General features: G+C 45.2%; 2 protein-coding genes across 2 annotated transcripts; one reads left to right on the top strand and one right to left on the bottom strand.

Annotated features, from left to right (window-relative positions):
* Positions 1 to 24376: 24376 nt before the first annotated feature.
* On the top strand, positions 24377 to 28455 carry LOC123106686 (uncharacterized). The gene is made up of 9 exons (XM_044528779.1): positions 24377 to 24486; positions 24586 to 24842; positions 25309 to 25427; positions 25551 to 25760; positions 26340 to 26609; positions 26725 to 26854; positions 26953 to 27086; positions 27998 to 28078; positions 28185 to 28455. Exons 2-9 carry the CDS (start codon positions 24656 to 24658, stop codon positions 28269 to 28271), a joined length of 1218 nt encoding a protein of 405 aa, XP_044384714.1. The 5' UTR covers positions 24377 to 24486; positions 24586 to 24655; the 3' UTR covers positions 28272 to 28455.
* Positions 28456 to 33795: 5340 nt separating this feature from the next.
* LOC123102567 (solute carrier family 40 member 2, chloroplastic) lies at positions 33796 to 38747 on the bottom strand. Its single transcript, XM_044523967.1, has 14 exons — positions 38400 to 38747; positions 37642 to 37852; positions 37497 to 37560; positions 37043 to 37167; positions 36882 to 36971; positions 36578 to 36757; positions 36298 to 36372; positions 36004 to 36105; positions 35806 to 35914; positions 35408 to 35554; positions 35226 to 35332; positions 35011 to 35124; positions 34611 to 34915; positions 33796 to 34267 (listed from the first exon to the last, which is right to left on the bottom strand). The coding sequence occupies exons 1-14, from the start codon at positions 38522 to 38524 to the stop codon at positions 34264 to 34266; spliced, it is 1758 nt and encodes a 585-aa protein (XP_044379902.1). The 5' UTR covers positions 38525 to 38747; the 3' UTR covers positions 33796 to 34263.
* Between the last annotated feature and the right edge of the window lie 33342 nt (positions 38748 to 72089).

The raw sequence follows: 72089 nt of genomic DNA, 5'->3' as shown, positions 1-72089 counted from the left end.
CAAAACGATAGTGGTAATCGGTAAGAGACATCATAGATCGCACCATATCTAATAAAGCACGGTTACGACGTTCGGACACACCATTACACTATGGTGTTCCAGGTGGCGTGAGTAGTGAAACTATTTCACATTGTTTTAACTGAAGGCCAAACTCGTAACTCAAATATTTTACTTCTGCGATCATATCGTAGAAATTTTTATTTTTGTTACGATGATTCTCCACTTCACTCTGAAATTCTTTGAACTTTTCAAATATTTCAGACTTGTGTTTCATCAAGTAGATATACTCATATCTGCTCAAATCATCTGTGAAGATCAGAAAATAATGATACCTGTCGTGAGCCTCAATATTCATCGAACCACATACATCAGTATGTATGATTTCCAACAAATCTGTTGCTCGCTCCATTGTTGCAGAGAACGAAGTCTTAGTCATCTTGCCCATGAGGCATGGTTCGCAAGCATCAACTGATTCATAATCAAGTGATTCCAAAAGCCCATTAGCATGGATTTTCTTCATGCGCTTTACACCAATATGACCTAAATGGCAGTGCCACAAATAAGTTGCACTATCCTTATTAACTTTGCATCTTTTGGCTTCAATATTATGAAAATGTGTATTACCACGATCGAGATCCAACAAACCATATTCATTGGGTGTATGACCATAGAAGGTTTTATTCATGTAAACAGAACAACAATTATTCTCTAACTTACCTGAATAACCGTATTGCAATAAACATGATCCAATCATATTTATGCTTAACGCAAACACCAAATAACATTTATTTAGGTTCAACACTAATCCCGAAAGTATAGGGAGTGTGCGATGATGATCATATCAATCTTGGAACCACTTCCAACACACATCGTCACTTCACCCTTAACTAGTCTCTGTTTACTTTGTAACTCTCGTTTGTTACTACTCTTAGCAACTGAACCAGTATCAAATACCGAGGGGTTGCTACGAACACTAGTAAAATACACATCAATAATCTGTATATCAAATATACCTTTGTTCACTTTGCCATCCTTCTTATCCGTCAAATACTTGGGGCAGTTACGCTTCTAGTGACCAGTCCCTTTGCAGTAGAAGCACTTAGTCTCAGGCTTAGGACCAGACTTGGGCTTCTTCACTTGAGCAGCAACTTGCTTGCCGTTCTTCTTGAAGTTCCCCTTCTTTCCTTTGCCCTTTTCTTGAAACTAGTGGTCTTGTCTACCATCAACACTTGATATTTTTCTTGATTTCTACCTTCGTCGATTTCAGCATTACGAAGAGCTTGGGAATCATATCTGTTATCCCTTGCATATTATAGTTCATCACGAAGTTCTACTAACTTGGTGATGGTGACTAGAGAATTCTGTCAATCACTATCTTACCTGGAAGATTAACTCCCACTTGATTCAAGCGATTGTAGTACCCAGACAATCTGAGCACATGCTCACTGTTTGAGCTATTCTCCTCCATCTTTTAGCTATAGAACTTGTTGGAGACTTCATATCTCTCAACTCGGGTATTTGCTTGAAATATTAACTTCAACTCCTGGAACATCCATATGATCCATGACGTTCAAAACGTCTTTGAAGTCCCGATTCTAAGCTGTTAAGCATGGTGCACTAAACTATCAAGTAGTCATCATATTGAGCTAGCCAAACGTTCATGACGTCTGCATCTGCTCCTGCAATAGGTCTGTCACCTAGCGGTGCATTAAGCACATAATTCTTTTGTGCAGCAATGAGGATAAACCTCAGATCACGGATCCAATCCGCATCATTGCTACTAACATCTTTCAACTTAGTTTTCTCTAGGAACATATCAAAAATAAAACAGGGGAGCTAAACGCGAGCTATTGATCTACAACATAGATATGCTAATACTACCAGGACTAAGTTCATGATAAATTTAAGTTCAATTAATCATATTACTTAAGAACTCCCACTTAGAAAGACATCCCTCTAATCTTCTAAGTGATCACGTGATCCAAATCAACTAAACCATAACCGATCATCACATGAAATGGAGTAGCTTTCAATGGTGAACATCACTATGTTGATCATATCTACTATATGATTCACGCTCGACCTTTCGGTCTCCAGTGTTCCGAGGCCATATCTGCATATGCTAGGCTCATCAAGTTTAACCTGAGTATTTCTGCGTGTGTAAAACTGTCTTACACCCGTTGTAGATGGACGTAGAGCTTATCACACCCGATCATCACGTGGTGTTTCAGCACGAAGAACTTTGGCAATGGTGCATACTCAAGGAGAACACTTTTATCTTGAAATTTAGTGAGAGATCATCTTATAATGCTACCGTCGATCAAAGCAAAATAAGATGTATAACAGATAAACATCACATGCAATCAAAATATGTGACATGATATGGCCATCATCATCTTGTGCCTTTGATCTCCATCTCCAAAACATCATCATGATTTCCATCGTCACCGGCATGACACCATGATCTCCATCATCTTGATCTATATCAATGTGTCTTCACATGGTCGTCTCGCCAACTATTGCTCTTGCAACTATTGCTATAGCATAGCGATAATTGTAAAGCAATTATTTGGCGCTTGCATCTTATGCAATAAAGAGACAACCATAAGGCTTCTGCCAGTTGCCGATAACTTCAACAAAACACGATCATCTTATACAACATCTTATATCTCATCACGTCTTGACCATATCACATCACAACATGCCCTGCAAAAACAAGTTAGACGTCCTCTACTTTGTTGTTGCAAGTTTTACATGGCTGCTACGGGCTTAGCAAGAACCGTTCTTACCTACGCATCAAAACCACAACGATAGTTTGTCAAGTTGGTGCTGTTTTAATCTTCTCAAGGACCGGGCGTAGCCACACTCGGTTCAACTAAAGTTGGAGAAACTGACACCCGCTAGTCACCTGTGTGCATAGCACGGCGGTAAAACCAGTCTCGCGTAAGCGTACGCGTAATGTCGGTCCGGGCCGCTTCATCCAACAATACCGCCGAACCAAAGTATGACATGTTGGTAAGCAGTATGACTTATATCGCCCACAACTCAGTTGTGTTCTACTCGTGCACAACATCAACGCATAAAACCTAGGCTCTGATACCACTGTTGGGGAACGTAGTAATTGATGGGGTCATGTACCTAGGGTAGGGTCACAGACCTGATCTAAGTACCCTGCCCAAGGACACCCTTGGAAGAGGTCACCTTCCAGTCGACCAACGAGGGACTCACTCGACTGACTTGAAGGACTCGACCACCAGAAGGTCAAGAGGCACTCTGCACTGCAACGGCCTGTAATTAAGTAGACTTTATGATAGTAAAGACACTTTATGTGGGGCGTTACCAGTAACGCCCCGGACTTAACTCACCTTAAACCCTCTCCTACGTGGACTGGCTGGGGTCCTGGCGCACTCTATATAAGCCACCCTCCTCCACAGGTAGAGGGGTTCGGCACTCTGTAACTTGTATACATATAATCCACTCGACCGCCTCTGGGATCCGAGACGTAGGGCTTTTACTTCTTCCGAGAAGGGCCTGAACTCGTACATCCCCTGTGTTTACAACCTCTCCATAGCTAGGACCTTGCCTCTCCATACCTACCCCCCACTCTACTGTCAGGCTTAGAACCACGACAGTTGGCGCCCACCGTGGGGCAGGTGTTTTAGCAATTTTGTGGAGAAGTTGCGATTCTTCCGAGTACTTTCATCATGGTGGCTGCTGGAGTTTTGGTCAAGGATCGAGAGATCCGTCTTGGCGCTCTCACCTTCATTGCCGACGACTCCGCCTGGCTCCAGGAGGCTCCACTCGACGTTGATGCGCTCGCCGTCCGCGGTGCGACACATTTTCGCGCATGTGTCCGCGGTGTTCTGCTGCGGCAACCGTCGACCCCGTATCGGTCGACTCCCCCATCGGCCACCCTCCCGGTCTTCCGCCAGCGCAAGCGCTCGGGCCGGTCGAGGCTTCAGCGGTGGGTGAGGCATGCGGTGGCTCGCCAGTCGTCCACCACCCAAGTTGCGGCAATCGAGCCCGACGAATCCCTCTACGGCCTGTTCGATCTGTCGACTGGCTCCATAGAGACTGCATCCGAGTGTGATAGCAGTGATCCAGCGGCGGAAGTCCTGATGGTCGACGGGCCCCGCAGTCCCCCTGGCTTCGCCCATGATGGTGGAGCAGGAGACGGAGGCGACCCCGCACGAGACCACGAAGAGTACCAGCCCGAGCCACTCGACTCTCTGCAAAGAGAAGAACTTCGCCGCAGGAACGTGGATGCCCTGCGTACTCCCATCGCAGGAGAAACCCCCGAGGCTCGCGCCTTGGAGGAGGCACGTTTGGCCAATTTGGCCGAATGCACTCGACTGGAGAATCTTCAGCGAGCACTCGACGAGCGTGCGCGGCAACGAGTTCCCGACACCAGTCAACGTCAACTCTTCCCGCCGACTCAGGTATATCAAACCCCAATCCAGAATTTAGCAGCTGCGACCCATATAGCAGAGTCCATCCAGCCCTCTCAGTCGGAAGCTGGCAGAGGCTTGATGCAGATCAGGGATCTGCTCCGGGCAGCAGGAGACCAGAATTCGGCCGTGTCGCAGTCGCGCAACAGAATTCACAGTCGATCCGTCGCTGCGAATACGGTTCAGTCGGCTCACAGTCCCAGATCACCTCCGCGGCGTGAAGGGCGCGAGAATCGGCGAGACCAATATGGTGACCGACTCGACCAAGATGATAGGCGTCGAGTGCCCAATTCCCCTCCGAGGGGTGGGTCTTACGCTCCTCGGCAGCAAGATGACAGGCGTCAGTTCAGTACAGGGCGAAGGGTTCCAGTCGACCCCAGAGAACCAGGCTTCAACGCGCGATCCATTATCGTGCAAGGTTTGGTCGACCGGAACAGAGCCCATCGAGGCGGACTCGACAGAGATGCGCCCACAAGCAGTCGAGTGCATGTTTCTGGTCCTGAATGTTTCAGCAGAGCTATCAAAGCCGCAGTTATCCCTCCCAATTTCAGGTTAGCAACAGGAGTCAGCAAGTTCACTGGTGAGTCTAAGCCTGAAACTTGGCTTGAGGACTACCGAGTGGCAGTTCAGATTGGTGGTGGAAACGACGAGGTGGCCATGAAGCATTTGCCTCTCATGCTGGAAGGTTCTGCCAGGGCATGGTTAACTCAATTACCTCCTAGCAGCATTTACACTTGGGAAGATCTGTCCCGAGTGTTCATCAGAACGTTTGAAGGAACTTGCAAGCGACCAGCTGGACTGACAGAGTTGCAAGTCTGCGTGCAGAAGACCAATGAGACTCTCAGAGAGTATATTCAGAGATGGATCACTTTGCACCATACTGTGGAGAATGTGTCTGATCATCAGGCAGTCTGCGCCTTTAAAGATGGCGTCAAGAACAGAGAATTGAGTTTGAAGTTTGGTCGAACCGGTGACATGACCTTGAGTCGGATGATGGAGATTGCTACCAAGTACGCCAACGGTGAAGAAGAAGACCGACTCCGAAGCGGCAAGCACAAGCCGAGTCAGTCGGAAAAAGGAAACACCAGTCGGAAACAGAAGCGGAAGGCTGAACCAGCAGCTCCTGGAGAGGCTCTGGCCGTGACTCAAGGAAAGTTTAAAGGGAAACCAAAAGGATCCTGGAACCCTAAGAAGGTAAAGGATAAAGAAGGGAACGACGTAATGGATATGCCATGTCACATCCACACGAAGAAAGACGAAGAGGGGAATATCATCTACCCGAAGCATACCACTCGCCAATGTCGACTCCTGATCCAGCAGTTTCAAGGAAAACAGTCTAAGGACAAGGAGAAGGAGTCGGACAAGGCCGAAGACAAGGAGGACAGTGAGGAAGGATATCCGCATATCAACTCCACTCTGATGATCTTTGCAGATGTGGAAAGCAAGAGTCGATTGAAAGTCATTAACCGAGAGGTGAACATGGTTGCCCCAGCAAAAGCAAATTATCTGAAATGGTCCCAAATACCCATCACATTCGACCAATCTGATCACCCGACTCATATTGCCACCCCTGGGAGGCAAGCTTTGGTGGTCGATCCAGTTGTTGAAGGCACTCGACTGACAAAAGTGCTTATGGACGGTGGTAGTGGGTTGAATTTGCTGTATGCAGACACACTGAAAGGAATGGGCATTCCGATGTCCCGACTGAGCACCAGTAACATGAGCTTTCATGGAGTTATACCAGGGAAGAAAGCCGAGTCACTCGGCCAAATAGCTCTGGACGTGGTGTTTGGTGATTCAAAACATTTTCGCAAAGAAAAGTTGACATTTGAGGTCGTGGATTTTCAGAGTGCATATCATGCCATTTTGGGGAGACCAGCTTACGCATGGTTCATGGCTCGACCATGTTATGTGTACCTCAAATTGAAGATGCCCGGCCCCAAAGGAGTGATGACTGTCACCGGTGATAGGAAAAAGGCAGAAGAGTGCTTTCAGAAGGGCTCAAGGATTGCCGATTCCCAGGTGACAGCGGTCGAGTTCGAAGAATACAAGCAAAATGCAGATCCGAGTGATTTGCTGCGATCCAAGAAACCTGCCACAGAGTCTGCATTTCAGTCGTCCGGTGAGACGAAGCCTGTTCACATTCACCCGACCGACCCCGATGCAGCTCCGACCCACATCTCCACAACACTCGACCCGAAATAGGAAGAAGCGCTCATCCAGTTCCTCCGTGAGAACTGGGACATTTTTGCATGGAAGCCCGCTGACATGCCAGGTGTTCCCAGGGGACTGGCTGAGCATCGCCTAAGAGTCGACTCATCTGCAAAACCAGTCAAAGAGTATCTTCGGCGGTCCGCCGTCCAGAAGAGAAAAGCCATTGGTGAGGAAGTGGCTCGACTGTTGGCGGCAGGATTTATCCGAGAGATATACCACTCCGAGTGGCTCGCTAATGTCGTCATGGTTCCTAAGAAGGACAAATCACTCCGAATGTGCATTGATTTCAAGCACATCAACCGGGCCTGCCCGAAAGATCATTTTCCTCTCCCTCGCATAGATCAAATTGTTGACTCGACCGCGGGATGCGAGAGACTGTCTTTTCTAGATGCCTACTCCAGGTACCACCAGATCCGTCTGTACGGACCCGACGAGGTAAAAACAGCTTTCATCACTCCATTCGGGTGCTTCTGCTATATCACCATGCCATTCGGCCTCAAGAATGCCGGAGCCACATTTATGCGAATGATTCAGAAGTGTCTACTCACTCAAATCAGTCGGAATGTGGAAGCATATATGGATGATATCGTTGTCAAGTCACGAAAAGGTTCCGACCTGCTCGCTGATCTCGCCGAAACATTTGCCAACCTCAGAAGGTATGATATCAAGCTCAATCCATCAAAGTGCACATTTGGAGTTCCTGGTGGCAAGTTACTCGGTTTTCTCGTTTCCGAACGAGGAATCGACGCTAATCCAGAGAAGATCGGCACTATTCTCCGAATGAAACGCCCTGTGCGAGTGCACGATGTCCAGAAGCTTACTGGATGCTTGGCCGCATTAAGTCGATTCATCTCACGACTCGGTGAAAAGGCATTGCCTCTTTACCGACTGATGAAGAAGGCAGACAAGTTCGAGTGGACTCCAGAAGCTGATGCAGCGTTTGCCGAGCTAAAAGCTCTGCTCTCCACCCAGCCGGTGCTTGCTGCTCCAATCAGCAAAGAGCCTCTGTTGCTCTATATCGCAGCCACAGGACAAGTCGTCAGTACTGTGCTTACGGTCGAGCGGGAAGAAGAAGGAAAAGCTCTCAAAGTTCAGCGCCCAGTGTATTATTTGTCTGAAGTCTTGACTCCATCCAAGCAGAGATATCCTCATTATCAGAAGCTTGTGTATGGAATATACATGACCACAAAGAAGGTTGCTCATTATTTCTCTGATCATTCCATCACAGTCGTCAGCGACGCTCCACTATCAGAGATTTTGCACAACAGAGATGCAACTGGTCGAGTGGCTAAATGGGCGATTGAACTTCTTCCCCTTGATATCAAGTTTGAGGCAAAGAAAGCCATTAAGTCCCAGGCAATAGCAGATTTCCTCGCCGAGTGGATTGAACAGCAGCAGCCGACTGAAGTTCACTCGGAGCATTGGACCATGTTCTTTGATGGCTCTAAGATGTTGAATGGTTCCGGTGCTGGGGTTGTCCTGGTTTCCCCCAGAGGAGATAAGCTCAGATATGTGCTCCAGATTCACTTTGATTCCTCCAACAATGAGGCAGAATATGAGGCCCTCTTATATGGGTTGCGCATGGCCATTTCACTCGGCGTCCGTCGCCTGATGGTCTATGGCGACTCGGATTTAGTGGTCAACCAAGTGATGAAGGAGTGGGACGTGAGAAGCCCAGCCATGACTGGATACTGCAGTGCAGTGAGGAAGCTGGAAAAGAAGTTCGAGGGGTTGGAGCTCCATCATATACCCCGACTGAAAAATCAAGCAGCTGATGATCTAGCAAAGATAGGTTCCAAGAGAGAAGCCATTCCGAGTGGTGTGTTCTTGGAGCATATACACACTCCGTCAGTCAAAGAAGATCCTTTCACCGAAGAAGCTCCACAGCCCAAGAGTGCCACAGATCCGACTGAGGTTGAAGTCCCAGCGGTGGTCGACTTGATCATGGAGGTCTTGGTGGTCATTCCCGACTGGACAGTTCCATATATCGCGTATATCCTGAGAAAAGAGCTTCCGGAGGATGAGGAAGAGGCTCGACAGATCGTCCGTCGATCTAAGGCCTTTACCGTAATCAAAGGACAATTATACAGAGAAAGCGCGACTGGAGTTGGTCAGAAGTGCATAACACCAGAAGAAGGTCGACTCATCCTCAATGATATCCACTCGGGGACCTGTGGTCATCATGCGTCCTCTCGGACCATCGTGGCCAAAGCATACCGAGCCGGATTTTACTGGCCAAAGGCGAATGAGATGGCAAAGGAGATAGTGGATAAGTGCGAGGGATGTCAGTTCTACTCGAATATGTCGCACAAGCCTGCATCGGCTCTGAAGACCATTCCACTCGTCTGGCCTTTCGCGGTATGGGGGTTGGACATGGTCGGTCCTTTGAGAACAGGGCGAAGTGGCTTCACGCATGTACTGGTGGCAGTCGACAAGTTCACCAAGTGGATTGAGGCTAAACCAATCAAGAACCTTGACGCCGGTACTGCTGTTAGCTTCATCAGGGAACTAATATTCAGATATGGAGTCCCGCACAGCATCATTACAGATAATGGGTCGAACTTTGACTCGGAGGAATTCAGAGATTTCTGTAACTCTCAAGGCACACGGGTCGACTACGCTTCAGTCGCCCATCCGCAGTCGAATGGACAGGCGGAGCGAGCCAATGGCCTGATTCTCAAGGGATTGAAACCCCGACTGATGCGTGATCTTAAGCATGCAGCTGGAGCTTGGGTCGACGAACTTCCCTCAGTGCTTTGGGGACTGCGGACCACACCTAATCGGTCGACCGGAAGAACTCCATTCTTCTTGGTCTACGGAGCTGAAGCAGTCTTGCCGAGTGATCTTCTCCACAATGCTCCTCGAGTTGAAATCTACAACGAAGCAGAAGCTGAACAAGCGCGGCAGGACGCAGTCGACCTTTTAGAGGAAGAAAGGGAGATGGCTCTGATCCGGTCGACCATCTACCAACAAGATTTGCGTCGTTTCCACGCCAGAAATGTGAGAGGTCGAGCCTTCCAGGAAGGAGATTTAGTTCTCCGAGTGGATCAGCACAAACCACACAAGCTTGCTCCTTCTTGGGAAGGTCCCTTCATCGTCACCAAGGTTCTCCACAACGGGGCGTACCGTCTTTACAACGTCGAGCATAATATCGACGAGCCCCGAGCTTGGAACGTGGAACTACTCCGCCCATTTTACACTTAAGGTTTATCACTCGGATGAGTTGCAATAAAGTACTTCTGTAGTTCATGGACCTCAAAATAATAGTGTCATAATTCCTCCATAATTTTTGTCACTTTTTATTTTTGTCCAATAAAATTCCCCCTCAGTGGGTGACTTAGCCGCGAATCCGTTTCGCCTAAGTTTGTAAAAATCCTACCGAGTGGTGAGCCAGACTCCCACTCGGAGGCTTAGCTGCGAATCCGTTTCACCTAAGTTATCGAAATCCTACTGAGTGGTAAGCCAGACTTCCACTCGGAGGCTTAGCTGCAGCCCTGTGCTCGCCTAAGTTTGTAAAAAATCCTACCGAGTGAAGAGCAAACCTCTCACTCGGGGGCTTAGCTACAGTCCAAGAACTCGCCTAAGTTATCAAAATCCTACCGAGTGAAGAGCAAACCTCTCACTCAGGGGCTTAGCTGCAGCCCTGTGCTCGCCTAAGTTTGCAAAAAACCCTACCGAGTGAAGAGCAAACCTCTCACTCGGGGGCTTAGCTGCAGTCCAAGAACTCGCCTAAGTTATCAAAATCCTACCGAGTGAAGAGCAAACCTCTCACTCGGGGGCTTAGCTGCAGCCCTGTGCTCGCCTAAGTTTGCAAAAAATCCTACCGAGTGAAGAGCAAACCTCTCACTCGGGGTCTTAGCTGCAGTCCAAGAACTCGCCTAAGTTATAAAAATCCTACCGAGTGAAGAGCAAACCTCTCACTCGGGGGCTTAGCTACAGCCCTGTGCTCGCCTAAGTTTGCAAAAAATCCTACCGAGTGAAGAGCAAACCTCTCACTCGGGGTCTTAGCTGCAGTCCAAGCACTCGCCTAAGTTATAAAAATCCTACCGAGTGAAGAGCAAACCTCTCACTCGGGGGCTTAGCTGCAGTCCAAGAACTCGCCTAAGTTATAAAAATCCTACCGAGTGGTAAGCCGGACTTCCACTCGGAGGCTTAGCTGCAGTCCAAGTACTCGCCTAAGTTATAAAAATCCTACCGAGTGAAGAGCAAACCTCTCACTCGGGGGCTTAGCTGCAGCCCAGTGCTCGCCTAAGATATAAAAATCCTACCGAGTGGTGAGCCGGACTTCCACTCGGAGGCTTAGCCGCAGCCCAGTGCTCGCCTAAGTGGACTAAGGAATAAGTCGATTGCAGTAAAGGCGCCCTGCTTTGAACCTGCAAAAGACATTTCGAGCCAAAAGCAATCATATTCAAGCACCAAATTCAAGTTCGAATCAATATCTAAAGGAACCGAAAGTACTCAGGCGTTAAGCCCGTTAAGGTTTATCGGTTACAATTCCACTCGGCATACCGAGGCAAATTTAAAGCGTCGAGCTTAGAAGAAGTTTTTTACCCCTCCTGTGGAGGGCTGGAAGGTGCAACAAACTCATCAAGATCAATTCCGTCTGCGATCCGAGTGGCAGCCGCAAGGAAAGTCTCCATAAAGGACCTGAAGTCGTGTTTCTTGGTGTTGGCCACCCGGAGGGCCGCCAGCTTCTCTTCTCGCGCATCTTTGCAGTGGACTCGGGCCAGACACAGAGCAACATCTGCACCGCACCGAGCCGAGGACTTCTTCCATTCCTGCACTCGACCAGGGATCGTGTTCAAGCGAGCCATCAGCGACTCAAGGTCATTCTGAAGTGTCTCCCCGGGCCAGAGCGTCGAGTCGATGCGAGATGTGGCGACCTTCAGCCTTGCGAGATAGTCCACGACAGCTGCAACACGGGACTCCAGTCGGAAAACATCCATGGCAACTTCGTCGTTCACCGGAGAATTGACGGGGTCGAGGTTTGGCTCCAGCCGGCTAGTTTCTTCTTCAAAGTTTTGGCAAAATTCTGCAAGGACGATCACTGAGTCAAGGGAATGGTCGAATGGAAAAACCACGATTGGAAATGATTGCCGAGCATAGAGGTTTACCTTCAAGCATAAGAAACAGCTTCTTGGCAAGACCACTCAGGAAGGCCTCCAGATCATTTTTCTTCCCAGTCAACTTACTGACTTGGTCGGTCAGGGCAGCTTTATCAGTTTTCAGTCGACTGACCTCCTTGTTGGCGATCCCAAGAGCAGCTTTCAGATTGGTATTGTCTTGTTCAAGCTTGGTGACTGAAGCTAACTTCTCGTCAGCAAGCTTGATCTTCTCAGCTAGTTCAAGGTCTTTCTTCTGTTGGGCCTCCCTTACCTTACCTGCAAGTTACAGCAAGATCAGATTTTGAAACAAACAAGGGGAAAAGCAGTCGTCAGGGTCTCACCAAACATACCTTCGGTCTCCTCCTTTGCCTTCGTCAGCTTCTCTTGAACCAGCTTCAAGTTCAGCTTGAGTTGAGTGTGCTTGTTTTCCAGCTCAGAGTAGCGAGCCACAAGATCACAGGAGTTCTGCGAAGAACCAATCGACTAAATGTCAAATATAATTCACTTCCGAGTGAAAAAGGAAAAATCACACGTTTCTAAGACTACAGCCGAATACAAGCATTCGACCGTAGTCTCGGGGACTACACCCAGTGGGTGCACTCAGCGTGCCCCCACTAATCCTATCTAAGATAGAGTCGACCAGTCGACCTCAAAAAAAAGAGAGAGATGTATTCTTTAAGACTGTGATCGACTGCAAGCAGTCGACCACAGTCTCGGGGACTACACCCAGTGGGTGCACTCAGCGTGCCCCCACCGGTTTGCGAAATCCATTCGACATAGTCGAATGACGCAAAGAATGAAATTATAAAACCTAAAGCCGACTGCCAGCAGTCGACCTTAGCCTTGGAGACTACACCCAGTGGGTGCACTCAGTGTGCCCCCACCAATCCTATTGAAGACAGAGTCGACCAGTCGACCAATTTGCGAAATCCAGTCGACATAGTCGAATGACGCAAAGACTGAAATTATAAAGCCTAAGGCCGACTGCCAGCAGTCGACCTTAGCCTTGGGGACTACACCCAGCGGGTGCACTCAGCGTGCCCCCGCTAACACGGAGTTTGAATCGACACACCCAGTGGGTGATTACTATAAATTCTAGAAAGAAAAGTTTTTGATAGCATATCCTAACAGAACAAGCAGTGGTCGACTGACCTGAACATTGCTTTGAAGGGCGGAACTGGCGTCGTAAGCTGCCTGGCTCGCATCCCGGATGGTCCTTAACTGCTCCATCATGATCCCTGCCTGGCGTATCGCCTCCTTCGCGGCACCAGCTTGGTCCTCTGGGACGTGGTGCGTCGTGAAGAGGGAGGGCTGCTGAGCACTCGTCAGTGGATCTGCGAAGGACATAGTGTGTCGAGTGGTGTTCTCTTCCTCCGCAATCAGAATCTCAGGCGCCGTCACATCCTGGGGCACCCTGCTGGCGGACGCTTTCCTACTCCTTCTGCGCTTCAGCGGTTCCTCATCCTCATCATCATCAGGGAGAGTGATAACAGCATTGGGTGGAGCTACAGAGAAGAATCAGGATCAGAGATTATGAGTCAGTCGACTAAAAACGGCGTTAAGAATATTGTACCTGGTTTTGAGGTTGCTGCGTCCTCCATCTCATGGTCATCAGCCCGGGCTGAGGTCTCAGAAGTAGCAGCACTACAACTCCAAAGAATCAGTCGACTAACTTCAGCGTCAACCAGAGACAAAGTTCACGCAAAATAAGAAGACTTAAGCAGCATGATTACCCTGATATGGTGGGGATGGACACCTTCATCTTCGGCAGGAGCTTGGTCGGCTTTGATGGAGCCGCCCTGGGCTGCTTCGGCGCCTTTTCAGTCGGCACCGGAGAGGTGGTCCGAGGGCGCTTGGTCGACTGAGCAACGGTCGCAACCCCTTGCCACGTTCAGTCGAAGGGTCGTGGACAAGCTTCGACCGCCTTTCTGAGCGCGGTGGTACGACCTCCTCCTCTTCTTCTTCCTCATCCTCATCATCTTCATCACCGTCATCGTCGTCATCGTCATCATCATCCTCAGCAACGTCCGAGTCCCACTCCTCCTCCTCCTGGCTCTCGCCCCCACTCGCCTCACCCTCCTCAGTCGGAGCCTGTGCTCCATTGGGCATCGAGTACAGCTCGGTGAGGGCCTGATAGACATCAAGACAAGGATCAATCGACCAATTGGCAGAATAAACAGAAATGAGTATGACAAGAACACAGTGGAGAGCAGAGCAGGCATACCTTGTTTGGATCACTGTTGTGGTCGAGTGGAGGAATCCTTCTGGCTCCGTGTGGGTTATCCTTGTTTCCGGTAACGGCAGCCATCCATCTTTCCAGAGTGACATCGTCGACTGCTTCTGGATGGACCCAAGTCTCGTCCTCAGTCCCACAGTACAACCACATGCAGTGGCTCCGGAACTGAAGGGGCTGGATACGACGCCTAAGGAAAACCTCCAGGAGATCCATGCCCGTCACTCCCTCCCGAACCAACTGTACCACGCGCTCCATCAACATCTTCACGTCAGCTTTCTCCTCCGGAATCAACTTCAGAGAGGAGGGCTTGTTCACTCGGTCCATGGTAAACTGAGGGAGTCCACTCGACTGCCCCGGTGTCGACTGATCCTGGCAGTAGAACCAGGTCGACTGCCAGCCTCTGACTGACTCGGGAAAAGTCATGGCTGGGAACGTGCTCTTATTCCTCACCTGGATCCCCAGGCCCCCACACATTTGGACGACTCGGGTTCTTTCGTCGCCTGGGCTCGCCTTCTTCACGGTCTGAGAGCGACACGTGAATATATGCTTGAACAAGCCCCAGTGCGGTCGACAGCCCAGAAAACCCTCACACATGGACACGAACGCGGCAAGATAGGCGATAGAATTTGGAGTAAAGTGGTGGAGCTGCGCTCCAAAGAAGTTCAAGAAACCACGGAAGAAAATACTCGGCGGCAAAGAAAATCCACGATCGACATGGGTGGCCAGGAGCACACACTCACCCTCTTCTGGCTGGGGCTGCCACTCCTTCCCCGGAAGCCTCGCAGCTCCATGAGGGATCAGGCCCTCGTTGGCCATGTCGAGGAGATCTTTCTCCGTGATGGTCGACTGGATCCAATCTCCTTGGACCCAGCCCTTCGGCAGGCGGGATCTAGACGAAGACCCGCCGCGGCTAGTGGATCTCCCCTTCGCCTTCTCCGTCGCCGACGCCTTCTTCGCGCGTTCCAGCGCCGCCGTCTTCTCCTTGGCCATGGTTGCCGGTGAGACGCGCGAGGAGAGGTTGGGCGGAGGCGAGAGCGAGCGCGTTGGGGGAGACGAAGAGAGCAGAGAAAGAGAATGCTGAGGCACAGTACAAAAAACCCTCGTCGGGCGCATTTATAAGGTCCCTTCCGAGTGGATGACAGGTGGGCCCGGTCGATGTAATCATACCTAGGAATAGTTATGCAGGCGGGATACGTGGCGAAGAAAGCGGCGCGGAGATCGAGGCGTCTATGTCCCGTCCCATCCGAACGCCGCGGTCCGCTCCGCTTCGCGCGCTTCCCCAAATTTCGCATCCCGCGGAATCCGCGAACGGCAGATCGGTTTGTCAGACGCGGGGTTTCCTGCGATCCGTCGCTCGGAGATCGTCGAAGCCCGAAAGATCACTCGACGAAAGAAGAGAATGGATCGAGTCAACTGAAGACAAGTTGCTCACTATCGACGAAGAGATTCTTTGGTCCAGAACAACGCACGACCAGTGTGCAAAGGTTAATCGGAAATAACATCAACTCCTTCCTCACCCGAAGCCTCAATCCATTCGGGGGCTAATGATGGGGTCATGTACCTAGGGTAGGGTCACAGACCTGATCTAAGTACCCTGCCCAAGGACACCCTTGGAAGAGGTCACCTTCCAGTCGACCAACGAGGGACTCACTCGACTGACTTGAAGGACTCGACCACGAAGACTCACTCGACCACCAGAAGGTCAAGAGGCACTCTGCACTGCAACGGCCTGTAATTAAGTAGACTTTATGATAGTAAAGACACTTTATGTGGGGCGTTACCAGTAACGCCCCGGACTTAACTCACCTTAAACCCTCTCCTACGTGGACTGGCTGGGGTCCTGGCGCACTCTATATAAGCCACCCTCCTCCACAGGTAGAGGGGTTCGGCACTCTGTAACTTGTATACATATAATCCACTCGACCGCCTCTGGGCTCCGAGACGTAGGGATTTTACTTCTTCCGAGAAGGGCCTGAACTCGTACATCCCCTGTGTTTACAACCTCTCCATAGCTAGGACCTTGCCTCTCCATACCTACCCCCCACTCTACTGTCAGGCTTAGAACCACGACAGTAATTTCAAAAATTTCTTACGCACATGCAAGATCATGGTGATGCATAGCAACGAGAGGGGAGAGTGTTGTCCACATACCCTCGTAGACTATAAGCGGAAGCGTTAGCACAATGCGGTTGATGTAGTCGTACGTCTTCACGATTCGACCGATCAAGTACCGAACGTACAGCACCTCCGAGTTCAGCACATGTTCAGCCCGATGACGTCCCTCGAACTCCGATCTAGTCGAGTGTTGAGGGAGAGTTTTGTCAGCACGACGGCGTGGTGACGATGTTGATGTTCTACCGATGCAGGGCTTCGCCTAAGCACCGCTGCAGTATTATCGAGTTGGACTATAGTGGAGGGGGGCACCGCACACGGCTAAGAGACGATCAACTTGATCAACTTGTGTGTCTAGAGGTGCCCCCCTGCCCCTGTATATAAAGGAGCAAGGGGAGAGGTGGCCGGCCTAGGAGGAGGGCGCGCCAAGGGGGGAGTCCTACTCCCACCGGGAGTAGGACTCCTCCTTCCCTTGTTGGAGTAGGAGAGAAGGAAAGAGGGGGAGAGGAACAAGGAAAAGTGGGCTGCACCCCTTGTCCAATTCGGACCAGAGGGGGGGCGCGCGCCTCCTTCCTTTTGGCCTCTCTCCTCTATTCCTGTATGGCCCAATAAGGCCCATATACTCCTCGGCGAATTCCCATAACTCTCCGGTACTCCGAAAAATACCCGAATCACTCGGAACCTTTCCGATGTCTGAATATAGTCGTCCAATATATCGATCTTTACGTCTCGACCGTTTCGAGACTCCTCGTCATGTCCCTGATCTCATCCGGGACTCCGACTCCTTCGGTACATCAAAACTCATAAACTCATAATATAACTGTCATCGAAACCTGAAGTGTGCGGACCCTACGGGTTCGAGAACAATGTAGACATGACCGAGACACGTCTCCGGTCAATAACCAATAGCGGAACCTGGATGCTCATATTGGCTCCCACATATTCTACAAAGATCTTTATCGGTCAGACCGCATAACAACATACGTTGTTCCCTTTGTCATCGGTATGTTACTTGCCCGAGATTTGATCGTCGGTATCTCAATACATAGTTCAATCTCGTTACCGGCAAGTCTCTTTACTCGTTCCGTAATACATCATTCCGCAACTAACTCATTAGTTGCAATGCTTGCAAGGCTTAAGTGATGTGCATTACCGAGAGGGCCTAGAGATGCCTCTCCGACAGTCGGAGTGACAAATCCTAATCTCGGAGTGACAAATCCTAATCTCGAAATACGCCAACCCAAGAAGTACCTTCGAAGACACCTGTAGAGCACCTTTATAATCACTCAGTTACGTTGTGACGTTTGGTAGCACACAAAGTGTTCCTCCGGTAAACGGGAGTTGCATAATCTCATAGTCATAGGAACATGTATAAGTTATGAAGAAAGCAATAGCAACAAACTAAACGATCAAGTGCTATGCTAACGGAATGGGTCAAGTCAATCACATCATTCTCCTAATGAAGTGATCCCGTTAATCAAATGACAACTCATGTGTATGGTTAGGAAACATAACCATCTTTGATCAACGATCTAGTCAAGTAGAGGCATACTAGTGACACTTTGTTTGTCTATGTATTCACACATGTATTATGTTTCCGGTTAATACAATTCTAGCATGAATAATAAACATTTATCATGATATAAGGAAATAAATAATAACTTTATCATTGCCTCTAGGGCATATTTCCTTCACAAACATAGCCTTCCAATATATCGATCTTTATGTCTCGGCCATTTCGAGACTCCTCGTCATGTCCGTGATCTCATCCGGGACTCCGAACAACCTTCGGTACATCAAAACACATAAACTCATAATACCGATTGTCACCGAACGTTAAGCGTGTGGACCCTACAGGTTCGAGAACTATGTAGACATGACCGAGACTCATCTCTGGTCAATAACCAATAGCGGAACTTGGATGCTCATATTGGTTCCTACATATTCTACAAAGATCTTTATGGGTCAAACCGCATAACAACATACGTTGTTCCCTTTGTCATCGGTATGCTACTTGCCTAAGATTCGATCATCAGTATCTCAATACCTAGTTCAATCTCGTTACCGTAAAGTCTCTTTACTCGTTCCGTAATGCAACATCCCGCAACTAACTCATTAGTTACATTGCTTGCAAGGCTTATAATGATGTGCATTACCGAGAGGGCCCAGAGATACCTCTCTGATACACGAAGTGACAAATCCTAATCTCAATCTATGCCAACTCAACAAACACCATCGGAGACACCTGTAGAGCATCTTTATAGTCACCCAGTTACGTTGTGACGTTTGATAGCACACTAAGTGTTCCTCCGGTATTCGAGAGTTGCATAATCTCATAGTCATAGGAACATGTATAAGTTATGGAGAAAGCAATAGCAGTAAACTAAATGATCAAAGTGCTAAGCTAACGGATGGGTCATGTCAAACACATCATTCTCTAATGATGCGATTCCTTTCATCAAATGACAACTCTTGTCCATGGCTAGAAAACTTAACCATCTTTGATTAACGAGCTAGTCAAGTAGAGGCATACTAGTGACACTCATTTTGTCTATGTATTCATTCATGTACTAAGTTTCCGGTTAATACAATTCTAGCATGAATAATAAACATTTATCATGATATAAGGAAATATAAATAACAACTTTATTATTGCCTCTAGGGCATATTTCCTTCAGTCACCCCATGTTAAATGACGGTCCGTTCATAACATTGGCCAAAGTTTACGGCTTGACCTCAACTGTCGCCGAACACTAACCGGGGGTAACTGACCTCCCAACTTTAAGCTCCTATGACTAAGTGAAAGTTATAAAGCCCGCATATCTGAATGCCTTGTTTCCGCTAACACAACCGCCTTCAGGCACCGAGACATCGGCTAAGGGTTGTTTTGTTATTGCGGAAATACCCTGTGTAGCATTTACAAATGGGTAGAAGCCGACGATGGGCCACTTTCAAATGATAAACGGTCACAACGGAGTTAAAATAAAGATATCTCATCAGCGTTTGTATTTATTATACAAGCGCTACTTTCTGTAATTATCGTTATAAAGCCATAATATGCATCAATTTGACTTAAGATTTTGGCCAAGCTGGGTTGCCTGGCTCCTGTGATTACCCCTACGTTCCCAATTGTTCGGCTAGGAGGTAAAGGGAGCACCTCTGTGATTGTTACTTTCGGGTCATCCGTGTTAGTACCTCAGACTGGGAGAAGCCGAAAGCTAGCCATCTTAAAGAATATAATTGGTCGGCAACGAGGGAAGTGAAATTTCGGTTCATTAATACCATAGAGTTCAGGAACTTTCCCCGAACTAAATCCTTAATATTTTCCTCCCACATTGATCGGAGGTGAGGTTTCATGATCATGATCAGCATGACAACCCAAAGAAAGGAACCGATAGCGGGATTATTTTCTTTGGAAGATGTTTCATATCTCTCTGCGTACCTTTGTTTATTAAACCATATGGCTAGATTGCCTTATTTTCCATAAATCTTTGCCCTTATAACGGCTTTATAAAGTAGGAAAACACTCCTCCGCTACTGACCGGAGAGGTTGAAGCCGATGGTCAGTCAACAAAGTTTTGTACAATGCGGATCTGAGCATTAATGATGTGAAGTACTTGGATACATAGAGTCATTACACTTAAATTGTGATTTTAATCAGGACATTGATCCTTAATTCGGCCACCCGTGATCGTATTAAGGCTCGGGGGCTACTGGGATTCGAGCTTATCATTTACAAATATTAAAGGGGTGCATCGATCCCTTGATATGGTGTTGCCACCCGACCAGTGTCTCGGGGGCTACTGCATTGCCTATTCAATGCAGAAAATTCAAAGTGCTCATTATTCGGCTTGACCGAACTATGGGCAAACGCGTCTTCGGACGACAATAGGTACCAACTGGGACTTATTTGGAATTAAGCTAATATATTACGATGACTTCTCAAAACCCTCTCTCAAGGGCCCGTCCGCCGATCACTATCTCCTCTAATGTGCATATCGGATTTTAGGACGACACACACCATGTGGGCTACTGGCCATATATCTCGTCAGTAAATAAATTGCATCAATCGGAAATAAAATCCGCAAACAATCAGCCCAATCCCGAGGTGGTGCATCCCCTCGGAAGCAGTCCGGCGTAAAAGCTCGGCTGCGAGCGGCTGGCTCCATAGAGAGCTTTTCAGCGTTAAGCTCAGATAAGCTCCTTCAAACTTTTTCAAGCCAAGATGATCCATGACACCTCGGATATAGTCCAGCGTTGGAGCTCGGGTACAGTACGGCGTTGGAGCTTGGATACAGTCCGGTGTTGGAGCTCGGATATAGACCGACGTTGGAGCTTGGATACAGTTCGGTGTTGGTGCTTAGTTGCAAAAGATACCTCGAATGCAGCCCGTCGTTGGAGCTCGGATACAAGAAGACACCGCCGCACGGGAACAACTTCAAACCCGAGGTGTGGTGTAAAAAATAACAAGGCATTGATAAAGGCCGAGAACTTAAAGGGGCTCCTTGGATACCCGACGTGTAAACCCTTCAGATTCACTTTGGCGATCCTCAAGATCGAAGATGAGAAGATTTCTTGAACCAGTTTTCAAGACCGATGACCGAAGATGAAGAGCAGTTCGGAAGAATCGAGGAGCGTCCCCAACTTGAAGACCGGTTCAAGGGGCTACTGGCGGTGTCCTGGACTAGGGGGTACTCACCACGTCGTCTCCCGACCAGGTGGATCGGGCCGAGGACCCCCATGGCAGTTTACTCATGGGCCACCTCGGACAGCCCATGCCGCATACAAGGAAGATTCCACAAAGACTTGGTGATCAAGACAAGGACTCCTCTCCACCAACGTATTCGACTGGGACTCTTGTTATCCTAGGCCTCTGGTACATTATATAAGCCAGGGCCAGGCTAGTCGATAGTTATGACATTATTCATCATACCCTCAGGTTTTAGACCACAACAAATGATCTCGAGGTAGATCAACTCTGTAATCATACACATCGAATATAATCAAGCAGGAGTAGGGTTTTACCTCTTAGAGAGGGCCCGAACCTGGGTAAACACCGTGTCCCTCGCCTCCTGTTACCATTGATCCACAGACACATAGTTTGGGACCCCCTACCCAAGATCTGTCAGTTTGACACCGACAGCCACCCTGGCCAACCTTGGCAACATTAGCTTTATACGCACATTTGTCCCCCTGGAGCGGGACCAATGGGAGGATTTGCTTGAGTGTGTATCTCTACACTCACCCTCCCTTGAACAAGACTCGGTTAGCTGGCAACTTTAACCGAATAGTTTGTTCTCGGCCAAATCACTCTATAAAGCCATCGTGGCCACCCCAGGGCTGGAGGAACTAAATCTCCCGTGGGAGATAAAATTGCCTTTGAAGAAGATATTCCCATGGCAACTGGTCCGTAGCCACCTTCCTTCGGGAGTAGAGGATATCCCCTATGGCAACTGGACCCAGAGGACTCCAACCACATATTCTTCTCTTGCCCTGCGGCTTGATTCCTCTGGAGCTGTCTTCGGGAGGTTGTGGGTGGCAAATGGTTTCATGACAATCTCCCGGGTATATTTCGCGAGGTCCTTGATTTTCAACCAACCGTGTGGCCCTCCCTTTGGGTGGTCGTGGGCATCCTTGTCTGGATTCTATGGAACATTCACAATAAGTTGTGATTGAACATGTGATTTCATTTCGTGTGAGTGACGCGATATACAAAATGCGTGGCTTCTTATAGCTATGGGGCCACTTAGTAAGCGGCGCTATCAGGACAACATCGACATGATCATCGTCGGGGTTTGTTCCACCGCCTCGCATCTCGGTCCCCCGACTCCACCGCCTCCCTGACTAGCTTTACTGATTTATGTAGGGGTTTGTTATGTTGTGCCCCAGCATGACTTTATTATTTTTCCTTCTTGCATTTTGAATCTTGAACTCTTTGAATACTGAATTTGTTGTCAGTGATGTTGCTTTATAATATACTCCCTCCGTTCCTAAATACTTGTCTTTCTAGGCATTTCAACAAGTGACTACATACGAAGCAAAACGAATGAATCTACACTCTAAAATATGTCTACATACATCCGTATGTAGTAGTCATTTGAAATGTCTAGAAAGACAAATATTTAGGAACGGAGGGAGTAATAAAGAGGACGAAAACCCTTTTTGGTCAATACAAATGGAGCATCCAGGTCCTTCGGGCCTTTCCCTGTTTTAGAAAAAAAAAATGAGTTGGCCTAGCAAACTGCAGCGGCTCCCGCTTCGATCACCGGCACTCTTGCTGTTCCTGATGATCTGGTCTTCCAGGAGTCGTCAAGTCCACCACCCGTCTTCTTCCCGACGCTGAATATAAATACCTCCTCCTCCTCCTCCTCCCCGTGCACGCTTCACCAACTCAAAACCGCCGCCTCGTCAATCCCACATTCCACCTCCCCTCCCGTTTCCGCCCGCAACTCGCCTCCTCCACCCAAACCCTAGGCCTCAAGCCCACCGCCACGCTCCCCCTCCCGCTCCCGCTCGCGCTCTGCGGCAATTCGGCGAACAGCTCGCGCGCATCTCCCCGGGTTTCCACGCCAGCCGGGCAACTTCTCCGAGCGCCCCGGCGATGGCGAACCACGAGGCCGCGGAGGCCGCTTCCATCCGCAACGAGGCCCGGGAGATTCTAAACCTCCACTACGACGGCCAGCACGAGGCTGCGGTGGCCCGCGCCGTAGTGCTCGCCGCCGTGCACCCGGGCTCCGCGGTCGCTCTCAACCTCGCCGGCTTGATCCACCGCCACGCCTTCCTCGTGGCGCGGAACGACAGGGGCGCCCACAGCGACGACGAAGACGACGACGAGAACGCGTCCGCGCTGGAGAAGTACCACCGCCAGGCCGCCCTCGACGCCTTCTCCGCCGCTGCGCGGCTCGCCCCCGGCTGCGTCGTCACCAACGCCGACCACGCCGACGCGCTCGCCGACTGCCGTCGCTTCGAGGACGCGCAGAAGGAGTTTCTCCGCATGCTCGACACGGTCGCCAACAACGACCAAGCCGACCCGGCGCTGTACAACGTGGTGTACGACATGAGCGGGGACTCGAGCTCGAAGGAGAGAAGGCGCGACGCCGTGAAGAGCGCCAGCATCGCCATGGAGCGCTTCGCGAAAAGAATCAACCACAGGATTCTGCCATTGGAGGCCGCCAAGTTGCTGGACGCCAGCAATCTCGGCGGGCCTGCCGCCGATGAAGCGCGAGACCGTGCAAAGCTTCTCGCCGAGACCTACCCCTACTCGCCGCGCGCCCAGCTACTCCGCGCGTACATCGACTTGGCACCAGTCCGCGCCCTCGATCCGGCAATGGACAAGAAGCAGCTTCTGCGCCGCGCGCTCACCACCGTGTCTCAAGCGGCAGAAAACTTCGACCACTCGCTCATGGTTGCCTTGTTCCACGCCAAGCTCTTGTTCGTCCTGGATAACTTTGATGCTGCAGAGAGAGAGTGCCGCCGGGCACTTCGCATCGAGACACCGTATGACCCCAAGTGGGATGACATACCTCCCATGGCTGCTCTTGGGGCAGATTCTGATGCCAGAGTATCTTATGTCAAGAAGCAGCTCCGTGTCTTGCTCAAGCAGATCATAGTTGTGGCTGCACTATACTGGTCCTCTATGAAGAATGCACCGCAGGGCCAACGCGTCGTATCAGTGACGGTTGACACGCTGCATGCGCACTATGATGGAATCGACAAGTCGGCAGCAAAGACCATATCTGATGCAACGCGCTTTCTCAAGAATCAGGAGTCATGGAGTTTCTGGATTTGCCTCAATTCCCGTTGTGATGGCAAGAAGTTTCGGACACTAGTTCGCTCTGGCAACACACGTGCAGCAAGCACCGAGATGAGCTCTGGGGGAAGCTGCAGTCACTTATAGATCCAGAATATTATGAGAATACATCACAGGATGATCACTCGTTGGTTGGGATAACTCTCAGCCGCCAGTCTGACACCTTCCTTTTACCAAGGGTGCAGGATATGTTTGAATCCTTGCTGCTTTCACCATCTGTTGGAATACAGGCAGAGCCCTTCGCTGAAATGCGACAAAGGAAATGCAGAGAAGGATCTGAGATCCTTGGGAGCATCAGGGAGAAGCTGAGGATGTTGCCTAAAGATACACTTAGCACTGAGGTCTAGCACTTATACATATGGCATGGTTTCAATTTAGCATTCTTCCTTAGTTCACTGTTCTGCTGATAGTGATGTTTATCAGACTAATGATTGGCTTGCTTGTTGATTGCAGTTTCAGGAGTGCTGTTCTCGAATAGAGAAATTGTGGCTAAAGTTTCTTCAAGTTACTGTTGTGGACTATCGTGAAATCATTCTTCCCCTTGCAAGATCATACCAATGGGTCTGTTAACATCTGCCGTGATTAGTTTTTATAGTTATATATGCCCATATGTTCGCTCAACTGCCCATATTGTGTGCTAACTGATAACCATCTTTGCAGATAGAATTGAAGAAACGGATTCCTTTTTATCTAAATCATCGTAAAGCTGCTGCCTTGTGACCATGAGGTCATGGGTTCAAGTCCTGGAAACAGCCTCTTACAGAAATGTAGGGAAAGGCTGCGTACTATAGACCCAAAGTGGTCGGACCCTTCCCTGGACCCTGCGCAAGCGGGAGCTACATGCACCAGGTTGCCCTTTTTTTATCCTGGTACCAGGCGTCTTGGATTTGCTGATGCCAATATTGATATTATATGCGGTAAAATTCCTGCTGCCCAATGAATTTGTATTACCTCATGTCACATTGACTTTTCCAGGAGCCTTTTGTTCTTCTGCTGTCGTAACAAATAATTTAGTTATATCTCAACGATCTAAACCTGGCATTGCCCTAGCCTGCTTGTTTTATGCCTCCTTGATTCAGAGGAATTTCTATGTAGTTTATTAGGATTTCCATCCTTACGAATTTTGAGTACTACTATATTAGAGGGTTTTTTACAGTGTAATATTCTATTAGAAGTTATCTGGTATGTAGGATTTGAATCCTTAGGATGTCCTCTTTTCCTATAGGCCACTTTGCACTCAGTTCCAAAGGAAAACTTCCATTCAGTCTAACCTCTTGGAAAATACTTTTTGAATTAACAAATATGTTGTTGCATGCTCTCAGTTTTACAATATAAAATATGCTCTGTTATGTCACTAATACTTCTTACAATTTCATAATACAGGAACTTCTGGCCAATCTGTCAAGGAAATGGCAAGCACCTCCAGTTCTCAACAAAGCCTTACTGTTTCCAACAAGAACAATGCTGATAAAGAATTGTCTATCTTGAGTGTAATCATACAGGTAAGAGACACTCGCATCTGGTCATGTGATCTTTTAACAACCAGCCTATAATTTCCTATGTATGTCTTCCTGTCATTGGGCAATCTGAAAAACCAGCCTATAATTTCCTTTGTATGTGTGCAGTCATTGTGCAATCTGAGGCATTTCAGAGACAAACTTCTGATGGAGCCACTTGTATGGATCCCGTCAGTTGAAAATCCCTGCATTGCACAGCAATTTTATGAAATCTTCTCTTCTTGGGAGAAAAACGACCACCACTTAACCGATGTTGTACTGACTTACATGAAGACTCTTCTCTGCAGAGTTGTAGATTGCAGCACTTTTTATGAAAAGGTTAGACCTTAATCACCATTGCATATATTTGCAAGACCGTTTAAACAAAAATTAATTGAAATTAGATTACAACGTTGAAAGCAGAGGATGTAATCCAGTTCGGTGCTGATGCTACCTTCAATTTATTTTATTTGCATGTGTTCATTTCTTACTTTGTGGTCATTTTGGAGGTCTGCAACTGTTTTCAACAAAACATAGATGCGGTATCTTACACTCCACAGAGGGAAACAGTCCTAGTTCATACCAGAATTAATTGTTTTTTCTTGTTATTTACTGTATATTTATGCATGCTGAATATTGATACCAAGTATATGCACTAGAATGGGCGAATTTAGGTACTCCCTCCGTAAAGAAATATAAGAGCGTTTAGATCACTAAAGTAGTGATCTAAACGCTCTATTATTTCTTTAGGGAGGGAGTATGTTGTTATTGTATGCTCTGTTGTGTTTTGCATCGCTGTTGTGTTTCTTTTACGTTGTGTGTAAAGTATTGACCTAAAAACAACTGCATTCTGCGTCTGTCCTATATGATCATGCACGCAATTAGTAATCCTGAATTCCTGGTGAATCAATTCCGCAGGTTGGGAAAACTTTTGCTTCTGAGATTGTGGCCACAATTCTCATTGAATTGCATATGTCAGAAACTTGTTCGCGTTTTAGAGAAAACAAGGAGACTGAGAGACATGTAGTGAACCGAATCACGTGCGGAGATTGCATATGCCCAACACATTATCTTTTTGGGATCAAATTCGATGCTCAAATCAGCTGTAGCTGTGGGAAGTCTTCCGGTGAATACCTGTATACCACACTTTTCCATAAACTTGATGCCAGTTCACCTCAAACAGCAAAGGTATGCTGTCTGCAATAGTTTTCTGCCTAGCCAACATTGTATAGGTGGATATTGACGCAAGAGTATTCTAGAAAGTAGGAAATATTGACTAGAGGTTTTAATTGTCCTTGTACAGATCAAGTCCTTTGCAGAGCTTCCGGTTCTATTGGATGAACAGTTTCGCGAGGACAACAAATGCGACCATTGTGGAAGTCTGCAGAATATTGATCTCTTTCTTTCAAACACACCACACTTCTTTACAGTAGGTAACGCTACTTGTCTCAAATTATAAGTTGGCTTTTATTTTATTCATACATCATAGCTTGCAGTAGTTTACACCAACAAATATTCATCATGTTGGCAGTTTTGAACTGGCTGGGTGGCAGTGAAAGCCAGGACGCACTATCTGAAGTTCTGGCTGGCATCACGTCTCCCCTTGACACTGAGTTCTTTTGCAGAAGTGCTCATTCTGCAGCTATGTATGCTGTCACCTCCATGGTACGTGCACAGCAAACTATTCTATTTTCCTAAATTGAATTGTTAATGGAGCTGAACAAATACTTTTATCATTTAATTCTCATGTTAAGGTAATCCTGAAATGAGAAAAAGCAATGAGCTATTTGTATTGGTTGACGTTCATGACCTTTTGTAAGTTGTGTTGCTAATTATTTACTGTTCCTTGACTGTTACTGGAGGCCAAGTTGGTATTGTTCTAAGACTGAAGCAAGGTTCTTACTTTTGTGGAACAAAACGGATCATGGTTAAACGGCGTTGTCACCTGGTTCAAATTGCCTATTTTACATTGACAAGGCATTTTGCTGCTATGTCTAAAGAAGTGGATAGAAGGTTTAAACTATGATACATCATATCTGAGTTGGTTCGTACTTGGAGTTGGAGAGATATTTGCAAGTTTTCGAATGGTCCTATCTGTGGCATATTTTTTCCTGCCTACTTCACTTATATCAAGATATTTAGAAGACTCGACAGAAGAATTTCAGCAAGAATCAATAGCTTGTGTGATCCTTACGTCGCTGAGTTCTTTTTATAAACGCTCCATTGATTGAACGGTTGAAGAAGTATCATATGTAGGTAAACTGGTTAGACCTTTTAAAGTCTGCTGCTCTCACAAGTATATTTTGCATTATTTTCCCTCCCTTTATAGCGAATAGGAAATGGCCTCATCAAATCACATGGAGTGGTTGCAGAACCTTTTATATGCACACTTCCTATCTCTCTGTCTCTGTTTACTCTTCTGTTGCTTTGAGTATTAGTACATGCCTATTGCAAGGTTGGTTTAATGCTCTGGTTACTTAATTTGCCTGCTTACATATGCAAGCATAGTCACTCCTTGCAAATGCAGTGCAATTTAGCATCCTTCTTATGCTAGCTTGCAATCCAAACTCTTGCAGATCTGCTATGCTGATGACCGCTACCTCTGCTTTGCTCGCGACGAGGACAAGTGGGTCATATATGGCTTCGAGACTGTTAAGGTAAGTTACTCGTGACTCCTGGGTGTTGATCAAGGCCTTGTGTTCTTTCTTGTAGCCATTTTATTCTTAACTTGCTGATTTGTTGGTGTGAACTTCCTCCATGCAGAGAGAAGATAGTTGGGAGCATTTGCTAGAACGTTTCAAGGACTGCAAGCTCCAGCCTGAATTTCTATTTTTCGAGGTCATCAAGTAGACTGTTGTATAGCTACTTTGCAGAATGCAGACCTCTGTCTGACGATCAGAGCCAACTCTGGACCCAGTTTTTTTTTTGTTTCATTGCCACTATTTTGATGTTGTTTGGCTTGATCACTCTGACATACGAATACAGATAAATTCTTCAGAGATGGTATAAATTGTTCTGTGTGTTCTTAACTCGAAAGAAGGGCTTTATGATATTCGTCTTTGGAAGTTGAAACTGATGAGTGATGCATATCTTGACTTCTAATGTCACATTTAATGGCACCACGCCATTTTCTCTTAAGCCATAGTGTTGATAATGGAGTGATTTGATGCATCACCATCAGGAATCCGCTGTAGTCTGTTTTTATTTCCTTTCTTTGAGTTTTCTTTGTTAAAGGTAGCCCCTAGGGCTTTCGTTGTCTGTTTATGGCCCTTTGGCCTTTGTTGTTTGTATCTGGCATCATCTTGACCTTTTTCTCTCTAATACAAGATGACGCTCATTTGGATGCGTGTTGGAGAAGAAGAAAAATTGTTTCGGTTTTGTTGTCGAAAATGTTGACCCTTTCCGGTTTTGCATTGGGACTAGGTACTAAAATTGATGCTATTATAATCTTGCTAGCGTTAAAAAGAACGTAGAAGTGTTAGGATGATCTCCACCGTGTGGGCCCAATGGCCCACCGGGCCCTTAGATTCGCGCCCTGATCGGGGGCGCTCAACCCACTATGGGTGACGGGCCCCTATCACATGCACTATATATAAAGAGGTGGGGGTCGGCGGCTCGGATCACGAGGTTCGTTGTGATGCCGTACACCCCACCTACATCCCCTACCGATCTAGGGTTAGTGCAATGCTGACAGGAAGCACCGCCACCGCTACTCTCTGCCATCACCGGCCATCTTCACCATGGTCGGCACCAGAAGCTCCTCGAGCCACAGGAGGAAGGTAGGACCACCGAGGATCTCTAACCCTAACCAATTTTCAGAGATCTATCAATGGTTTCAGAGCCTGTTTTGGGTTAGATTTTTTTTCAGGTAGAAATAAAACATAGCAAAGAAATCACAGAAGCATTTCCCCTCACAAAGAACCCTAGACAGGGCAAAGAAAATCACCGGAGCAGAGCCTTGGCTCGCCGGCAAAGAGCGCCGCCACAAGGCCGCGCCGTTCCTCTCGGTCCGGACGGGCATCGGCAAGCCGAGCCGTTTGGAAGAAGAACACACCCCACAGGGGCAAAGGGCACCACCACTGAGCCGTTTGACGGTGGCGCGTTCACCCTAGAGGTGCTCGCGCACGCCGGCAAAGGGGCCAGCAGGGGCGCCGCCTTCACATCCACGCCGGCGCAAGGGAGCAGATGAGGGCTCTGCTCACATCTCTCTCTCTAACAGGATATTATAAAGTTAAATTGGAACCAATGAAAAAATTTAATTGGAAGAATTGTTCTTAGCAATGTTTTTCCCCTGTGGGTGAAATAAGATGCAGATAGTTTCTGCTATGACAAAAGAAAGATATTTGTTTTAAAGTCAAAATATAGTATTGTTATTTTCTGACCAACGTTGATGATAACAGTACTATAATTCTATATATGAGTCTTATCTTTAATAAATTTGTATCAAAGTGATCAATTTTCAGAGAATTGATAAAGATCAAGAAATGCTCTTGAGCTAGAGAAAAGTATATTTCTTGTTCTCGGTGCAATAAAGTTGAAGATGATTATTATTTCTTAGCAAAGTTGTTTAATAAAGATACTATCATCACATTGTTTATGAGTTATATGCATTATTTCTATTTCCGCCCAACGGTGATATGGAATTAATGTAGAAGGATGTTGTTTTATTCTAATTCTGCCACAACGGTGATTTAGAATATAAAAGAAAGTTTTAAAAAAAGTTTAATGTGCATATTTTTTAACCATACCAACGTAGGGTTATTTGCTCATTATTGTTGATTATTGGCTAAGTTTTCTCAGACTAAAAGTTTTTCATGCTTTCATTCGTGAAAGCGAATGGCTGGGTACTTGTGACCCGAAAGATGACCAAGAAAGGTCATAACGTGAGGGAGTATGTTCTCTCTAAGAATGGCTTCAAAAGAAAAGAATTATTGGATATTAATCCAACAAAAGAAAACAGATAGATCGTTGAGAGTCTTGGTTGACGAATGTCTTTCATGTATTCTATATGAAGAAGATTTTTCAGTCAACACGATTTGAGATGAAACAAGCAACATGCGTGTTTAATTTGACCAATGTCGGATTAAGCATGTGTGTCAAAGAGCGTTCGGATTTATTTCTGAATTTAATGATTGCATAAGCAGTCAAAAGAGCCAATTCTGGCATTCATGTTCCTTACAGGGAATTACCCGCATAGCAGGAAAAGAGGATTATGATAAAACCCGCATGGCGGGGAAAGTCTGGGAAAATACCCGCGTAACTGGGTAAAGTTGACATAGTATTATGTCAAAAATCATATATGTCAGGAGAAATTATTGCAAAGAACTTATCATGTATGACAGGAGAAAGATATGATGACTCATGTGCTTTTAATGTGTCCCACTCTGGGAGAAAAGTATGGAGTAACTATTATGCTTTCCTAGTATCGACCGCACACCTTATGTGTAACAGTCATTAAGCACTCAATAAATCCAAAGAGAAGAAAAGTTACAGACGAACCTAAAGATAAGAATGATATGCAAATGTGTCTTGCAAAAGTACTAATGATAAAGAACTCAGTTGAGTTTCTGAAATGGAATAAGGAAAAAGTACTCCCATACCAGTTAACAGGTAACTTCATTACGTATGAAGTAATCAGATAAATGAAGTGGATAATCAAAGTTTCCTCACTTCACAAGAGTTGTGAATGGTTTTCCGAAATTGTGGAAGAAAAGTTCTTACCACATTTCGAGGGGATAAAGAAATATGAGATATCCAGTAATGAAGAATGTGATCATTTGGGGGAGTACGACGGTCATAATAATACCCCTAAAAAAAGGAATAGTTGTATTTCTGGATCTTTTACAGTTCCGAAAGCAGACTAAGGAATACTAAGACGGTGTTTAAAGTGCCATAAAGAAGAAAGTTTTAACAGAATAAACCCAAATTATAAAGTTTAAAGATATGCCATTTTTAGTGAAGATGGAGTAATCTGGGGGAGCATGTTGTATGACCTATACAACACCTGTTGTCAGCTCCATAAAGGATGAATGAGTAAACATGGATCTTGTAATATAGGTCCTTGTAAAACCTATTGCCTCTTGGAAATGAAAGACTATAGAATTAAATTTGCCTCATGGCAATGACAGAGCATCAACAGCCCCATATGAAAGAAGTGCCAGTACCTGAGACACAGCTGGTCTCAAGGAATGAGAAAATCAGATACTTCTAATTACTATAAAGTCTATGTTAGTGAAATTCAAATGGAGGTTGATCTCACCTCATTTAAAGCGCTCAATCAAGCTTAGAGAAGTGTCTGTTTGTCTAAATGATAAGAGACTATGTGAGATGAAATAAAATTGGTGAATCCCGACAATGTTTGGGACTCATAAGTAATTTCCAGTGGAGCATAAACAGTAGGCTGTAAAGGGTCTATAAGGTCAATGTGACTCCAAAGGAAATACGTAAAGGTGTAAAGCGCGACTTAAATCGAAAGATTTTGTGCAAAGAGAATGAACAGATTACAATGAGTGTTAGTGGCACGTCATGACCGACATCATGATCTGATTTACATCAGATGAAAGTAAAGAATGCACGTGATACTGCTTCAAGAAGTCATTTATGGACTAGAGCAAGCCTCTAGACAATGGCATTTAAAGTTAAAAGAATCAGATGTTATTTTGGGTTAAAGAAAATGAGAGGACAATTGTATTCATGCAAAGTTATAGAATGGGAAATTCATTTCCTAATACAGTGCACGTGGATGACGTCCTACTTGCTAGTGGTGATGTCAATATGCTGCAGGAAGAAAAAGAAAAAAAAGGTTCTTGTCCTCAAAGTTCAAAAGAACGTTCTCGGTAGAGTGTCTCTCGTTATAAATATCGAGATTCACCAAGAAAATAATAAAATCAGGTATTAGGAATGTCGCATGGACATGCTAAGAAAGGTCTCTAAAGTATGCATGCGAGAAAACCTACGCTTGTTCTTATAGTCAAGGGTAATGGAGCTGGAAACTATGATGTTTCAAAAGTTGATGAGAAAAGATTGAAAACGGATATGGTACCATATGCTTCAGCTGTTGGAAGCTCAATATATTACCCTAACACAATTCACGTATCCGGGTTGTTTTGGCAATGTCCAGTCTATATATAGATCAATGGAATGGAGTCAAAGATATCGGCCTCAAGCTGAAAGAAATAAGTGCTCTAAAAAGATTGTGAGTACAAAGACAAGACTTGTGAAATGTATAGCGAAATCCACAATTGTCGCTAACTTTCACACTTGGTGGTTTTTGTGTGGAAAAGCTCCAAAGAATGAAACAATTATCATCAATATGATGCAAAGATATGTTATAGCTTGATATGAGGCTGGGGGACAGGCAAAATGGTTAAGGAGACCTGTACCCGGAGTTGATAATGGTTGACAACAGCGATAACCATTTTAAAGTTTTTCGCTCCTATGATAACGAGTCAAGTGTTGATGCCAAACACACTGACACACTGTTATGTGTTGTAAAGGAGAAAGTCCGGAATTATGTAGAAATGCTTGAAGCATAAAAGCAACAGACAAATGTTTGCAGATCTGCTTATTAAAGGCTTACCGGCCTGTGTGTTCAGAGAACACACAGTCGACATGGGTTTTATGGTATAGTCTAACATTTCCGGACAATAAAAGGGCCCAAGGTTAAAGAATTTGTTTCAAAACAAAGAGGTACATTGTGGCTGTCTGATTCTATCGGCAATTGAGCTGTGACGATGAAACATGTTCTATGTATTGATCTGTTATGAAACGAGTAAAGTAAAAGTGTAAGGTCAAAAGTAAAAGTTGAGATCAAGAGGAAGAATGTTAGGATGATCTCCACCGTGTGGGCCCAACGGCCCACGGGGCCCTCAGATTCGCGCCCTGATCGGGGGCGCTCAACCCACTATGGGTGACGGGCCCCTATCACCTGCACTATATATAAAAAGGTGGGGGTCGGCGGCTCGGATCACGAGGTTCGTTGTGACGACGTACACCCCCACCTACATCCCCTACCGATTTTAGGGTTAGGGCAGTGCTGACAGGAAGCACCACCACCGCTACTCTCTGCCATCACCGGCCATCTTCACCATGACCGGCACCAGAAGCTCCTCGAGCCACAAGAGGAAGGTAGGACCACCGAGGATCTCTAACCCTAACCAATTTTCAGAGATCTATCAAGAAGATAGTTTCGAGAGAGGGGGCTCGGGATACCACTGTCCTCTTAACCATCCCAGCTTAATGGCATACCTTGTAGTTATACACTTCTACTTTATATATACTCGCTGGCGCTGGCATGTACGACGCGTGAGCCCGTACTAATACACACAGGATCGTCAGACAGTACAGTAATTCCACACAGCCGCACCATAATCCGGGAAGCAGAAAAATTCTTGGAGGGAGCAGCTGTAGTGCAGGTACCAGATCCAAGAACGAAACCTTACTGATTTTGTTACAACTAGCGATGGTCACGTTCGTTCTACCTCAGCAAGAATAGGCAACGATGTGACTGATAGTAGATCTATACAGCAGATGGATAAAGAAAAGAAAATGAGATGTACAAGTTGAGTTCTGCTGGGTGGCTCAGACTACAACGAACAAATGGGTGTCTCTGTGTCTAATTCCTAAGTGTGTGTCATATTCAGTCAAAGATGTAACAGCAACTCTGTACAACATCTTCAGATCATTGCAGCGCAAGCCCCATTTCGACTCCGGGTCCAAGCATGCGTCTGGTTGGTGCATCTTCTATCTGCAAGACAAGAGATGGGGATATGCTGTATGACTCCGAGCACAAGCGGCAGCAAGCCAACTGGGCGCTCGATCGCCCACTGCTCTGCTCCCGCTTTTATCTGCGAGATAAGATGGGAATGCTATACGTAAGTGTCATTTGTAACAGTAGCAGGTCTGTTGGGATGTTGAACTGCCACCTTAACAGTTGAATCATAAACATTTGTTTGCATATCAATTTGATATTCACGTGTTATCATGACTACATAACATTTTTTCTTTTACTTTGATGATCCTGCTAACAGTTCAGTTTTAGGATGGTTGACTGGAAAAACAGTTGTATAAAGTATGAAGCCCTAATGACATAACACTTGGTAGTGAAACTCTAGTATGGAAGTCAAATGTGTTTGGGCACTGGTATGTTCTTCATGAAGTAATGGGCTGATGGAACAAATTAGAACTTACGTTGCTTGAAGTTGGAAATGAGGATCGAAAATGAAAAGTTCCCTCTGTTCATCCGTTGGATTTCCTAACCACCGACAGAACATCCACGCTGCCCCAGCAACCGACGATACAGACAGGATCGCCAGGAAGCCGAAATGAGAGACGTCATTTGCAATTATAGCCATAGCAAGCATGACTAACTCTGCAAGGCTTGCAATTGAAACCTCCATTCCTCCAATAAGGTTTGCTTTTGAAGCAGGAACTCCTGTTTGGATGATCTGTGTCCCCACAACATCATAAGACATGTGCCCCAACCGAGATAATGCCTGAAATTTAACAGGAAACCGCCGCAATGTTTAGTCTATTGTACTCGTCAAACTCGTAATCGAAGGGTAATTTGTAGCTAAGGTCTTGTTCTCACAATGGAAGCGAGGAAGATGAGCAGAGGTGTTCTCTGTGAGATGGGTCCAGCCCAATACACTGTGAGAGCAATTGACAAGAGTGAAGCTTGAAATATCAATCCAGCTGCTCCCGCCTGGTATTTATAACATAACAGTATGCACCAAAGAAAATTGAGGTAAGTTAGCATCAATTGTGACAAATAGTGTAGACATGGGAAAAAGGTATAGATCCAACCTTTAGAATTCCAACTCTTTTCACCAGGCTTGAGGAGATGAATGTTGCAACAAGACCCATAACAGAACACAATCCACTAAAAGCACCGACGATAGATGGACTAATACCTGTTAAACAGCTGTTACTAATATGTAGACATTTCTCTGAAATTGATAAATTTGAGCTGGGAAAGGGAAACATACCCCGATGCATCAACAATGCAGTCATTATCGCGCCAGGAGCAAGTGCCACGTTGAAATTTAGAAACACGGTAGCTACACTTGCAGGTAGAACTGTCTGCTGCTTATACTCATTCCAGCCATGCTTGATAGAACTTAAGCCATTTTGAACTGAATGGTAGAGAGAATATCAGAACATCCACATGTAACTGAACTTAAATAACTAATTTGATCTAAGTTCCTCACTGGGACGATCCACTGTGAGATTAGGCATTATGATGTGTTGCTACGTTTGGTGCTGGGTTTTCCTTTAAATGGATGAAAAAACACTTCGTGCCTGGACTCTAGTATATTACTTGATTTTCTGCTTCATGGTAACATGGGCAAAGCTTTTGCACATTCTCTAAGAAAAACTTCCTCACCTATCTTGCGGACATCCAATAGATCAGCACAAATAGATTCGTCACTGGGGGTTCTCGAGGAATCAAGCGCATGACAAGAGACGCTGTTAATTAATTGACCCAACATAACCTAAAAAGACCATACAGCATCTTGTGAGTATGCTAATGCATGCTAAATCTGGTGATTCAAGATTCAGCTTAAAGATATATGTGGTATACCAGAATGGGAAAACTGCATATCATTAGAGCAGAGGAAATCTTCAAACAGATTACTATGTCGTATTTGGTGAGCAGAAGGCCAAAAACTGAAGCACCAACGGTCTGCGATATCCAAAATGGTTATGCATGTTATGCAACTATAATTTCCACTCAAAATTGATTGCATGCTGTGATTAAAGTACAGAATAATAAGATAACAAAATCCACCAAACAGACATTCTTGTCATCTCCCGAAGTCTTCATAAATTTAAAAAGATGCAAGCTCTATATCGTCAGGACGTAGGACTATCTCACCTCACAAAGAAGATCAAGTCGATTAAGCATGGCATTAGCTTGAGCTAATGCAACAGGCCTGTTTGTTCCTGCTAACTTCATAGAGAAAGAAGAACAGTGAGGCATACAGTTGGTCAAAACCGACAAGAAAACAAGCTATTTGTAATTCCTAAGTGTTTCTTACAATTGCAAGCTTTCCGTTGCTAAATCACTAACACTTGCTATTTTAGGAGTGGAATGCATTTCATTGAAAAAAAATAGGAAAGAATCTGCAAAACAAAATATGGATTAGCAACCATACCAGCACAACCCAGTCCCTCTCCATGGAAACTCCTAGTGCCAATCCTGCAAGCCTTTCAATAGCTCCGGCTATCACTAGCACAATGAACCAAGGCCTGAGAAGCAAAGCTGATGTAGAAGTACGGCCCGCGTTCTTGAGAGCATATATGACCATTGCAGCTGATATTAACTGAGTGGCCACCTGAATAGGCGGGTTGAGAAGAAAACTGGCATAAACTATTTTTCATTGTGCATAAAATTATAATCTAGAGCAATCTATTCTCTTTGCCCATAATGCAAGAAAGCAGAGAAAATAAAGCAAGTACCTGGACAGCATTCAATCCTGTGTACATGGGTATTCGCGGGAAATGATCCATAAGTTTGCCAACTATTGGAGCCCCGAGAAATACTGAGAGCTGGAAATCATAAAATAATTTAGATTGTTGATTCTACTAACATCTCTTGAATTTAGCACAGCGATGGGTACCTTTCCGAAGAAACCAACAATAGCCACAGGCAATAGGCTTGGATGAAGAATTGCCAGGGCAGCAGGCCAAGCAAAATTCCAGAGCTGTTCCACAAGGTTACCAAACAAGTAGCTAGCATAGAGAGCTGCATAAATGATGTTAAAGGGGTATTAAGTTCCATGATAAATGGATTGCCGGGAGGCTTGCCCATCAATTATTTTAATTTTTTTGTAAAAAGATTAAAAAAATCACTAGGGGTAGGTATGCCTGCTTGTCACATACTAGGAGTTGAAAACTGAAAACATTAATCAGCTGCAAATTATGAAATATTACAATAGCAGATACTTTGGTTAATGAACCCATATTCCTCAAAAAGGAACAACATTATTAATTATTAACTGCATGGCTTAGCGCGTAAAGTGTAAACAGTTATATAAAGATAATCCAACTATGGTGCCATGAAAATGCCTTTACCATGTAGTCCAGCAGGGTGAGCTGGAGTGGCGGCCAATGTTTGTTGCTCTCCTTCAGATAAGACCTGAATTATGAACAGACTGTCAGAAGACGACAAAACAAGACTATTTGACGAAGACCATGGTGGAGGAAAGAAAATCCATACCGGCAGCTCCTCAAAATCGGCATGGTGCTGAGTACTATCATGTGGTGGAAAAGGACTAGAATCTAGAACATCTCCTAGGATATTGACAACTGGAATAGAGCAGCCTGGCGGTAATGATGGATGATCATCGAAAGCCTCCTCTTCCTTATTTACATTGCTAACATCAACCTCAATATTTGCGATGTAACACCTTTGAACAAAATTGTTTGACCTGCAAAAATACTAACATGTTAGTTGAAAGTTGAAACATTGTAACTCAAGAACAAAAGCAACATCAATCCACTAACTTGGCATACATCAACCTACTAACGTTTTGCTAATTCAATTGTGGATGATCTAAAATACAGCGTAGGAATCAGCACGCATGCTCAGGCGAAAACATACTGACAAGAAAATATTCATCGCATTAACTAATGTGCACTCTTCCTCACAAACTCCGGTGTCACTTAATAAACAATCGACCCACAAGTGAAGTGCCAACGCCACCTGCATTTTCTAGGTCCTATACCAAGCTTCCGGAGAAGCCTAAATCTGACCTGACTTGAACTTATCTCTAGACCATCCATAAGGCCGTAACAAACCAATAATCCAAAGTAAGAAACGCCTGCGTCCGTTCAATCCCTTCCCCGGCTAACACTTTCATGCTAAACATCCAATATCTCGCGTGCAATTAGCGCCAAGCATCCCAAACAAACGCAAAGCCATTTATAAAGCAGACAGGGCATCCAGAGCATCCCAAGCAGACAGCAAGCAGTCACCTGAGCGCGCTGACGCAGGGGGAGGCCGGCCTCAGGCGCAGCCTCGGCAGGCCGGGGAGATACCCGCGGACGAGCGGAGTCTGCGGCGATGAGGCGAGAAGGGCGGCAGCGGTAACCATCCCCATGGCTCCTCTGCGGCGGCGGCGGCGGCGGCGGCGCGACTACTCATGCATGCAGCCTTTCCAGGACCGGGCGCCGGCGGCGGGATTGGGCCCGGCGGGAGCTTCTGGAAGCGTGCCGTGCTACTGGCTACCTTATCCTGATGAGGTTGAGGTGGACGAGCGGGCGGAGGAGGGAGAAGAAGAGAGACAAGGGAGCGTCAAGTTGCCAACTGAGGCAGCGAGGAAGAGAGGGAGAGAGCGGAAAGAGGATATGGGAGGGGATAAACGGAGGCCTAAGCGCCGTCCGATTTTTAATCGAACGGGTGAGGATTTTCCAGTTGCCTCTGATTTTTGTTTTCAAAAAATGAGGTTGTTTGTGACCGGGAAGGCAGCCGCATGTCACGATTTTGAGACGCCAAATTTCTTGTCCTCGTTCCGTTCATCCGGTGCTTGAAATGTGATTTTCGAGGAAGCATCGATTTGAGGATTTCTTTTTAGGAAAAACATTTACAACCGGCAGGCCTCTCTTTCTCATTGGATCAACTTAAATCCTACGGGCCAGCAACGCATGCATCTCACCTTATTCCTTCGCTAGCTTTATCCCCTTTGTCGTCTTCCTCGAATCTCTCTTTTTCTGTTTTTTCTCACCTCACGCACAAGCACATCGAAACAAAGACGATGAAGCTGCTTTTCTCTCCTCCGTGTCCGTGGCCTCTCTTTCCTCCTCTCTGGCCTCTCTCTCCTCCTCCTCCCTGGTCACGAGATTCAGCCTTTTTGTCGCGCCTGTTGTGAAGTCAGTTCATGGGGTAGGCTGCATGCTGCACCCCACGTCCATGGCCTGCGAGCTCGCGGGCATGGACTGCAAGAGCACGGGAGGTTGCGAGCTGCAACCATGTGATGCAACCGGTGAGCCGTTTTGCTGGAACCAGCAACACCAACTGCTTGCGCGACAAAAGTTTCAACTGGTGTGTAACATAGCTTCAAACGGCGAAGAAGAAAGCCTCGAACCCATGAGAAAAAGCTTCAACAACAGAAAAAGCTTTAACCGGTGTGTAAAAAAGCTTCAACCGACGAAGAAGGAAGCTTCAACCATGGAAAAAGCTTCAATGGGTGTGGGAAAAAAAGCTTCAAACTGTGGAAAAAGTTTCAATCGACGTGAAAAAAGCTTCAACCGGCATGGAAAAAGTTTCAACCGGCGCGACATGGTGGCAATGGTGCAAGTGGCGACACTGGCAGCTGCCGCCTGACGGCATGGCGGTGCTACACCGGTGACTGCTAATTGCTGCAACGACGAAGGGGTCGGGCGTTCTACAATGACGGTGGGGTGTTGCGTAGAGGTACTGCTGGAACAAGTGGGATTGGTGTTGCGACGACGGCGACCAGTGATGGGAGGCGGCGGACGGCGAGGGACGATGACCTGGTGATGCTTCAAGGCCAGGCCTCGAGTGGCGGTGTCCAATGGAGCTGTTGTTTCTTTGGATTGGATGTGATTTTTCTTGAGCAAAAAGGAACGATCTAAAGGACTGGCCTGAAGGTGGGCAACAACACAATCTGATGCGCCCGATGTGACCGGCCGAACCATTGCGCCAGTCCACCGGAGCCTAGTGCTCGCCTTATTTTTTGCGAGAGTAAAAGAGTTTATTTCATCATGATAGAGTTACAATTTTTTTGAGGGGCGGGAAACTTGAAAGCTTTATTCAACTAATGCATTCACGTTGCAATAGGTTGCCCGATCTACAAATGTGTTGAATTTAAAAAAACTAGGAAAATAGCTCTCATGTTTCATTCAGAAGTGATGCCACCACCGAGTGCGATGAGGGCATATCCAACGCCGACCCTCAAACTGCTCGCATACGTCCGGACTGCATGGTTCAGACCGTGAAAGCCATCCAACGCGGTCTTGTATCGGTCCGCCTATCGATCCGGGACACATTTTTCCCTCAATCTAGAACCAAACATGGGGGAGGGGGGCTTTGTAGGAGTCCGGCACGAGACACGTCGGACTCTTACACCCATGGCCCACCCAAAAGAAGGTGGAGCCAGCCCTTTTGTAGAATCGCACATTGTTTTCATGCCAAAATCTCCCACTCTCTTCTTCTATCCTGCCGCTCTCCACTCAACTCCCGCCCTTTTCTCCCACTTTCTTCTTCTTCGTCGCCACCATCGACGCATGGAACCAGATCAGGACCTGCCGAAGATGGAGGTGGTGGAGGTGCAGGAGGATTCGAGCATCACCCTCGCTCGGAAGATCAACTCGGTGGCGCGGCAAAATCATCGCGTCAAAGCGAAGGCCACAAAGGAGGCAACACTCATGAAGCAGAAGGCTGGTGGAGGTCGTAGCCAGGGTCGCAGAGCCCAGATGGTGTCGCCCACCATCCTGATGCCGCCATGGTCGAAGCACTATAAGGTTCCATACTACTACGCCTCCAAGCAGCTCGGTAGGCAGTCGGCTGCAACCGCCGCCAAGAAAGTGCCTTACATCATCGACACCAACGCGACGTCGTTGCTCTTCTCGGAGTCCGCTTTGCCACAGCTCGTCCGGGCGCGGACGACAGGCGGGGAGCACATGGGTGCCCGCACGCTATTCTCTACTATACCTAAAGCCAGTGAGAAGGTGTACGACAACGCGGACACGAAGATGTTGGACATCGTTGATACGTCTCCGTCGTATCTACTTTTCCAAACACTTTCGCCCTTGTTTTGGACTCTAACTTGTATGGTTTGAATGGAACTAACCCGGACTGACGCTGTTTTCAGAAGAATTTCCATGATGTTGTTTTATGTGCAGAAAACAAATATTCTCGAAATGACCTGAAACTCCACGGGAGGTCTTAGAACAAAAAATCCTCGCTAAATATAAAGACCAGGGGGCCCACACCCTTCTCACGAGGGTGGGGGGCGCCCCCCTACCTCGTGGGCCCCCTGGAGACCCTCCGACGCCAATTCCAACTCTATATATTTGCTTTCGGAGAGAAAAAAATCAGAGAGAAGAAATCATCGCATTTTATGATACGGAGCCGCCGCCAAGCCCTAAAACCTCTCGGGAGGGCTGATCTGGAGTCTGTTCGGAGCTCCGGAGAGGGGGATTCGTCGCCGTCGTCATCATCAACCATCCTCCATCACCAATTTCATGATGCTCACTGCCGTGCGTGAGTAATTCCATCATAGGCTTGCTGGGCGGTGATGGATTGGATGAGATTTATCATGTAATCAAGTTAGTTTTGTTAGGGTTTGATCCCTAGTATCCATTATGTTCTGAGATTGATGTTGCTATGACTTTGCTATGCTTAATGCTTGTCACTAGGGCCCGAGTGCCATGATTTCAGATCTGAACCTATTATGTTTTCATGAATATATGAGAGTTCTAGATCCTATCTTGCAAGTCTATAGTCACCTACTATGTGTTATGATCCGGCAACCCCGAAGTGACAATAATCGGGACCACTCCCGGTGATGACCGTAGTTTGAGGAGTTCATGTATTCACTATGTGCTAATGCTTTGTTCCGGTTCTCTATTAAAAGGAGGCCTTAATATCCCTAAGTTTCCAATAGGACCCCGCTGCCACGGGAGGGTAGGACAAAAGATGTCATGCAAGTTCTTTTCCATAAGCACGTATGACTATATACGGAATACATGCCTACATTACATTGACGAATTGGAGCTAGTTCTGTGTCACCCTATGTTATGACTGTTACATGATGAACCGCATCCGGCATAATTATCCATCACTGATCCGGTGCCTACGAGTTTTCCATATACTGGTTTACGCTTATTTACTTTCCGCTGCTACTGTTACAATCACTACAAAATACCAAAAACATTACTTTTGCTGTCTTTACTTTTGTTGCCGTTACCACTACTATCATATTACTTTGCTACTAAACACTTTGCTGCAGATACTAAGTTTCCAGGTGTGGTTGAATTGACAACTCAGCTGCTAATACTTGAGAATATTCTTTGGCTCCCCTTGTGTCGAATCAATAAATTTGGGTTGAATACTCTACCCTCGAAAGCTGTTGCGATCCCCTATCAAGACTTGTGGGTTATCAAGACTAATTTCTGGCGCCGTTGCCGGGGAGCATAGCTCTATTCTTTGAGTCACTTGGGATTTATATCTGCTTATCATTATGAAGAACTTGAGAGATCCAAAAACCAAGATCTATCCCTCAACTACGAGGGGAGGTAAGGAACTGCCATCTAGCTCTGCACTTGATTCACCTTCTGTTATGAGTAAGTTTGCGACACCTACACCTGCTTCTGCTATTCGTTCTGATATGTCGCATGTTATTGATGATGCCACTTCTGCTATGCATGATACTTATGATGAAACTGCTTCTATGCCTGATACTACTGTGCCTCTTAGTGAATTTCTTGATGAACAAATTGCTAGGACTAGAGAAAAAGAAATTATTGAATCTGAATACGATGATGATAGTGATGATGAAAACATGCCTGTTATTCCTAAAGGTTATCTTTTTGATAAGGAATCTTTTGCCGCTATTTTCGCTTGCAAGGATAGATATGAGCTTAAGAGGTTATTAATTAAATGGAATAAAGAATCACTTAGAGATAAAATGAGACCCGACCCTGCTTTTGCTACTTCACCTATATGTGTTCCTGATAAAGATTATGAATTCTCTGTTGATCCTGATATAATTACTTTGGTTGAATCTGATCCGTTTTATGGCTATGAATCTGAAACTGTTGTGGCACATCTTACTAAGTTAAATGATATAGCTGCCCTGTTCACTAATAATGAGAGATCACGTTACCTCTATTTACTCAAAATATTTCTGTTCTCATTAAAGGGTGATGCTAAGATATGGTTTAATTCTCTTGATCCTGGTTGTGTGCGTAGTCCCCAGGATATGATTTATTACTTCTCTGCTAAATATTTCCCTGCTCATAAGAAACAAGCTGCTTTGAGGGAAATATATAATTTTGTGCAAATTAAAGAAGAGAGTCTCCCACAAGCTTGGGGGAGGCTTCTCAAGTTACTTAATGCTTTGCCTGATCATCCTCTTAAGAAACCTGAAATACTTGATATCTTTTATAATGGACTAACCGATGCTTCCAGAGATTACCTGGATAGTTGTGCTGGTTCTCTTTTCAGGGAAAGAACACCGGATGAAGCTGAAATTCTACTGAATAATATGTTGATAAATGAAAATAATTGGGCACCTCTTGAGCCACCTCCTGAGCCAAATCCAGAGCCAGCTCCTGCTCCAATTACTGAGCCTATTCCTAAACCAACTCCGAAGAAGAGAGGTGTTCTATTTCTCAGTCCCGAAGATATGCAAGAGGCAAAGAAATCTATGAAAGAAAAAGGTATTAAAGCTGAAGACGTTAAGAATTTACCTCTTATTGAAGAAATACATGGTCTTAATTCACCGCCTGTTGAAGAAACTTATGATCTCAATTATTTATTTGTTGAAGAACCTCCTGATCCCGATATCCCGACACAGGTAGTAAAGGTAAATTCTCTCTATAGATATGATAAAGCTGAAGTTCCTCCTACTAAAATTGCTAGTCAGTGCTTGGATGAGTTTGATAACTTTATGTATAAGCAAGACGACTTCAATGCTTATTTTGGTAGACAATTAAAAGAAAATGCTTATATGATTAGACGCTTGGGTGATTACATGGCTGATATTAAAGGTGAACTTAAACTTGTTAGCAAACATGCTTCTATGGTTACCACTCAAGTAGAACAAGTACTTAAAGCTCAAAAAGAAGTGCTTGATGAAATGAATAGTAAGAAAAATGATTATGCTGTTAGAGTGGCTACTAGAACTGGTATAATGACTCAGGAACCTTTGTATCCTGAAGGCCACCCTAAGAGAATCGAGCAAGATTCTCAGAGAAATAATATTGATGTTCCTAGTTCTTCTAAAAAGAAGAAAAAGAAAAATGATAGAACTGTGCAAACTTCTAGTGAACCTATTGCTGAACCACCTGATAATCCAAATGATATATCTATGTCTGATGCTGAAACACAATCTGGTAATGAACATGAACCTAATAAAATATTAATGATGATGTTCATGATGATGCTCAACCTAGTAATGACAATGATGTAGAAATTGAACCTGCTGTTGATCTTGATAACCCACAATCAAAGAATCAACGTTATGATAAAAGAGACTTTGTTGCTAGGAAACATGGTAAAGAAAGGGAACCTTGGGTTCAGAAACCCATGCCTTTTCCTCCAAAACCATCCAAGAAAAAGGATGATGAGGATTTTGAGCGCTTTGCTGAAATGATTAGGCCTATCTTTTTGCGTATGCGATTAACTGATGTGCTCAAAACAAATCCTTATGCTAAATATATGAAGGATATCATTACTAATAAAAGAAAGATACCGGAAGCTGAGATTTCCACCATGCTTGCTAATTATACTTTTAAGGGTGGAATACCAAAGAAACTTGGAGATCCCGGAGTACCTACTATACCTTGCTCCATTAAAAGAAATTATATTAAAACTGCTTTATGTGATCTTGGAGCCGGTGTTAGTGTTATGCCTCTCTCTTTATATCGTAGACTTGACTTGAATAAGCTGACACCTACTGAAATATCTTTGCAAATGGCTGATAAATCAACTGCTATACCTGTCGGTATTTGTGAGGATGTGCCTGTTGTGGTTGCAAACGTTACTATTTTAACGGACTTTGTTATTCTTGATATTCCCGAGGATGATAGTATGTCTATTATTCTTGGAAGACCTTTTCTTAATACTGCAGGGGCTGTTATTGATTGCAACAAAGGCAATGTCACTTTTCATGTTAATGGTAATGAGCATACGGTACACTTTCCGAGGAAACAACCTCAAGTTCATAGTATCAACTCCATTGGAAAAATTCCATCGATTATATTTGGAGGTTTTGAATTTCCTCTTCCTACTGTCAAGAAGAAATATGATATACTTATTATAGGGGATGTGCATATCCCCGTTGAGGTAACTTAGTGTTATTCGAAATTTCTCCGGTTCCATGATTATCGGAATGAGTTTGTTAACAAGACTTGATCAACCTTGTTAGTGGATTCTTTTTGATGAGCATGAGATGGATGAAACTAGAAGCACAAACTTCTGTACCCTCTCTATATTTTCTGTTATTTATATTAAATAAAGTAAAAATAGTATTTTTCTGTCTGTTATCTGATTATCCGTGCAATATAAAAATATCCCGAAAATAAAAGTCCTCAGAATGACATGCCAATTTAATATGATTTTTTCGGGAATATTTGAGGATTTACTGTGCAAAAATTACCGCGGGAGGAGCTGCCACCTGGCCACGAGGGTGGTGGGCGCCCCCCCCTATAGGGCGCGCCCCCTGCCTCATGGGCCTACGGTGGCCCTCCTCCACTTATCCCAGCACCCATCTTGTTCCTCTGTCTCACACAAACCCGAAAAACCAACTCAAGCACGAGTTCCAGCCACTTTTGCTGTGATTTTCGATCTCCTTGCTCAAAGCACCTCTTGCAAAACTGCTTGGGGAGATTGTTCCTTGGTATGTGACTCCTCCATTGGTCCAATTAGTTTTTGTTCTAGTGCTTTATTCATTGCAAATTTGTGCTGCATAGGTGACCATGTTCTTGAGCTTGCATGTCAAATTTATATGGTTCCAAGTAGTTCTAATGCTTGATATAGGCTCTAGGCACTTGTAGGAGTAGTTGCTATCAGTTTTATTGAGTTTGGTTACTTTTATTTTGAAGTTAATAAAAATTTCAGATTTTTTCAGAGAAAACAATATGCTTAGGAAGATGTTCCAAGGTGGTTCCTCTAAGAAGCAAGGACCCAGGATTGCTATGCGCGATGCTGACGAGGATCCACCAAGAGACGCTCCAGTACGGCCTTGCGAATGGCCGTCGGAAAATTTTATGGACCGTGCGGGAATTAAAGAAGAATTCAAAGCATATTTGCGCAATGCCGGTCTTGAGGATTTTGAGGCTAACAAATGCCCCCAGTATCATGATCTCACAAGTTCATTTGTGAGGAGGTTTGAGTATTCATCTTCGCGTAATTGTCCTTCAGCCATGTTTGATCTTTATGACAAATCTTATACCATGGACTTAGAGGATTTCACTTCTGCTTGTAAACTTCCATCATGGGGTAGTGTTAGGGATCCCCCTAAATCTGAATTTAGAAACTTTCTTGCTAGTATAACTGTGGGAGAATCTAGAGATATAATGCAGTCTACCATAGGGAGCATTCACTTTCCTGCTATACATTACTTTGCTCTCTTCATCGGTAGATGCATAAATGCTAAGGATGAAGCATGTCATATATGTGTCCCTGACCTTAGCATTCTTAGGAGTGCTGTGTTAGGGGACCAATCTTATCATATGGGAGCCATTGTAGCTCGTAGGTTGCATCATAATAGACATAATGGAGATTTCTTTGGAGGAATTTATGCAACCCGCTTAGCTCATTTTCTTGAAATAGACATTCGCGAGGGTGATACGGAGTTGCCCCCTGCATATTTAGATTATGACTCTATGGCTTCACACCAGTTTGTCGAGAGGTCTGAATCACCTCTCTTATACCACTTAATTTTTGATAAACGACGTGTTTTCCGTATTACTCTCCCTGCTCCTGCCTTCTTTGATTCACAGGCAAAAGGAAGATATGTTATTACCAGAGAGGAGGCAGAAGAGTACGAGAGGAGAGCGGAGGCAGCTCGACTCCACGCTGTAGCTCAGCAGGCGATAACCGCTGCACATCAGTATGATCCCAACTATCCTTCTTCATCACAGTACGACCCCAACAACTATTATTATGGATATCCGCCAGGCCAGCCGTGGCCATAGACCAACTTAGGCCAAAAGCCTAAGCTTGGGGGAGTACGTATTTCTCACCGACATTACATTTATGTTCACACACACTCATTGCTAGATGTCGGTGCTCATACTTTTTCACTGTAATATCCATGCTAGTTTATTTTCTTTTTCCTGCTTTCTTCTTGTGTGTTTGTTAAACCTTAAGAAAAACCAAAAAATTAGTAGTAGTTTATTTTTCTGCTGTAGTAGTAATAATTAAAAAGAAAACCCAAAAATATTTCCCGTTCTTCTTTTGCTTGTTGGGAGCTTTCCCGTGTAAATAGTTTTATTTCTTTTCTTTTCTTTGGGGGTCAGTAGGAGAAGACCATAATTAAATTGTTGAAGTGGCTCTTATATGCATTATTGTTGAATTAACCAAAGAGCCCATATTGCCTTGTCTTCTCCTGTTTATTGAATGCTCGCAGATTCCAGCTTAGTCCAATGCACGTACACTCTTATTATTATTCACACCGTTCGGTCGTGCAAGTGAAAGGCAATTATGATGATATATGATGGACTGACTGAGATGAGAAAAGCTGGTATGAACTCGACCTCTTTTGTTTTTGTAAATATGATGAGTCCCGCGTTCTTGATTCAGCTTATTATGAATAAACATGTTTGCAATGACAATTAGAGATCATAGTTGCTTGTGCCATGCTTGATTAGCTATGAGTTATAATGATTTACCTTGTGTGCCAACATGCTATTGAGATGGTTATGATGTGGTATGATGGGGTGGTATCCTCCTTTGAATGATTTAAGTGACTTGACTTGGCACATGTTCACGCATGTAGTTGAAACAAATCAACATAGCCTTCACGATATTTATGTTCATGGTGGATTATATCCTACTCATGCTTGCATCCAATGTTTATTAATTTTAATGCATGTACATGGCTGTTGTCGCTCTCTAGTTGGTCGCTTCCCAGTCTTTTGCTAGCCTTCACCTGTACTAAGCGGGAATACTGCTTGTGCATCCAATCCCTTAAACCCCAAAGTTATTCCAGATGAGTCCACTATACCTTCCTATATGCGGTATCTACCTGCCGTTCCAAGTAAATTTGTATGTGCCAAACTCTAAACCTTCAAATAAACATTCTGTTTTGTATGCTCGAATAGCTCATGTATCAACAAAGGTTGTCCTTATCTTCCGTGTTAGGCGGGTTATTCTCAAGAGGAGTGGACTCCGCTCCTCACTCACGAGAAAATGGCTGGTCACCGGGATGCCCAGTCCCATGCTTTATGCAAACTAAATCAAAATTAATTGCAAACAAAACTCCCCCTGGGACCTGATGTATGTTGGAGGCACTCGTTGTTTCGAGCAAGCCATGGATTGATGTTTGTTGGTGGAGGGGGAGTATAAACTTTACCATTCTGTTTGGGAACCGCCTATAATGTGTTTAGCATGGAAGATATCGCCATCTCTTAGTTGTTACGTTGACAATGAAAGTATACCGCTCAAAATACAATTTATCTCTATTTCAAAACCGAGCTCTGGCACCTCTACAAATCCCTGCTTCCCTCTGCGAAGGGCCTATCCATTTACTTTTATGTTGAGTCATCACCCTCTTATTAAAAAGCACTAGCTGGAGAGCACAGCTGTCATTTGCATTCATCACTATTAATTTATGTTGGGTATGACTATGATTGGATCTCTTTTACCATGAATTACAATGTCTAGTCAGTCCTTGATCTTTAAAGGTGCTCTGCATTTATGTTTTGCGGTCTCAGAAAGGGCTAGCGAGATACCATCTTGTTATATCATATTATGATTGTTTTGAGAAAGTGTTGTCATCCGAGATTTATTATTATGACTTGCTAGTTGATTATGCTATTGATATGAGTAATTATGAGACCTGAGAATTATTGCAAATGTGGTTAGTTATGATCTATGCTGAAAACTTGAATGCTGGCTTGACATAGTTACAACAACAAGAGCAAACAGAGTTTGTAAAAGTTTTTCTTTCTTTCTTTCAGTTTGTCAACTGAATTGCTTGAGGACAAGCAAGGGTTTAAGCTTGGGGGAGTTGATACGTCTCCGTCGTATCTACTTTTCCAAACACTTTTGCCCGTGTTTTGGACTCTAACTTGTATGATTTGAATGGAACTAACCCGGACTGACGCTGTTTTCAGCAGAATTGCCATGATGTTGTTTTATGTGCAGAAAACAAATATTCTCGGAATGACCTGAAACTCCACGGGAGGTCTTAGAAAAAATAATAAAAATCCTCGCCAAATATGAAGACCAGGGGGCCCACACCCTTCTCACGAGGGTGGGGGCGCCCCCCTAGGGCGCGCCCCCTACCTCGTGGGCCCCCTGGAGACCCTCCGACGCCAACTCCAACTCTATATATTTGCTTTCGGAGAGAAAAAAATCAGAGAGAAGAAATCATCGCGTTTTACGATACGGAGCCGCCGCCAAGCCCTAAAACCTCTCGGGAGGGCTGATCTGGAGTCCGTTCGGGGCTCCGGAGAGGGGGATTCATCGCCGTCGTCATCATCAACCATCCTCCATCACCAATTTCATGATGCTCACCGCCGTGCGTGAGTAATTCCATCGTAGGCTTGCTGGACGGTGATGGGTTGGATGAGATTTATCATGTAATCGAGTTAGTTTTGTTAGGGTTTGATCCCTAGTATCCATTATGTTCTGAGATTGATGTTGCTATGACTTTGCTATGCTTAATGCTTGTCACTAGGGCCCGAGTGCCATGATTTCAGATCTGAACCTATTATGTTTTCATCAATATATGAGAGTTCTAGATCCTATCTTGCAAGTCTATAGTCACCTACTATGTGTTATGATCCGGCAACCCCGAAGTGACAATAATCGGGACCACTCCCGGTGATGACCGTAGTTTGAGGTGTTCATGTATTCACTATGTGCTAATGCTTTGTTCCGGTTCTCTATTAAAAGGAGGCCTTAATATCCCTAAGTTTCCAATAGGACCCCGCTGCCACGGGAGGGTAGGACAAAAGATGTCATGCAAGTTCTTTTCCATAAGCACGTATGACTATATACGGAATACATGCCTACATTACATTGACGAATTGGAGCTAGTTCTGTGTCACCCTATGTTATGACTGTTACATGATGAACCGCATCCGGCATAATTATCCATCACTGATCCGGTGCCTACGAGTTTTCCATATACTGGTTTACGCTTATTTACTTTCCCGCTGCTACTGTTACAATCACTACAAAATACCAAAAACATTACTTTTGCTATCTTTACTTTTGTTGCCGTTACCACTACTATCATATTACTTTGCTACTAAACACTTTGCTGCAGATACTAAGTTTCCAGGTGTGGTTGAATTGACAACTCAGCTGCTAATACTTGAGAATATTCTTTGGCTCCCCTTGTGTCGAATCAATAAATTTGGGTTGAATACTCTACCCTCGAAAGCTGTTGCGATCCCCTATACTTGTGGGTTATCACGTCCAGAGCACACAGAGAGGACTGAGGACGTGAAGGGAAGACTCAGATCCACCATCCGCAACACACCACAGACAGTAGGTTCCGACCGGATCGAGTAGATGGCATGGCACACAATGAGGATTGGCCATCAGACAGGTGGAGAGAAATGGAGGAGGATAGGATGGAAATACATATCCAGATTTTGGCGTGATCCGAGAAGAAGTTGGAGAAGCACATCGGGAATTTGTGTCGATGCATGGTTGGCCACAGCCCGTATCTATCAGGCCAACAAAGGGCTCAACCTTTTGGCCAACTTCACATATGGTTTCTGAACACAAGATTCACGCCCTACTCCGATGCGGTCATCCACAACCGTGAACCAAAGTCTCTCAACCACCGATGGCACACCATCCAAGAGGCCATGTCGAAGTATTGCGGCCACTTGGCGCATCTCATCGCACGGTGTCCTAGTGGTGCCCAAATCACCGAGCAAGTAAGTGTACGCCACCTGCCATATATGCATAGTTGTGTAGATCATTAGGAGCCGAATATGCTTTTGTTGATCATTGGCCGGATATGGACAGTTTTGGCGCCGAATATGCATACTGTTGATCATTAGCCGGATATGCATAGTTTTATTGATCACAAGCCGAATATGCATAGTTTTGTTTACCATTCGCCGGATATGCATAGTTTTGTTGATCATTGGCCGGATATGCATAGTTTTGTTAATCATAGTCGGATATGTAGCCAGATATGCATAATTTTGTTGATCATTGGTCGGATGTGTCCAACTTTGTAGCCAAATATGCACAGTTTTGTTGGTTGATCACTAGAGGATATGATCATTTTTGTTGATCACTATCTGAATATGCATAGTTTTGTTGATCCTTGGATGTTTTTGTGTAGCCTTCTCGTGCGTGTACGATGTTCAAGAAATTGGAGAAGAAAAAGTTCACTGACATGCATTGCTGGTTGAAGTTGAATGGGCAACCGAAGTGGAACCTATTCATAGCCAAGACCGCCGCCCAAGCCACTGATACGTGCAGGAAATATGCCCTAGAGGCAATAATAAAGTTGTTATTTATATTTCCTTATATCATGATAAATGTTTATTATTCATGCTAGAATTGTATTAACCGGAAACTTAATACATGTGTGAATACATAGACAAACAAAGTGTCCCTAGTATGCCTCTACTTGACTAGCTCGTTAATCAAAGATGGTTAAGTTTCCTAGCCATAGACATGTGTTGTCATTTGATGAACGGGATCACATCATTAGAGAATGATGTGATGGACAAGACCCATCCGTTAGCTTAGCACTATGATCGTTTAGTTTTATTGCTATTGCTTTCTTCATGACTTATACATGTTCCTCGGACTATGGGATTATGCAACTCCCGAATACCGGAGGAACACCTTGTGTGCTATCAAACATCATAACGTAACTGGATGATTATAAAGATGCTCTACAGGTGTCTCCGATGGTGTTTGTTGAGTTGGCATAGATCGAGATTAGGATTTGCCACTCCGTGTTTCGGAGAGGTATCTCTGGGCCCTCTCGGTAATGCACATTACTATAAGCCTTGCAAGCAATGTGACTAATGAGTTAGTTGCGGGATGATGCATTACAGAAAGAGTAAAGAGACTTGCCGGTGATGAGATTGAACTAGGTATGATGATGCCGAAGATCGAATTTCGGGCAAGTAACATACCAGTGACAAAGGGAACAACGTATGTTGTTGTGCGGTTTGACCAATAAAGATCTTTGTAGAATATGTAGGAACCAATATGAGCATCCAAGTTCCGCTATTGGTTATTGACCGGAGATGTGTCTCGGTCATGTCTACATAGTTCTCGAACCCGTAGGGTCCGCACGCTTAACGTTCGATGACGATATGTATTATGAGTTATGTGATTTGATGTACCGAAGGTTGTTGGGAGTCCTGGATGAGATCACAGACATGACGAGGAGTCCCTAAATCATCGAGACATAAAGACTCTTATATTGGAAGGCTACATTCGGACACCGGAATGGTACGGGTCATCTCGGATAAGTTCCAGAGTACCGGGGGTTACCGGACCCCCCCCCCCCGGGGGGGGGGGGAGTTAGTGGGCCTCATGGGCCTAATGGTGGAAGAGAGGAGGCAGGCCAAGGTGTGGCGCCCCCCTAGCACAAACCGAATTGGACTAGGGCTAGGGGGGTCGTCCCCCCCCTTTCCTTCTCTTCTTCCTCTCCTTCCTTCTTCTCCTACTAGGACTAGGAAAGGGGGAAACCTACTCCTACTAGGAGCAGGATTCCCCACCTTGGGCGCTCCCCTTGTGGCAAGCCCTCCTCCTCCTCCCCTCCTTTATATACGGGGGAGGGGGCACCCCATAGACACACAAGTTGATCTTTAGCTGTGTGCGGTGCCCTCCTCCACAGTTTTACACCTCGGTCATATTGTCGTAGTGCTTAGGCAAAGCCCTGCGTCGGTAACTTCATCATCACCGTCAACACACCGTCGTGCTGATAGAACTCACCCTCGGCCTCAGCTGGATCAAGAGTACGAGGGACATCACCGAGCTGAACGTGTGCATATTGCGGAGGTGTCGTGCGTTCGGTACTTGATCGGTTGGATCGCGAAGACGTTCGACTACATCAACCACGTTAGTAAACACTTCCGCTTTCGGTCTACGAGGGTATGTAGACACACTCTCCCCCTCTCATTGTTATGCATCTCCTAGATAGATCTTGCGTGATCATAGGATTTTTTTTGAAATACTGCGTTCCCCAACAGTGGTAGCAGAGCCAGGTCTATGCGTACATGTTATATGCACAAGTATAACACAAAGAGTTGTGGGCGATAATAGTCATACTGCTTACCAGCATGTCATACTTTGATTTGGCGGTATTGTTGGATGAAGCAGCCCAGACTGACATTACATGACCGCGTTCATCAGACTGGTTCTACCGACGTGCTTCGCACACAGGTGGCTAGTGGGTGTCTGTTTCTCCAACTTTAGTTGAATCGAGTGTGACTATGCCCGATCCTTGTTGAAGGTTAAACGTCACACTTGACAAAAAATCGTTGTGGTTTTTGATGCGTAGGTAAGAACGGTTCTTGCTAAGCCCGTAGCAGCCACATAAAACTTGCAACAACAAAGTAGAGGATGTCTAACTTGTTTTTGCAGGGCATGTTGTGATGTGATATGGTCAAGACGTGATTATATAAATTGTTGTATGAGATGATCATGTTTTGTAAACAAAGTTATCGGCAACTGCAGGAGCCATATGGTTGTCACTTTATTGTATGAAATGCAATCTCCATGTAATTGTACTTTATCACTAAGCGGTAGTGATAGTCGTGGAAGCAATAGTTGGCGAGACGACAATGATGCTACAATGGAGATCAAGGTGTCAAGCCGGTGACGATGGTGATCATGACGGTGCTTTGGAGATGGAGATCAAAGGCACACGATGATGATGGCCATAACATATCACTTATATTGATTGCGTGTGATGTTTATCCTTTATGCATCTTATTTTTCTTAGTACGGCAGTAGCATTATATACGATCTCTCACTAAATTTCAAGGTATAAGTGTTCTCCCTGAGTATGCACCGTTGCTACAATTCGTCGTGCCGAGACACCACGTGATGATCGGGTGTGATAAGCTGTACGTTCACATACAATGGGTGCAAGCCAGTTTTGCACAAGCAGAATACTCAGGTTAAACTTGATGAGCCTAGCATATGCAGATATGGCCTCGGAACACTGAGACCGAAAGGTCGAGCGTGAATCATATAGTAGATATGATCAACATAGTGATGTTCACCATTGAAAACTACTCCATCTCACTGAAGGAAATATGCCCTAGAGGCAATAATAATGTTATTATTTTATTTCCTTATATCATGATAAACGTTTATTATTCATGCTAGAATTGTATTATCTGGAAACATAATACTTGTGTGAATACATAGACAAACTAAACGTCACTAGTATGCCTCTACTTGACTAGCTCGTTATTCAAAGATGGTTATGTTTCCTAACCATAGACATGTGTTGTCATTTGATTAACGGGATCACATTATTTGGAGAATGATGTGATTGACATGACCCATTCCATTAGCTTAGCACCCGATCGTTTAGTATGTTGCTATTGCATTCTTCATGACTTATACATGTTCCTATGACTATGAGATTATGCAACTCCCGTTTGCCGGAGGAACACTTTGTGTGCTACCAAATGTCACAGCGTAACTGGGTGATTATAAAGGTGCTCTACAGGTGTCTCCAAAGGTACATGTTGGGTTGGCGTATTTCGAGATTAGGATTTGTCACTCCGATTGTCGGAGAGGTATCTCTGGGCCCTCTCGGTAATGCACATCACCTAAGCCTTGCAAGCAATGCAACTAATGAGTTAGTTGCGAGATGATGTATTACGGAACGAGTAAAGAGACTTGCCGGCAACGAGATTGAACTAAGTATTGAGATACCGACGATCGAATCTCGGGCAAGTAACATACCGATGACAAAGGGAACAACGTATGTTGTTATGCGGTCTGACCAATAAAAGATCTTCGTAGAATATGTGGGAGCCAATATGAGCATCCAGGTTCCGCTATTGGTTATTGACCGGAGACGTGTCTCGGTCATGTCTACATTGTTCTCGAACCCGTAGGGTCCGCACACTTAAGGTTTCGATGACAGTTATATTATGAGTTTATTAGTTTTGATGTACCGAAGTTAGTTCGGAGTCCCGGATGTGATCACGGACATGACGAGGAGTCTCGAAATGGTCGAGACATAAAGATTGATATATTGGATGACTATATTCGGACACCGGAAGTGTTCTGGAGAAGTTTCGGATAAAAACCGGAGTACCGGGGGTTACCGGAACCCCCCCGGGGGGTTAATGGGCCACATGGGCCTAAAGTGGAGAAGAGGAGGGGCGGCCAGGGCAGGCCGCGCACCCCCTCCCCCTCTAGTCCGAATTGGACTCTGAAGGGGGGCGGCGCCCCCCTTTCCTTCCTCTCCTCTCTCCCTTCCTCCCCCCTCTCCTACTTGGACAAGGAAAAGGAGGGAGTCCTACTCCCGGTAGGAGTAGGACTCCTCCTTGGCGCGCCTCCTCCTGGCCGGCCGCCCCTCCCCTTGATCCTTTATATACGGGGGCAGGGGGCACCTCTAGATACACAAGTTGATCTTCGTGATCGTTCTCTTAGCCGTGTGCGGTGCCCCCCTCCACCATAATCCTCGATAATATTGTAGCGGTGCTTAGGCGAAGCCCTGCGACGGTAGAACATCAAGATCGTCACCACGCCGTCGTGCTGACGGAACTCTTCCCCGACATTTTGCTGGATCGGAGTCCGGGGATCGTCATCGAGCTGAACGTGTGCTAGAACTCGGAGGTGTCGTAGTTTCGGTGCTTTATCGGTCGAGCCGTGAAGACGTACGACTACATCAACCGCGTTGTGTCAATGCTTCTGCTGTCGGTCTACGAGGGTACGTAGACAACACTCTCCCCTCTCGTTGCTTTGCATCACCATGATCTTGCGTGTGCGTAGGAATTTTTTTGAAATTACTATGTTCCCCAACAGTGGCATGCGAGCCTAGGTTTTATGTGTTGATGATATATGCATGAGTAGAACACAAGTGAGTTGTGGGCGATATAAGTCATACTGCTTACCAGCATGTCACACTTTGGTTCGGCGGTATTGTTGGATGAAGCGGCCCGGACCGACATTACGCGTACGCTTACGCGAGACTGGTTCTACCGACGTGCTTTGCACACAGGTGGCTGGCGGGTGTCAGTTTCTCCAACTTTAGTTGAACCGAGTGTGGCTACGCCCGGTCCTTGCGAAGGTTAAAACAACACCAACTTGACAAACTATCATTGTGGTTTTGATGCGTAGGTAAGATTGGTTCTTGCTTAAGCCCGTAGCAGCCACGTAAAATTTGCAACAAACAAAGTAGAGGACGTCTAACTTGTTTTTGCAGGGCATGTTGTGATGTGATATGGTCAAGACATGATACTATATTTTATTGTATGAGATGATCATGTTTTTTAACCGAGTTATCGGCAACTGGCAGGAGCCATATGGTTGTCGCTTTATTGTATGCAATGCAATCGCCCTGTAATGCTTTACTTTATCACTAAGCGGTAGCGATAGTCGTAGAAGCATAAGATTGTCGAGACGACAACAATGCTACGATGGAGATCAAGGTGTCGCGCCGGTGACAATGGTGATCATGATGATGCTTCGGAGATGGAGATCACAAGCACAAGATGATGATGGCCATATCATATCACTTATAATGATTGCATGTGATGTTTATCTTTTATGCATCTTATCTTGCTTTGATTGACGGTTGCATTATAAGATGATCTCTCACTAAATTTCAAGATAAAAGTGTTCTCCCTGAGTATGCACCATTGCCAAAGTTCGTCGTGCCCAAACACCACGTGATGATCGGGTGTGATAAGCTCTACGTCCATCTACAACGGGTGCAAGCCAGTTTTGCACACGCTGAATACTCAGGTTAAACTTAACGAGCCTAGCATATGCAGATATGGCCTCGGAACACTGAGACCGAAAGGTCGAGCGTGAATCATATAGTAGATATGATCAACATAGCGATGTTCACCATTGAAAACTACTCCATTTCACATGATGATCGGTTATGGTTTAGTTGATTTGGATCACGTAATCACTTAGAAGATTAGAGGGATGTCTTTCTAAGTGGGAGTTCTTAAGTAATATGATTAACTGAACTTAAATTTATCATGAACTTAGTACCTGATAGTATCTTGCTTGTTTATGTTTGATTGTAGATAGATGGCCCGTGCTGTTGTTCCGTTGAATTTTAATGCGTTCCTTGAGAAAGCAAAGTTGAAAGATGATGGTAGCAATTACACGGACTGGGTCCATAACTTGAGGATTATCCTCATTGCTGCACAGAAGAATTATGTCCTGGAAGCACCGCTGGGTGCCAGGCCTGCTGCTGGAGCAACACCATATGTTATGAACGTCTGGCAGAGCAAAGCTGATGACCACTCGATAGTTCAGTGTGCCATGCTTTACGGCTTAGAATCGGGACTTCAACGACGTTAACGTCATGGAGCATATGAGATGTTCCAGGAGTTGAAGTTAATATTTCAAGCAAATGCCCGGACTGAGAGATATGAAGTCTCCAATAAGTTCTATAGCTGCAAGATGGAGGAGAACAGTTCTGTCAGTGAGCATATACTCAAAATGTCTGGGTATAATAATCACTTGATTCAATTGGGAGTTAATCTTCCAGATGATTGCGTCATTGACAGAATTCTCCAATCACTGCCACCTAGCTACAAGAGCTTCATGATGAACTATAATATGCAAGGGATGAATAAGACTATTCCCGAGCTCTTCGCAATGCTGAAAGCTGCGGAGGTAGAAATCAAGAAGGAGCATCAAGTGTTGATGGTCAACAAGACCACTAGTTTCAAGAAAAAGGGCAAAGGGAAGAAGAAGGGGAACTTCAAGAAGAACAACAAGCAAGTTGCTGCTCAAGAGAAGAAACCCAAATCTGGACCTAAGCCTGAAACTGAGTGCTTCTACTGCAAGCAGACTGGTCACCGGAAGCGGAACTGCCCGAAGTATTTGGCGGATAAGAAGGATGGCAAGGTGAACAAAGGTATATGTGATATACATGTTATTGATGTGTACCTTACTAGAGCTTGCAGTAGCACCTGGGTATTTGATACTGGTTCTGTTGCTAATATTTGCAACTCGAAACAGGGACTACAGATTAAGCGAACACTGACGAAGGACGAGGTGACGATGCGCGTGGGAAATGGTTCCGAAGTCGATGTGATCGCGGTCGGCACACTACCTCTACATCTACCATCGGGATTAGTATTAGACCTAAATAATTGTTATTTGGTGCCAGCGTTGAGCATGAACATTATATCTGGATCTTGTTTGATGCGAGACGGTTATTCATTTAAATCAGAGAATAATGGTTGTTCTATTTATATGAGTAATATCTTTTATGGTCATGCTCCCTTGAAGAGTGGTCTATTTTTGATGAATCTCGATAGTAGTGGTACACATATTCATAATGTTGAAGCGAAAAGATGCAGAGTTGATAATGATAGTGCAACTTATTTGTGGCACTGCCGTTTAGGTCATATCGGTGTAAAACGCATGAAGAAACTCCATACCGATGGACTTTTGGAACCACTTGATTATGAATCACTTGGTACTTGTGAACCGTGCCTCATGGGCAAGATGACTAAAACACCGTTCTCCGGTACTATGGAGAGAGCAACAGATTTGTTGGAAATCATACATACAGATGTATGTGGTCCAATGAATATTGAAGCTCGTGGCGGATATCGTTATTTTCTCACCTTCACAGATGATTTAAGCAGATATGGGTATATCTACTTAATGAAACATAAGTATGAAACATTTGAAAAGTTCAAACAATTTCAGAGTGAAGTTGAAAATCATCGTAACAAGAAAATAAAGTTTCTACGATGTGATCGTGGAGGAGAATATTTGAGTTAAGAGTTTTGGTCTACATTTGAAACAATGCGGAATAGTTTCGCAACTAATGCCACCCGGAATACCACAGCGTAATGGTGTGTCCGAACGTCGTAATCATACTTTACTTGATATGGTGCGATCTATGATGTCTCTTACAGATTTACCGCTATCGTTTTGGGGTTATGCTCTAGAGACAGCCGCATTCACGTTAAATAGGGCACCATCAAAATCCGTTGAGACGACGCCTTATGAACTGTGGTTTGGCAAGAATCCAAAGTTGTCGTTTCTGGAAGTTTGGGGCTGCGATGCTTATGTGAAGAAACTTCAACCTGATAAGCTCGAACCCAAATCAGAGAAATGTGTCTTCATAGGATACCCAAAGGAGACTGTTGGGTATACCTTCTATCACAAATCCGAAGGCAAGACATTTGTCGCTAAGAATGGATCCTTTCTAGAGAAGGAGTTTCTCTCGAAAGAAGTGAGTGGGAGGAAAGTAGAACTTGATGAGGTAACTGTACCTGCTCCCTTATTGGAAAGTAGTGCATCGCAGAAATCGGTTTCTGTGACACCTACACCAATTAGTGAGGAAGCTAATGATAATGATCATGAAACTTCAGAACAAGTTACTACCGAACCTCGTAGATCAACTAGAGTAAGATCCGCACCGGAGTGGTACGGTAACCCTGTTCTGGAAGTCATGCTACTAGATCATGATGAACCTACGAACTATGAAGAAGCGATGGTGAGCCCAGATTCCGCAAAATGGCTTGAAGCCATGAAATCTGAGATGGGATCCATGTATGAGAACAAAGTATGGACTTTTGTTGACTTGCCCAATGATCGGCAAGCAATTGAGAATAAATGGATCTTCAAGAAGAAGAATGACGCTGACGGTAATGTTACTGTCTACAAAGCTCGACTTGTCGCAAAAGGTTTTCGACAAGTTCAAGGGATTGACTACGATGAGACCTTCTCACACGTAGCGATTCTTAAGTCTGTCCGAATCATGTTAGCAATTGCCGCATTTTATGATTATGAGATTTGGCAGATGGATGTCAAACTGCATTCCTGAATGGATTTCTGGAAGAAGAGTTGTATATGATGCAACCGGAAGGTTTTGTCGATCCAAAGGGAGCTAATAAAGTGTGCAAGCTCTAGCGATCCATTTATGGACTGGTGCAAGCCTCTCGGAGTTGGAATAAACGCTTTGATAGTGTGATCAAAGCATTTGGTTTTGTACAGACTTTTGGAGAAGCCTATATTTACAAGAAAGTGAGTGGGAGCTCTGTAGCATTTCTGATATTATATGTAGATGACAAATTACTAATCGGAAATGATATAGAATTTCTGGATAGCATAAAGGGATACTTGAATGAGATTTTTTCAATGAAAGACCTCGGTGAAGCTGCTTACATATTGGGCATTAAGATCTATAGAGATAGATCAAGACGCTTAATTGGACTTTCACAAAGCACATATCTTGACAAAGTTTTGAAGAAGTTCAAAATGGATCAAGCAAAGAAAGGATTCTTACCTGTGTTACAAGGTGTGAAATTGAGTAAGACTCAATGCCCGACCAATGCAGAAGATAGAGAGAAAATGAAAGATGTTCCCTATGCTTCAGCCATAGGCTCTATCATGTATGCAATGCTGTGTACCAGACCTGATGTGTGCCTTGCTATAAGTCTAGCAGGGAGGTACCAAAGTAATCCAGGAGTGGATCACTGGACAGTGGTCAAGAACATCCTGAAATACCTGAAAAGGACTAAGGATATGTTTCTCATATATGGAGGTGACAAAGAGCTCATTGTAAATGGTTTTGACACTGATCCGGATGATTCTAAATCACAAACCGGATACGTGCTTACATTAAACGGTGGAGCTGTCAGTTGGTGCAGTTCTAAACAAAGCGTTGTGGCGGGATCTACATGTGAAGCGGAGTACATAGCTGCTTCGGAAGCAGCAAACGAAGGAGTCTGGATGAAGGAGTTCATATCCGATCTAGGTGTCATACCTAGTGCATCGGGTCCAATGAAAATCTTTTGTGACAATACTGGTGCAATTGCCTTGGCAAAGGAATCCAGATTTCACAAGAGAACCAAGCACATCAAGAGACGCTTCAATTCCATCCGGGATCTAGTCCAGGTGGGAGACATAGAGATTTGCAAGATACATACGGATCTGAATGTTGCAGACCCGTTGACTAAGCCTCTTCCATGAGCAAAACATGATTAGCACCAAAGCTCCATGGGTGTTAGAATCATTACTGTGTAATCTAGATTATTGACTCTAGTGCAAGTGGGAGACTGAAGGAAATATGCCCTAGAGGCAATAATAATGTTATTATTTTATTTCCTTATATCATGATAAATGTTTATTATTCATGCTAGAATTGTATTATCCGGAAACATAATACTTGTGTGAATACATAGACAAACTAAACGTCACTAGTATGCCTCTACTTGACTAGCTCGTTAATCAAAGATGGTTATGTTTCCTAACCATAGACATGTGTTGTCATTTGATGAACGGGATCACATTATTGGGAGAATGATGTGATTGACATGACCCATTCCATTAGCTTAGCACCCGATCGTTTAGTATGTTGCTATTGCTTTCTTCATGACTTATACATGTTCCTATGACTATGAGATTATGCAACTCCCATTTGCCGGAGGAACACTTTGTGTGCTACCAAACGTCACAACGTAACTGGGTGATTATAAAGGTGCTCTACAGGTGTCTCCAAAGGTACATGTTGGGTTGGCGTATTTCGAGATTAGGATTTGTCATTCCGATTGTTGGAGAGGTATCTCTGGGCCCTCTCGGTAATGCACATCACCTAAGCCTTGCAAGCAATGAAACTAATGAGTTAGTTGCGAGATGATGTATTACGGAACGAGTAAAGAGACTTGTCGGCAACGAGATTGAACTAGGTATTGAGATACCGACGATCGAATCTCGGGCAAGTAACATACCGATGACAAAGGGAACAACGTATGTTGTTATGCGGTCTGACCAATAAAAGATCTTCGTAGAATATGTGGGAGCCAATATGAGCATCCAGGTTCCGCTATTGGTTATTTACCGGAGACGTGTCTCGGTCATGTCTACATTGTTCTCGAACCCGTAGGGTCCGCACACTTAAGGTTTCGATGACAGTTATATTATGAGTTTATTAGTTTTGATGTACCGAAGTTAGTTCGGAGTCCCGGATGTGATCACGGACATGACGAGGAGTCTCGAAATGGTCGAGACATAAAGATTGATATATTGGATGACTATATTCGGACACCGGAAGTGTTCTGGAGAAGTTTCGGATAAAAACCGGAGTACCGGGGGTTACCGGAACCCCCCCCGGGGGGTTAATGGGCCACATGGGCCTAAAGTGGAGAAGAGGAGGGGCGGCCAGGGCAGGCCGCGCACCCCCTCCCCCTCTAGTCCGAATTGGACTCTGAAGGGGGGCGGCGCCCCCCCTTTCCTTCCTCTCCTCTCTCCCTTCCTCCCCCCTCTCCTACTTGGACAAGGAAAAGGAGGGAGTCCTACTCCCGGTAGGAGTAGGACTCCTCCTTGGCGCGCCTCCTCCTGGCCGGCCACCCCTCCCCTTGCTCCTTTATATACGGGGATAGGGGGGCACCTCTAGACACACAAGTTGATCTTCGTGATCGTTCTCTTAGCCGTGTGTGGTGCCCTCTCCACCATAATCCTCGATAATATTGTAGCGGTGCTTAGGCGAAGCCCTGCGACGGTAGAACATCAAGATCGTCACCACGCCGTCGTGCTGACGGAACTTTTCCCCGACACTTTGCTGGATCGGATTCCGGGGATCGTCATCGAGCTGAACGTGTGCTAGAACTCGGAGGTGTCGTAGTTTCGGTGCTTGATCGGTCGGGCAGTGAAGACGTACGACTACATCAACCGTGTTGTGTCAACGCTTTCGCTGTCGGTCTACGAGGGTACGTAGACAACACTCTCCCCTCTCGTTGCTATGCATCACCATGATCTTGCGTGTGCGTAGGAATTTTTTTGAAATTACTACGTTCCCCAACGTGATGATCGGACATAGTTTAGTTGATATGGATCACGTGATCATTTAGATGACTAGAGATATGTCTATCTAAGTCGGAGTTCTTAAGTAATATGATGAATTGAGCTTAAATTTATCATGAACTTAGTCATGATAGTATTTGCATATCTATGTTGTAGACCAATTGCTCACATATAGCTTCCCCGTTTGATTTATGATATGTTCCTAGAGAAAACTATGTTGAAAGATGTTAGTAGAAATGATGCGGACTAGCTCCGTGATCTGAGGATTATCCTCGTTGCTGCACAGAAGAATTATGTCCTTGATGCATCGCTAGGTGACGGACCTATTGCAGGAGCAGATGCATACATTATGAACGTTCGGTAAGCTCGGTATGATGACTACTTGATAGTTTAGTGTGCCATGCTTTACGGCTTAGAATCATGACTTCAATGATGTTTTGAACGTCATGGAGCATATGAGATGTTCTAGGAGTTGAAGTTAATATTTCAAGCAAATGCCCGATTTGAGAGATATAAAGTCTCCAATAAGTTCTATAGCTGCAAGATGGAGGAGAATAGTTCTATCAGTGAACATATACTCAGAATGTCTGGGTACCACAACCACTTGACTCAACTGGGAGTTAATCTTCCTGATGATAGTGTCATTGACAGAGTTCTTCAATCACTGCCACCAAGCTACAAAAGCTTCGTGATGAACTATAAATGCAATGGATGGATAAGACAATTCCCGAGCTCTTCACAATGCTAAAAGTTGCGCAGGTAGAAATCAAGAAGGAGCATCAAGTGTTGATGGTTAAAAATACCACTAGTTTCAAGAAAAAGGGCAAAGGGAAGAAGGGGAACTTCAAGAAGAACGGCAAGCAAGTTGCTGCTCAAGTGAAGAAGCCCAAGTCTGGACCTAAGCTTGAGACTGAGTGCTTCTACTACAAAGGGACTGGTCACTGGAAGCGGAATTGCCCTAAGTATTTGGCGGATAAGAAGGATGGCAAAGTGAAAGGTATATTTGATATACATGTTATTGATGTGTACCTTACTAATGCTCGCAGTAGCGCCTGTGTATTTGATACTAGTTCTGTTGCTCATATTTGCAACTCAAAACAAGGGCTATGGGTTAAGCGAATATTGGCTAAGGACGAGGTGGCGATGCACGTGGGAAATGGTTCCATAGTCGATGTGATCGCGGTCGGCACGCTACCTCTACATCTACCTTCGCGATTAGTATTAGACTTGAATAATTGTTATTTTGTGCCAGCTTTAAGCATGAACATTATATCTGGATCTTGTTTGATGCAAGGCAGTTATTCATTTAAATCAGAGAATAATGGTTGTTCTATTTATATGAGTAATATATTTTATGGTCATGCACCCTTGATGAGTGGTCTATTTTTATTGAATCTCGATAGTAGTGATACACATATTCATAATATTGAAGCCAAAAGATATAAGTTTAATAATGATAGTGTAACTTATTTGTGGCACTGCCATTTAAGTCATATTGGTGTAAAGCGCATGAAGAAACTCCATGCCGATGGGCTTTTGGAATCACTTGATTATGAACCATGCCTCATGGGCAAGATGACTAAGACTCCGTTATCCGGAACAATGGAACAAGCAACAGACTTATTGGAAATAATACATACTGATGTATGCGTTTCGATGAGTGTTGATGCTCGTGGCGGGTATCGTTATTTTATGACCTTCACAAATGATTTGAGCAGATATGGGTATGTCTACTTAATGAAACACAAGTCTGAAACGTTTGAAAAGTTCAAAGAATTTCAGAGTGACGCGGAGAATCATCGTAACAAGAAAATAAAGTTTCTACGATCTGATCGCGGGAGACAAAATAGTTGAGTTACGAGTTTGGCCTTCAGTTGAAACAATGTCGACTAGTTTCGCAACTCACGCCACCTGGAACAGCACAGCGTAATGGTGTGTCCGAACGTCGTAACCGTAGTTTATTAGATATGGTGCGATCTATGATGTCTCTTACTAATTTACCGCTATCATTTTGGGGTTATGCTTTAGAGATAGCTGCATTCACGTTAAATAGGGCACCATCAAAATCCGTTGAGACGACACCATATGAACCGTGGTTTGGCAAGAAACCCAAGTTGTTGTTTCTTAAAGTTTGGGGCTGTGATGCTTATGTGAAAAAGCTTCAACCTAATAAGCTCGAACCCAAATCGGAGAAATGTGTCTTCATAGGATACCAAAGGAGACTGTTGGGTACACCTTCTATCACAGATCTGAAGGCAAGATATTTGTTGCTAAGAATGGATCCTTTCTAGAGAAGGAGTTTCTCTTGAAAGAAGTGAGTGGGAGGAAAGTAGAACTTGATGAGGTAACTATAGCTTCTCCCTTATTGGAAAGTAGTTCATCACAGAAATCAGTTCCAGTGATTCCTATACCAATTAGTGAGGAAGCTAATGATGATGATCATGAAACTTCTGATCAAGTTACTATCGAACCTTGTAGGTCAACCAGAGCAAGATCCGCACTCGAGTGGTACGGTAATCTTGTTCTGGAGGTCATGTTACTTGACCATGATGTGTCCATGAGACTGATTCTACCGACGTGCTTCACACAGAGGTGGCTAGTGGGTGTCTGTTTCTCCAACTTTAGTTGAATCGAGTGTGACTACGCCAGGTCCTTGTTGAAGGTTAAAATAGCACACTTGATGAAAAATCCTTATGGTTTTTGATGCGTAGGTAAGAACGGTTCTTACTAAGCCCGTAGCAGCCACATAAACTTGCAACAACAAAGTAGAGGATGTCTAACTTGTTTTTGCAGGGCATGTTGTGATGTGATATGGTCAAGACGTGATTATATAAATTGTTGTATGAGATGATCATGTTTTGTAAACAAAGTTATCGGCAACTGGCAGGAGCCATATGGTTGTCGCTTTATTGTATGAAATGCAATCGCCATGCAATTGCTTTACTTTATCACTAACCGATAGCGATAGTCGTGGAAGCAATAGTTGGCGAGATGACAACGATGCTACGATGGAGATCAAGGTGTCAAGCCGGTGACGATGGTGATCATGACGGTGCTTTGGAGATGGAGATCAAAGGCACAAGATGATGATGGCCATATCATATCACTTATATTGATTGCATGTGATGTTTATCCTTTATGCATCTTATTTTGCTTAGTACTGCGGTAGCATTATAAGATGATCTCTCACTAAATTTTAAGGTATAAGTGTTCTCCCTGAGTATGCACCGTTGTTACAGTTCACATACAACGGGTGCAAGCCAGTTTTTGTAACATCCCAATTTTCAATTTCCATGTTATACCTAGGTCATCATATGCATATCATATTTTATTTGCATTTTGGTTTGATCCTAGAAATCTTAAGCAACTCAAGGACCCAAGGAGAGAGTTGGAGGTTTCGTTTATTTTCATATTTGAATTTTCTCAAATTTGAAAAGAGGATCATTTTGGTTTTAATATTTTTCTCTCCGAAATATTTCCAATATTAAAAATAAAAGAGAGGGGACAAAAGACTTCTCCAAAATAAAAGAAATATTGGAGGAAAAATGTTAAATTCAAATAAATATTTTATCTGGATTTTATTCAAGGTTTTATTTGAATTAGAAAAAAATATGAATTTTTTAAAATTGCATTATAGGCCAGGAAAATGTTCACTTTGTTCTAAATATTTTATTTAGATGGTGAAGATTGTTTCTGGCATTTTTAGATTTTTTTTATATTTATTTAGGATTTTCTTCTGTGGGATTTAATTTATTTTGAAAAAACCCGAACCGACCTAGGAGCCCGTTCGGGCCGGGCCTCCCAGGTGCCCCGCCACCGCCAGCCTTTATGAGGTGAGGCCGAGGCCGCCAGCCCCAAGCCGCCGCCAGCCCAAGTCGCGCCCCGCGAAACCCTAGCCGCCGCCGCGACTCGAGCTCCGCGCCGCCGCCGTCGCCTCGCGTCGCGCCGTCGCCTGAACCCGACCTCGCTGCCGCTGACCGGTTTTTTTTCTGGGTTTTCGTCGGGTTTTTTCGATAAACTCTAGATCTACTCCTTTTTTTATAGATTGGTTTTTCTCGGTTTTCTTCGGTTAGATCTATTCTGCGAACGTTCGTTCATTTAGTTCTTATAATGAACGAATTCGTTCGTTTGTCTCTGTTAGCGGACGTTCGTCCGATAGATTTTTATTTTTCTGTTTTATTTCATCAGGGACCTATCTGCAATTATTTTTATCGCAGATTAGTGTCAGGACCCCGATCCTAAGCCACATCGATCTAGCATGTAACACATCATATCACTTTGCGGCCACACGCACGGTATTCCCACGGGTGCCACCTTACCTGGCCCGGGACCGTTTGCGCCTTTTGGCTCACGTATATGATAGTGTCGCTAGCATCCATATGACAGAGAACCTGGGCCGACATGACTAGTCGTGAACCCAAAGTGGCACTAACTTACGGGGACGGGCATACATGAAACAACAACGAGCATGTCGGTCAGCAGCGTGTGAATCCGGGCTGCAGCAACTGGGCTAACAGGACTCCGGGAACCCGGGCTGTAGCAGGCTAGCAGGACTCTGGATGTCATCACGTGACATTTCCCTGAAGGGACAGACATAGGAACGAAGTGTATCACATGCCGGCCAGTCTAGGTGTTCCGGAGCAGTAGTACTGGGCTAGCAGGACTCCGGTAAACCGGGCTGTAGCGGACTACCATGGCTCAGTGGAAGCACCAGACTACATTTCCCCATAAGAGAGGCTACCAAGGATAGACAACTAGGTTGTCGAATCCCACACATACCAAGCATTTCAAAATCTTACACACAATATGCTCGATATGTGCAAGTACAACATGGCATCACAACAAGACTCTACGACTTAGAGTATTTATTCATTAGGCTCCGAGGAGCCAAGTATTACAAACGTGGGTCTCATGACCCAACATACAGAGCATGCAAGCAACAGGCGGAAGCATAAACATGTCTGAGTACAGACAACTACAAATGAAAAAGGCTGAGAAGCCTGACTATCTACAATACCCTCCAAAGGGTATAAGATCGTAGCTGAGGTAACAAGACAAACGTCGAAGTCCACGCGGAACTACTAGAGAGACTGATGTCTCTCTCCAAAAACATAAATTAAGCAAACGTGAGTACAAATGTACCCAACAAGACTTACATCAGAACAATCTACATATGCATCAGTATCAACAAAGGGTGTGGTGGAGTTTAACTGCAGCAAGCCAGCTTTAACTCAGTGGCTAACCTGAACTACGACTGCAAGTAACTCTTTTGAGGTGGCGCACACGAGTCCACATATTCACCATATCAATACTCCACTATGGATCCGCTCCCGTCTCCCTACGAGAAGGCCATCCATAGCACTCACACTTATCTTGCACATTTTAGAGTATCCTCTTTCACTTGTCTATGAACTGTACAGGCAACCTAGAAGTCCTTTACCATGGACGCGGCTATTCGAATAGATGATATTAACCCTGCAGGGGTGTACTTCTTCACACACGCTCTTGCCACTTACCACCATGTACACATCGTGTATCTCGGTAACCTTCAAGCGGAAGCCTGGCGAAGGATTCGGCCACGATCTGACTAACCACACAAGTCTCTCGTCCAGGTTTATCGCCTATTCGGGTTCGATCCGCAAGGAGATCCGGCCGGGGTGTCGCTCATGGCCCCAAACAATGTGAGCAGGGTTCCCAAGCCCACCATCCGGGTGCCACTTGGTACACCGTGCCACTGTGCCTAGTTTGTCCCAATCCCACCCGTACCGGGTGCCACTTGGTAGACCACTAACACTACCTGCAAACACCAGAAACTAGTTGCAACTCTTGGAGAAAGATCAGGTTGATTAATAAGTCGAGAGAGCTTGGAGCCTGGAGCCCAATGTGTGGTAGTAACTGTTCATGGATCACAGACACAGAACTCAGTTCCTGAGGACGGCCGCAATGAGACAACTCACCATGTACTCCTACATGGCCTCTCACCGCTACCTTTACCAAATTGTGTTCACACACTTAGCTCTCAACAGTAGGACATGTTCACACACCTCTAACTCATCCCCGATGAATCAGACCTGACTCAACTCTAGGCAGTAGCAGACATGACAAACAAGCATGAATGAGTAGGCAGATCGGAGCTCAAACAACTCCTACTCATGCTAGTGGGTTTCATCTATTTACTGTGGCAATCACAGGTCATGCAGAGGAAAGGGGTTCAGCTACCGCAACATGTAACAGTTGAAACGGTGTTGTCCTAATGCAGTAAAAGAGAGCAGGAGCGAGAGAGTGGGATTGTATAGAAATGTTCAATGGGGGTTTGCTAGCCTGGCACTCCTGAAGATAGTATAGCTCTTCATCGGTGTCGTCGATCACGTCATCGGAAACATCGTCTACTAAGGGGGAACAACCACCGGCAAACACAAAAGGAACCACAATCAATGCAATGCACATTCATATGAATGATATGTCATATTAAAGTACTGAATTGACCTAGTGCAACAGTTAGTCATATTCATTGAAGCGGAATTCAAACCTATAGCAAATTCCAACTCCAAAACTAATTACCATTTATTCCATAATCATGAATTGACCTATTCAGTGAGGTTAACTTCCTCAAACATGCATGAAAATGCCATATTCAGATTCTTTGGATTTTTCTGATAATTTTTTATATAATTTATTTCATTTGGAGTTACGGTTTAAATTCTATGATTTTTGGAAGTTTGGGGTATTTTCTGAAATTTGTAAATCATTTCTGATTTATTTTAATTCCAGAAAACTTTACTGCGTTAGCATGACGTCGGTGTGACGTCACAAGTCAACTGGGGCGGGTCCAGGTCAAACCTGACACGTGGGGCCTGCATGTCAGTGTCACATCTAACTAACTAAATTAGTTAACCCTAATTAAATGCTAATGCTAAACAAACAGGGGCATGGGCCCACCTATCATAGGCTCAGGCCAGTCAAACCCCGGTCAACCGGGGTCTACCCACCGGAGTTGACACACGGCTCGTCGTCGGCGAAGCCAGAGACGGCGGAGACGTTCGGGTTTGCATCTCCGGCGACCAAAGGGGCGGATGAGGGCATCTACGCGGAGCTGGGACTCACCCGCATCCATCTGTGCAAACAGCAGGGGCTGAGGTGGCCCGAGCTCGCCGGAGGCAAGCTCGCGGCTGTGGCCGGAGTTCGGGCCAGCACGGGCATGGGGCTACGCTTGGCGAGCAAGCGAGCTGAGAGGCTGGGCGGGCTCCTGGTAGATCCACGAGCTCGTGGTCGTGCTCGGACGCGAGTTCGGTGACCTGCAATGGTGGTGGCGACAGGCGCGGGGGAATCAAGCTCGTGGGACGGTGGGAAAACTAGCTAGGCTTCATGCGTGACGACGGGGTAATGGGAAACGGACGGGAAGCTCACAGCGCATCTGTAGGGCAGGTCGACGGGCTCAGGGGAGGTCCTGGCGATGTCGAATCGGGGAAGGCGGGGACCAGATGCAGAGGACGAAGGCGAGCTTGGGGACGGCGTCATAGGGCACCGAACGCTGCGTGGCTCGATGGAGAGGTCCAGGGCATCACGACGGATCTTTCGGGCGCGTCAGCGGGGTGAGGCAGTGGCAGCGGCCGCGACAACAGCGAGCGGCAGCGACGGCATGCTCAGAGGCTGCGCCTGAGAGAAACAGAGGAGGGGAGAGCATGAGAGAGAGTGGGATGGGTCCGCGGGGGTGCGTGTCGACGCCCGAGTGCGTCGAGGGGGAGCCAGGCAAGCAGCTGTCGGCGTGGCGCGCCGCGGCACCGTGGCCAGCTTCTCCTCTGCCTTCTGGCAAGAGGAAGAAGACACCCCTTCCCCTGCTGGGCTGGGCTGCTACAGTAACCTGCCGGGGTAAGTGCCAGGTTAGTCTCTCTGTCTCTCTTTCTCTTTTGTTTTGCTTTTCTATTCTGTTATTTGTTCTTTTGATTTAGCAAGAATGCCAAACCAATCAATAAAAATCTGAAAATATTTATGGGCACCTCTGGGATTAATTCCAACAGCCCAAAAATACTTTGAAAATTATTTGGACATTTAAAAATATTTATAGCATTTAAATGTCCAAAGGCAAATACTTTATGATTTAATCCAAAGATCCAGGAATGACCTAGAAATATATTCATCATTTTTGGCAGAGGTTTTCACCTTTATCAGAAATCATGAACATTTTCAATGGGCATTTTGGGTTCTTTGAGAAAGATTTTATTTGAACCTATTTGAATTCTTTTAGGTGCTAGGGTTTGATCAATCCCCATTTAAACTTCAAATGATTTAGACATGATGCATGGATGCTTGTGCCACTATTTGCAAATGATGCTAGGTCTGTGACAACTCACCCCCACTAAACAAGAATCTCGTACCGAGATTCAGGACATGAGGTAAGAAGACAGAGGGGACAGAAAACTAACACGATCTTCATGATCTAGCTTCCCTTCTCGGAGATGTTTATTCCTTCTAACATATTGATCTTGACGTCTTTGCTTTCGAGAACTTTATCCAGCTATGACGACGAAAGAGAGGAAAACCCTATAGGATTTGATCTTCATAAAGATCGAGTGAGTCACGGTCAACTCATGGAATGAGACATAGCAACTCTCTCGAGTTGAGACACAGACACACATCAAGAGGGATGGAAGAAACAAATGGCGAAAGTTCGACTTGGTAGGCAACAATTCCACGCTTAATTAGATGGTGAGGGGGTTCCAAAGTAGCAAGGAGTTAAGTTGCCCATGATACCATAACGAGGCACCTTAGTGAAGGTGACT

The sequence above is a fragment of the Triticum aestivum genome, chromosome 5A (genome assembly GCF_018294505.1).
Source record: "Triticum aestivum cultivar Chinese Spring chromosome 5A, IWGSC CS RefSeq v2.1, whole genome shotgun sequence".
Classification (NCBI taxonomy): domain Eukaryota; kingdom Viridiplantae; phylum Streptophyta; class Magnoliopsida; order Poales; family Poaceae; genus Triticum; species Triticum aestivum.
Note: the sequence above shows the minus strand (reverse complement) of the source record. Positions and strands in the feature narration are given on the sequence as shown.

Bases quoted from the DNA above. Each gene is read 5' to 3' on its own strand.
- LOC123106686 (XM_044528779.1), top strand. From the start codon at position 24,656: ATGGGTTCAAGTCCTGGAAACAGCCTCTTACAGAAATGTAGGGAAAGG. The intron at 26,610-26,724 runs GTATGCTGTCTG...GTCCTTGTACAG, and splicing joins GTTCACCTCAAACAGCAAAG to ATCAAGTCCTTTGCAGAGCT. The intron at 27,087-27,997 runs GTACGTGCACAG...AAACTCTTGCAG, and splicing joins TGTATGCTGTCACCTCCATG to ATCTGCTATGCTGATGACCG.
- LOC123102567 (XM_044523967.1), bottom strand. From the start codon at position 38,524: ATGGGGATGGTTACCGCTGCCGCCCTTCTCGCCTCATCGCCGCAGACT. The intron at 36,758-36,881 runs GTACTTGCTTTA...CCGCCTATTCAG, and splicing joins CAGGATTGAATGCTGTCCAG to GTGGCCACTCAGTTAATATC. The intron at 35,125-35,225 runs GTTGGATCTATA...TATAAATACCAG, and splicing joins AAAGAGTTGGAATTCTAAAG to GCGGGAGCAGCTGGATTGAT.